The 72,089-nt window shown below is 44.5% G+C and overlaps 1 protein-coding gene across 2 annotated transcripts; it reads left to right on the forward strand.

Annotated features, from left to right (window-relative positions):
- The first annotated feature begins 11,932 nt into the window (after positions 1-11,932).
- NFIL3 (nuclear factor, interleukin 3 regulated) lies at positions 11,933-49,821 on the forward strand. Of its 2 annotated transcripts, none has more exons than XM_063913672.1 (2): positions 11,933-12,239; positions 46,842-49,821. In XM_063913672.1, the coding sequence occupies exon 2, from the start codon at positions 47,027-47,029 to the stop codon at positions 48,413-48,415; it is 1,389 nt and encodes a 462-aa protein (XP_063769742.1). In that variant the 5' UTR covers positions 11,933-12,239; positions 46,842-47,026; the 3' UTR covers positions 48,416-49,821. The 2 variants fall into 2 exon arrangements, with proteins under 2 accessions (XP_063769742.1, XP_063769743.1); XM_063913673.1 differs by lacking the exon at positions 11,933-12,239 and adding an exon at positions 14,829-14,848.
- The last annotated feature ends 22,268 nt before the right edge of the window (positions 49,822-72,089 follow it).

Here is a 72,089-nt window from a genome sequence, read left to right on the forward strand (position 1 = left end):
CGGCCCTCTAGAAGATGAGCACTCTATAACCACCACAGGAGAGACACCCTTGTCCTTGGATATAGGGTTATCCGCTGATGCATCTGAAGATGCAATCCGGACCATTTGTCCAGCAGATCCCACTGAAAAGTTCTTGCGTGAAATCTGTCGAATGGAATTGCTTCGTAGGAAGCCACCATTTTTACCAGGACCCTTGTGCAATGATGCACTGTTTTTAGGAGGTTCCTGACTAGCTCGGATAACTCCCTGGCTTTCTCTTCCGGGAGAAACACCTTTTTCTGGACTGTGTCCAGAATCATCCCTAGGCACAGCAGACGTGTCGTCGGGATCAGCTGCGATTTTGGAATATTTAGAATCCACCCGTGCTGTTGTAGCAGTATCCGAGATAGTGCTACTCCGACCTCCAACTGTTCCCTGGACTATGCCCTTATCAGGAGATCGTCCAAGTAAGGGATAATTAAGACGCCTTTTCTTCGAAGAAGAATCATCATTTCGGCCATTACCTTGGTAAAGACCCGGGGTGCCGTGGACAATCCAAACGGCAGCGTCTGAAACTGATAGTGACAGTTCTGCACCACGAACCTGAGGTACCCTTAGTGAGAAGGGCAAATTTGGGACATAGAGGTAAGCATCCCTGATGTCCCGGGACACTATATAGTCCCCTTCTTCCTGGTTCGTTATCACTGCTCTGAGTGACTCCATCTTGATTTGAACCTTTGTAAGTGTTCAAAAAAAATTTTTAGAATAAGTCTCACCTAGCCTTCTGGCTTCAGTACCACAATATAGTGTGGAATAATACCCCTTTCTTGTAGTTGGAGGGGTAATTTAATTATCACCTGCTGGGAATACAGCTTGTGAATTTTTTCCCATACTGCCTCCTTGTCGGAGGGAGACCTTGGTAAAGCAGACTTCAGGAGCCTGCGAAGGGGAAACGTCTCGACATTCCAATCTGTACCCCTGGGATACTACTTGTAGGATCCAGGGGTCCTGTACGGTCTCAGCGCCATGCTGAGAACTTGTCAGAAGCGGTGGAACGCTTCTGTTCCTGGGAATGGGCTGCCTGCTGCAGTCTTCTTCCCTTTCCTCTATCCCTGGGCAGATATGATCTTATAGGGACGAAAGGATTGAGGCTGAAAAGACGGTGTCTTTTTCTGCAGAGATGTGACTTAGGGTAAAAACGGTGGATTTTCCAGCAGTTGCCGTGGCCACCAGGTCCGATGGACCGACCCCAAATAACTCCTTTATACGGCAATACACCTTTGTGCCGTTTGGAATCTGCATCACCTGACCACTGTCGTGTCCATAAACATCTTCTGGCAGATATGGACATCGCACTTACTCTTGATGCCAGAGTGCAAATATCCCTCTGTGCATCTCGCATATATAGAAATGCATCCTTTAAATGCTCTATAGTCAATAAAATACTGTCCCTGTCAAGGGTATCAATATTTTTAGTCAGGGAATCCGACCAAGCCACCCCAGCTCTGCACATCCAGGCTGAGGCGATCGCTGGTCGCAGTATAACACCAGTATGTGTGTATATACTTTTTATGATATTTTCCAGCCTCCCGTCAGCTGGTCCTTGAGGACGGCCCTATCTATAGACGGTACCGCCACTTGTTTTGATAAGCGTGTGAGCGCCTTATCCACCCTAAGGGGTGTTTTCCAACGCGCCCTAACTTCTGGCGGGAAAGGGTATACCGCCCATAATTTTCTATCGGGGGGAACCCACGCATCATCACACACTTTATTTAATTTATCTGATTCAGGAAAAACTATGGTAGTTTTTTCACATCCCACATAATACCCTCTTTTGTGGTACTTGTAGTATCAGAAATATGTAACACCTCCTTCATTGCCTTTAACGTGTGGCCCTAATAAGGAATACGTTTGTTTATTCACCGTCGACACTGGATTCAGTGTCCCTGTCTGTGTCTGTGTCGACCGACTAAAGTAAACGGGCGTTTTAAAACCCCTGACGGTGTTTTTGAGACGTCTGGACCGGTACTAATTGTTTGTCGGCCGTCTCATGTCGTCAACCGACCTTGCAGCGTGTTGACATTATCACGTAATTCCCTAAATAAGCCATCCATTCCGGTGTCGACTCCCTAGAGAGTGACATCACCATTACAGGCAATTGCTCCGCCTCCTCACCAACATCGTCCTCCTACATGTCGACACACACGTACCGACACACAGCACACACACAGGGAATGCTCTGATAGAGGACAGGACCCACTAGCCCTTTGGAGAGACAGAGGGAGAGTTTGCCAGCACACACCAAAAACGCTATAATTTTATATAGGGACAACCTTATATAAGTGTTTCTCCCTAATAGCATCTTTATATAGATATTTATATCGCCAATTAGTGCCCCCCCTCTCTGTTTAAACCCTGTTTCTGTAGTGCAGTGCAGGGGAGAGCCTGGGAGCCTTCTCTCCAGCCTTTCTGTGAGAGAAAATGGCGCTGTGTGCTGAGGAGATAGGCCCCGCCCCTTTTCCGGCGGCCTCGTCTCCCGCTCTTTAGTGAAGTTTGGCAGGGGTTAAATATCTCCATATAGCCTCTGGGGGCTATATGTGAGGTATTTTTAGCCAGTATATAGGTTTACATTTGCCTCCCAGGGCGCCCCCCCCCAGCGCCCTGCACCCTCAGTGACTGCGTGTGAAGTGTGCTGAGAGGAAAATGGCGCACAGCTGCAGTGCTGTGCGCTACCTTTAGAAGACTGCAAGGGTCTTCAGCCGCCGATTCTGGACCTCTTCTTACTTCAGCATCTGCAAGGGGGCCGGCGGCGCGGCTCCGGTGACCATCCAGGCTGTACCTGTGATCGTCCCTCTGGAGCTGATGTCCAGTAGCCAAGAAGCCAATCCATCCTGCACGCAGGTGAGTTCACTTCTTCTCCCCTCTGTACCTCGTTGCAGTGATCCTGTTGCCAGCAGGACTCACTGTAAAATAAAAAACCTAAGCTAAACTTTCTCTAAGCAGCTCTTTAGGAGAGCCACCTAGAATTGCACCCTTCTCGGCCGGGCACAAAAATCTAACTGGCTTGGAGGAGGGTCATAGGGGGAGGAGCCAGTGCACACCACCTGATCGGAAAGCTTTACTTTTGTGCCCTGTCTCCTGCGGAGCCGCTATTCCCCATGGTCCTTTCAGGAACCCCAGCATCCACTAGGACGATAGAGAAATAAGAAAAAGAAATCCTGTGGCACATACAGTGCAATGGCTCCTGAATCAATCTCCAAATAATAAACTCTCACGAGCAGGGCCCTCTTCCACATGTGCTTTTCCTTGTTTTACTTAAACCATCTTCGACAGCACCAAATCCTGCGGTTTTCTGCCACCCCAATACTTATTTCAGTGTGGTCTGCTGATGCAGCTATGCTTATGTACCCTGTACTTGTCTAATATTGTCTTCATTTATAATTCACTGTTTTCTTGTTTTGCTTATTTGTTTATGTACTCTGTAATTTTGCGCTGCGGATCCCTTGTGGTTCCATATAAATAAATGAATGGATAGTGAATGGTTACTTATATATATTTTCCAATCCGATAAGCTTGTAAACGTTCACAGGAGTGACTGAAAGCGTAGCTGCTCTCTTTGGGGGTCATTCTCACCCGTTCGCATGCTGCTGTTTTTTGCAGCGGTGCGAACGGGTCGGTTCTGCGCATGCGCGTCGTTGCCCAGTAACGGCCCTCGCTAGGCAACGACAAGAAGAACAAAGAAAGCGATCGCTGCCGCGATCGCAAGAAGATTGACAGGAGGAAGGCATTCCGGGGCGTCAACTGACCATTTTCTGGGAGTGGTGCGGCAAACGCAGGCATGTCCAGGCGTTTGCAGGGCAGGTGTCTGACGTCAATTCCGGGACCTGACAGGCTGAAGACATCGCAGCGGGTAACTCCAGAGCTACTCAGAAACTGCACAAAATGTTTTTGCATAGCTCGGCTGCACAAGCGTTCGCAGCCTTGCTATGCAATAAAAACCCTCCCACATAGGCGGCGTCTAGTTGATCGCACATGCAGCAAAAAGTTGCTACATGCGAGCAACTCGGAATGACCCCCTTTATGTTACATTGAATCATCTGCAGTCACCTTTGGCTTTACCTAAGTTGCCACCAGAGGTAAAAAATTATAAATGGTGGGCCCAGGTGCAAATATATAATTTGGGTCCCTCTCCTCCACCCCAACCCAACATGCCACATGGCAGTGGGTGACAGGCAAAGGGTGACAACGTAAGGCAGGGGGAGGCAGATGTTGGCAGAGGGTGACAACGGAAGGAAAGGGGAGACAGAATGTGACAGGGGAACAAGCACAATGTCCTGTGTGGTGTGAAGAACAGGGGTCATGTACCTTGGTGGGGGCAGGAACACAGCAGCCTCAGGTCTCCGTTACAGGGCCTCCCGCTACTTGTGCTTTCCTCAGTTTGGTACTCGGTCAGGCAGACTGTGACAGTGCCAGTTACACTGGTTGTGAGTTGCATTTAATTCACAGACAGAAGTGAATCAGAAATAATGTACAGCTGTCTATTAATTAGAGGCAGTATATGGCTGTGATCATCAGCACTGATAGGTGGCAGGACTCATCTATCAGTCCAGCACACACATGGTCAGCCCTGCCTCCTTAAGGTAAGGGGCAGGTCCCTAAGGCAGTGGGGCCCACCTTGCTTCCAGCACTGGGACATTCACCCGACATTGCTCAAAATGGACTGCAGAGGGGCATGGGGATAACTCATTCCTGGTATGGGCAGCAGCGGGCCCCTTAGTCCTCAGGGGCCCTGGTGCAATGCACCTGCTGCACCAATGGTAGTTCTGCCTCTGATTGCCATGGAAGTCCTTTTAGAACGTCTCACTGTCTTGTTAGTGTGGTAATTGGATGAGCCTGTGCCAGACTTAACTCCTTTACATTTAAAAAAAAAATGCATATAACAACCATTTGACCCAATTACACCAAATAGTTTTATTATGCCCACTAATAGACTTCTATAATGTTTTCCTACATTAGTTTTGCTTTTTGGGGGGTACATGCAGATTTCCCCATTTTATCCTCTACTTTTCTCTGGTTTTGCCAGGTAGAATTATTGCGCAAATCCCGTTATTGCCATTTTGAAATAGGATAGGTACAATAAACAGGCTAATTGGATAACCCTCTATGTATACAAATACATACACACACACACACACAGATATATACACACACAAACAAACAAAGAAACAAACAAACAAACAGAGAAAGCGACACTCTGAAAGTAAAACACACATCAATTACCTGCTTAATGTGTTTTTTATGTTCAGTCTCCTTTCGTTGTGCATCCATTAATTCTCATTGAAAGCTCCAAACAAATGCTACGTGGATCTCTGAAATGGTGGCCCTAGTGATTTACCTGTACTTGGAAACTTAGACGTACGATTTTACTTTAATTAGAGTTCTTTTCTTTCCCTTATCTGCTTATACTCCTAGAGAATCAGAAGCCTATTGGGAAGAGGCATGGCAATATAGGGGAGCAGCAACCTCACAATTGAAATTTCATCTGCAATAGAGAAATTAATATTTAAGAACTTTGTCTATATATATATATATATGAAAAGAAGTTTGTGGGAATAAACAGAACAGGACAATTGTCCCTAGCTGTTATTCTTCCGGCGCTGGTAACAATTAGTAGTTAATTAATAGTGCATCAAAAGAAGCTGAGTAAGACAACTAGCTAGGTTGCCAACTGTATAGAAAACAAAAAGAAAAGTGTATACTCCGCGCTATATGTACACTGTATCAAGTTAAACTATAGTGTGCAGTCTGTCATGTAGAATAATTGACTCAGTAGAACTAAGAAGATACGTATAAATAAATTTATATCCAATAATCTTTAAAAATGACACATTTTAAACGAACAAGCAGCATATACTTAGCAACAAATAATTATTGAGTATTAATAGTAATTGATATGGCATACAATATATTAGGATTTCTTTGTTATGATTACTGTATAAAATTGGCATACACTGGCGTCCCAGTGTTTATTAAAATGTCCCGCAAGGAATAATCACAGCCTTGTAATGAAGAACTTCTATAAATATTGATGTATATTTACCCATGTGCTGGTTCCTGAGAAATTAAATGAACAGGGTCCGTTTAGATATCTGTGCACATATATGGGTATATACTTGTTTGAACTGATTACAGCTGATTTGAAAACTGCCGTATAGTTACCACGGCTCTGCTCCGAGCAAATGATGATCTTTAATAACCTGTACGTAGGACTCCAAAGAACTCACTCCTCGTCACGGGTGTTAGACCTCACTGCGGAGGCCAGCAGCAGTCACTCAGTGCGGGTGAACGGAGTCCTGGACGTCAGCAGCACAGCACAGGGATCGAAAGCAGTGCTCCAGCTGAAAGCCGCCGGCTGAAGCGCCCGGCGTTTATCAGGCCGTGGTAGGTTGTAACTGTGAGAAGCCGTGTGCGGGATCAATCAGCGGGTTGATTCCGAACAACTGGACATAGAAAGTGGGCGTCAACGCGTTTCGTCTCCTTGGCAACCGGAGACTTCCTCAAGACGGATCTTGAGGAAGTCTCCGGTTGTTCCAATAAAAATCTACATTGGTTTATAAAGTCTCCTGAGTGCCGCCAGATCTTCTTCTTTATATATATATATATATATATATTTCTCTGACGTCCTAGTGGATGCTGGGGACTCCGTAAGGACCATGGGGAATAGAAGGCTCCGCAGGAGACTGGGCACATCTAAGAAAGATTTAGGACTATCTGGTGTGCACTGGCTCCTCCCCCTATGACCCTCCTCCAAGCCTCAGTTAGATTTCTGTGCCCGGCTGAGCTGGATGCACACTAGGGGCTCTCCTGAGCTCCTAGAAGAAAGTATAGTTTAGGTTTTTTATTTTCAGTGAGACCTGCTGGCAACAGGCTCACTGCAACGAGGGACTAAGGGGAGAAGAAGCGAACCTACCTAAGTGGTGGTAGCTTGGGCTTCTTAGGCTACTGGACACCATTAGCTCCAGAGGGATCGAACACAGGACCCGACCTCGTCGTCCGTTCCCGGAGCCGCGCCGCCGTCCCCCTTACAGAGCCAGAAACAAGAAGGTGGTCCGGAAAATCGGCGGCTGAAGACTTCTGTCTTCTCCAAGGTAGCGCACAGCACTGCAGCTGTGCGCCATTGCCCCTCATGCACACCACACACTGCGGTCACTGATGGGTGCAGGGCGCTGGGGGGGGGGGGGCGCCCTGAGCAGCAATAATAACACCTTGGCTGGCAAAACTAACACCATATATAGCCCCAGAGGCTATATAGGTGTATATTAACCCCTGCCAGAAACGATAAAATAGCGGGAGAAAGCCAGCCGAAAAAGGGGCGGAGCCAACTCCCTCAGCACACTGGCGCCATTATTCCCTCGCAGCTTCGCTGGAAGGAAGCTCCCTGGCTCTCCCCTGCAGTCCTGCACTACAGAAAGGGTAAAAAAGAGAGGGGGGGCACAATTTAGGCGCAATATATATATTATAGGCAGCTATAGGGGAAAACACTCTGTATAGTGATATCCCTGTGTTATATAGCGCCCTGGTGTGTGCTGGCATACTCTCCCTCTGTCTCCCCAAAGGGCTTTGTGGGGTCCTGTCCTCTGTAAGAGCATTCCCTGTGTGTCTGCTGTGTGTCGGTACTGCTGTGTCGACATGTATGATGAGGATAATGATGTGAAGGCGGAGCAAATGCCTGTGAATGTGATGTCACCCCCTGCGGGGTCGACACCAGTGTGGATGGACTTATGAAAGGAATTACGTGACAGTGTCAGCTCCTTACATAAAAGGTTTGACGACATAGGACAGCCGGCTACTCAACTTGTGCCTGTCCAAGCGTCTCAAATGTCATCAGGGGCTATAAAACGCCCGCTACCTCAGATGACAGATACAGATGTCGACACGGATACCGACTCCAGTGTCGACGATGATGAGACGAGTGTACCCTCCAATAGATCCACCCGTTATATGATTGAGGCTATGAAAAATGTTTTACACATTTCTGATGATACCCCAGGTACCACAAAAAAGGGTATTATGTTTGGTGAGAAAAAACTACCAGTAGTTTTTCCTGCATCTGACGAATTAAATGAGGTGTGTGAGGAAGCGTGGACTTCCCCAGATAAGAAATTGATCATTTCTAAACGGTTAATGGCTGCGTACCCTTTCCCGCCAGAGGATAGGTCACGCTGGGAAACACCCCCTAAGGTAGATAAAGCATTGACACGCTTATCAAAGAAGGTGGCACTACCGTCTCCGGATACGGCCGCCCTAAAAGAACCTGCTGATAGAAAGCTGGAAAGTACCCTAAAAGCTATATATACACACACTGGCATTATATTGAGACCCGCTATTGCATCAGCTTGGATGTGCAGTGCTGCTGCTGCGTGGTCAGACTCCCTGTCGGAAAACATTGATACCATGGATAGGGACAATATTTTGTTAACGATTGACCATATAAAAGACGCGGTCTTATACATGCGTGATGCACAGAGGGATATTTGCCGGCTGGCATCAAAAATAAGCGCTATGTCCATTGCCGCCAGACGGGGGTTATGGACTAGGCAATGGTCAGGTGATGCCGACTCCAAGCGGCACATGGAAGTTTTACCCTATAAAGGATGCCAGCCTTCGGGGCTGGGGAGCAGTCACAAAGGGAAGAAATTTCCAAGGACTGTGGTCAAATCAGGAGATTTCTCTTCACATAAATATCCTGGAGCTAAGGGCCATTTACAATGCCCTAAGCCAGGCAAGACCCCTGCTTCAAAACCAGCCGGTACTGATCCAGTCAGACAACATCACGGCGGTCGCCCATATAAACAGACAGGGCGGCACGAGAAGCAGGATGGCGATGGCAGAAGCCACAAGGATTCTCAGATGGGCAGAGAATCATGTGTTAGCACTGACGGCAGTGTTCATTCCGGGAGTGGACAACTGGGAAGCAGACTTCCTCAGCAGGCACGACCTCCACCCGGGAGAATGGGGACTTCATCCAGAAGTCTTCCAAATGCTGGTCAACCGGTGGGAAAAACCACAGGTAGACATGATGGCGTCCCGCCTCAACAAGAAGTTGGAAAGATATTGCGCCCGGTCAAGAGACCCTCAGGCGATAGCGGTGGACGCTCTAGTGACACCATGGGTGTACCAGTCGGTTTATGTGTTTCCTCCTCTACCTCTCATACCCAAGGTACTGAGAATAATAAGAAGGCGAGGAGTGAAAACCATACTCGTGGTTCCGGATTGGCCAAGAAGAGCTTGGTACCCGGAACTTCAAGAGATGCTTACAGAGGACCCTTGGCCTCTGCCGCTCAGACAAGACCTGCTGCAGCAGGGACCCTGTCTGTTCCAAGACTTACCGCGGCTGCGTTTGACGGCATGGCGGTTGAACACCGGATCCTGAAGGAAAAGGGTATTCCGGAGGAAGTCATCCCTACCCTGATCAAAGCCAGGAAGGATGTCACCGCAAGACATTATCACCGCATTTGGCGAAAATATGTTGCTTGGTGTGAGGCCATGAAGGCCCCGACGGAGGAATTTCAACTGGGTCGATTCCTGCACTTCCTGCAAGCAGGGGTGACGTTGGGCCTCAAATTGGGGTCCATAAAGGTCCAGATTTCGGCTCTGTCGATTTTCTTCCAAAAAGAACTGGCTTCACTGCCTGAAGTTCAGACTTTTGTCAAAGGAGAACTGCATATTCAGCCTCCTTTTGTGCCCCCAGTGGCACCTTGGGATCTCAATGTGGTTTTGGCATTCCTGAAATCACATTGGTTCGAACCACTTAAGACTGTGGATTTAAAATATCTCACGTGGAAAGTGGTCATGCTGTTGGCCTTGGCGTCGGCCAGGCGGGTTTCAGAATTGGCGGCTTTGTCTTGTAAAAGCCCTTATCTGATTTTCCATATGGATAGGGCAGAATTGAGGACTCGTCCTCAGTTTCTCCCAAAGGTGGTCTCAGCTTTTCACTTGAACCAACCTATTGTGGTGCCTGCGGCTACTAGGGACTTGGAGGATTCCAAGTTGCTGGACGTAGTCAGGGCCCTAAAAATTTATATTTCCAGGATGGCTGGAGTCAGAAAGACTGACTCGCTGTTTATCCTGTATGCACCCACCAAGCTGGGTGCTCCTGCTTCTAAGCAGTCCATTGCGCGCTGGATTTGTAGCACTATTCAGCTGGCGCATTCTGCGGTAAGCTTACCGCAGCCTAAATCTGTAAAAGCCCATTCCACACGGAAGGTGGGCTCATCTTGGGCGGCTGCCCGAGGGGTCTCGGCTTTACAACTTTGCCGAGCAGCTACTTGGTCGGGGGCAAACACGTTTGCAAAATTCTACAAATTTGATACCCTGGCTGAGGAGGACCTGGAATTCTCTCATTCGGTGCTGCAGAGTCATCCGCACTCTCCTGCACGTTTGGGAGCTTTGGTATAATCCCCATGGTCCTTACGGAGTCCCCAGCATCCACTAGGACGTCAGAGAAAATAAGATTTTACTCACCGGTAAATCTATTTCTCGTAGTCCGTAGTGGATGCTGGGCGCCCATCCCAAGTGCGGATTGTCTGCAATACCTGTACATAGTTATTGTTACAAAAATCGGGTTTTGTTGTGAGCCATCTCTTCAGAGGCTCCATTTGTTATCATACTGTTAACCGGGGTTCCTATCACGTGTTATATGGTGTGATTGGTGTGGCTGGTATGAGTCTTACCCGGGATTCAAAAATCCTTCCTTATTGTGTCAGCTCTGCCGGGTACAGTTCCTAACTGAGGCTTGGAGGAGGGTCATAGGGGGAGGAGCCAGTGCACACCAGATAGTCCTAAATCTTTCTTAGATGTGCCCAGTCTCCTGCGGAGCCGTCTATTCCCCATGGTCCTTACGGAGTCCCCAGCATCCACTACGGACTACGAGAAATAGATTTACCGGTGAGTAAAATCTTATTATCTATATCTATATATAAATATGTCTATCTATCTATCTATCTATCTATCTATCTATCTATCTATCTATCGATCTATCTATGTATCTACCTGTACCTTACAGTGTGTGTTGATACATACCTAAGTGATTGCGTCATTTACCTCAGTACAGTACATTGCCTAAGCGAATTTTTGACACGATTCAGAAGAGGAGATGGTGAAATGTATGGACAACGAGGGAAAGCTGAGAAGGCGCTAGGGAGGGGGGAGAGTGTTATTTATGATATGACGCTGTTACTACTGATGTCTTTATTTAGCAGCAGAGGGCAGGTACTGGCCGTTTCCTGGAACACAGTGTGATCAGACCATGTAATGCTGCTGCTGCTGCGTACAGTAACACACTGTACAATGGGCACTGATTCACGGTGCCAGCCCGCAGCGTTACCTTACGTTACCCGCCCGTCACACTATTGTGCATCTGTTTAGTAAAATAACCCATTACGAGAGACAGATGATGTCTCCTGACCTCTGTATCTTCTCCAGAAATCCACACAGATAGCTGTGCAAGAAATTCATGGTTTACACGCGTGCTGCTCGACATTGGCGTCCCATTACTATATTCTCATTCATTTATTACTGCTAGTAAACAAAGGCAGACATCATTCATTGTATCCAGCAGCCGGGTACGTCGGAAAGACCCCCGCGCCCGGCCTCAGTCACTCAGACGTCAGTGCCATCTTCGCCGTGACTAATCAGATGGCAGGGTAACGCAAACAAGGGGTTAACCCTGCGCCGCTGTGTTCCTGTCGGCCAGTTACGTAAATGTCCCCCCTCCCCTCCCATTCTTCCCCCGGCGCTGGTTATGCAATGCCCAGGACAAAGCTGCTGCTGCTGTTACACGTTCTACAGTAACATAGTGTTCGCAAGCAGAGCTCTTCATTCTCACTCCACGCCCCGCCCTCTGTCTCCAGTACCGCTCTCTCATTGGTCTCCGGCTCCAAACGCCGGCGAGCTGATTGGCTGCGGGAAGCTCCTGCTTGAGTCAGAGCAAGCCTGGAAGTGCATAGAGAGTAACACTGAGGAGTATTGACCTACTAACACAGATCCCCACACACATACACACACACAGCGGCGGCAGCGGGCTGGAGCGGGACAGTGCTGGCTCTGACACACTGCATAGGAGGCGCTGCTCATCCCCAGTGCGACCTCATCCCTCTGCCTCCTGTGTGTTATCGTTGCACCACTATATCATCACCTGCACTCTGTGGCTAGTGGAATGTCCTCAGGGATACCTTCTGGTGTAATGCTGACCCGCTAAGGTAATGCATGATTTCATAGCACAGCTGGCATGTGCTGCGTGTATTTCCCAGAATGATATGTATGTGCTGTGTATATGATGGCTTTACAGTGACAGGGATGCATGTATACTCCGGGGAGCTTTACTCTCTTTCCTGCATTCTATTGTTGCGTGGTTATATGTGCCTGAGTGGGAATGATGTGACAGTGAGTGGCCGGGCGGCTACCTGACCCGGCACTCAGCAGACCTGTGTGTAACTGGCACCCACCGCTGCTAGTGCAGTCATTAGCTGCCATTAACGATGTATGTGACTGTAAACTTGGACGTAAACTGTGATTCATCACACGTGTCTCTATCTATCTATCTATCTATCTATCTATCTATCTATCTATCTATCTATCTATCTATCTATCTATCCATTCATTCATTCATTCATCCATCCATCTGTGAGCATAGCAATGTATACACACACCTATGGTGCCATAGGTGAATAGTTACAGGATGCTGCCTGAGATTTGTGGAATCATTTGTCCTTTTGTTGTCTGGGAGCCGGGGGAGGGTATGTATGACTTGTTCTGTCGTACATTACATAACCCATGCGGCGATGTGTACAGCGCTGGGAGGCGGCGGGGCTCTTGTTGTACATATTGATTGTCTCCTTTGGTGCAGGAGATCTATCGGTTCATTAAATCCATATCCACCCAGCAGGGTGTAATTAGCCACCAGGTATAAATGTCGTGCTCACGCTGCATTTACTATACCATTGTCTTGTATCCTCTACCACTGGAATGACTCGCGCATCCTTATTTAATGAACTTGTCACAATTGTTTCCCTTGAGCCTATAGTTATATGTAAGTCAGCCTTGTGTTCAGTCTACTTATCATTGTGAGTGTAGAAATATACCTGCATGATAGTTCTGAAATGTAGACTACAGACCCATTTACTAGTGAGAGGTCTGCCTAGCTAGATAGATAGATCGCTCCATCGATCTCTTTATCTGTTGTCTCCTGTCTATCTGTATCTGTTTATCTGTCACCTTAGTGCAGGCTGTCTCTCTGTCACCTGGCTGTCTCTCTGTCACCCGTGTGTCAGTGTTGGTCGTTCTCTCCCAGGACAGGCACATCGCAGACACGGCAGACAGCAGTTCCTGGAAATGCTGTATAATATTATGTAACCTCAGCAGCATTAGCAGGCGGGAGCCCGGCTGTGTGTGTGAGAGGGGAGCTGATGATGCGATTCTATAAGCTGGCTACAATAGAGCGCAGGATGAATGAGGGGAATAATCTCACCCATGTGGCTATTGCAGCCTCTCTGGATAATGCTGTGAGCGGCTGCAGACAATGACGGGGTGAGATCATGCTCCTGAAGGACTGCCATGCTGTGTAAAAATAAAATGGGTCTATATTTGGCTCAGTGATCCATGTGAGTGTGCATTGGCGTGTGTGCTGCCTCAGCCTGTGACAGCGTGATCGGCAGACTGGCTGCTATGCCATATTATTAATATGTGTGTGTAATAAACCTGGCAAGTGTGCCCAGAGGAGGCTGCTAGTGCTGCTCTATTGTTCTACATACATGATGCCTCCTATTACTGTCACACTTCCCCCTAATGACCCATTTCCATGGGCTGGGTACACGTCTGACTCTGTGAATGAGATACGTGGGGTCCCATCAGGCTGCTGCTGCTGTTGTCGTTCATTGTATACGCCTGGCAGGCTGTGAGTGTGAGCCGCACGTAACATTAGAGCCGGTGATACATACAGCGAATGAGGCCGGCAGCAGCAGCAGCGCTGTGTATGTGGCGGGCGGGCAGCGTGTTGTGATTGAGGGCAGAGCACGTGAATGGGAGGCGGGCGGGGGCTGCATTCCTTTGTTCTCCTGCAGGGTATCGTGCAGCCGAGTCGGTCCGGCCGGGGGCTGCTGCTGTCTGGGTGGGGAGCTCGTTGTCACATCTAGCCTCGTACTTGTGCATATTGGGGAGAAAGCATGAGGCTGACCCGGCTGGGGTGAGACACTGGTCCCCTCTAGGCTGTGGTTTGTGGGTTGTGCACGCATGATAAGGGATGTGATATATATTGGTACTTCGTGCATAACATAATAACTACATCACGAATAAGCCTATCAGTATAGCAAGTGCCCTGTTCCTGTTTGTGGTTTAGGTAGAAGTGGGTAACCTATGCTTTCCACAAAGGCAACAGCTCTGGGGTAACAGGTTGCCCAATTCTAGTTAAAGGTTTATTTATTTCACTTCAGTTCTCCTACTGATTTTACTGTGTGGACAATGGCCCTCAGTCCGAGTCGTTCGCTCGGTATTTTTCATCACATCGCAGTGAAATTCCGCATAGTGCGCATGCGCAATATTCGCACTGCGACTGCGCCAAGTATCTTTGCTATGAAGATAGTATTTTTACTCACGGCTTTTTCCTCGCTCCGGCGATCGTAATGTGATTGACAGGAAATGGGTGTTACTGGGCGGAAACACGGCGTTTTATGGGCGTGTGGCTGAAAACGCTACCGTTTCCGGAAAAAACGCAGGAGTGGCCGGAGAAACGGGGGAGTGGTTGGGCGAACGCTGGGTGTGTTTGTGACGTCAAACCAGGAACGACAAGCACTGAACTGATCGCACTGGCAGAGTAAGTGTGGAGCTACTCTAAAACTGCTAAGTAGTTTGTGATCGCAATATTGCGAATACATCGGTCGCAATTTTAAGATGCTAAGATACACTCCCAGTAGGCGTAGGCTTAGCGTGTGTAACTCTGCTAAATTCGCCTTGCGACCGATCAACTCGGAATGAGGGCCAATGTTCATTAGATTACTTGTTCATGTGATACTTTTAGAATTGTTTGATGCAGCTACCCTTGTAGGATTAACTTCTTAATATTATCGATTGTGCCCAAGGTAGTATACAGACTGCATTGTAACCACATATATAGTTACAAATCAGTGCCCTTTTTATGTACAGTATTACAATTCTATATATTTACTATTGGTACTATTGGCACAGAAAGACAAACTGCAGGGCAGACACATAAGTGTTATGACATCAGGTAGCAGTGGTATTCACTGTACAAGTGACCTTTTATCAATGTACGGAATGAGAAAGGAGAGATGTTGACGTTCTAGTGTCATCAGCAATAACATACGCAAAGCCATTTTAGGTAAACTTACATACTTCATAATCACTACAAGCAATTCGGGAAACGTGAAAAACCAATGTCATTAAAAAACATTTAAAATTGTTGTTTTTTGCATTTGTATTTCAAATATATTTCAAAATTGTCTTTAACATACACAAAATCTACTTGCAATTTTGAGTACATGTTATGAAGTCCTGTCTATATATACAAATTAATCAGTTTTGCAAGAACTTCTGCAGCAGAAGTGTCAAATGCATGGCGATAGTGTCTAGCTAATATGGAGAATATGAGGTCTATTTATTAACACACACACACACACACACACACACACACACACACACACACACACACACACACACACACACATATGACATGAAACAAAAGAAAGCATGTGTCTGTGTACACTGAGAGCAGATTATGCTTAGTTTTTATTTACATTTCTCATAAATTCTCACGGCTAATAAGTAATTACCCTAAAATGTGGTTCTTTTATGTGATTCCTTATTGTTTAGTTCTGCAGGGATCTCTGTACATCAAATTAACATTGTTTTTTCTTTGTGTACCGTTTTGCTGTAATAGATTTAGCAAAACGATAACAGTTGGAGTTAGTACCTCATGGGACACGCAGCACGTTGTCTGTAGTCCCCAAGCTATTATAGTGTTGCATAATAATTGTTACATGACAGTGTGATACATCACATATTAGTGCTGGAAACAAGTCCAACTAGTTGGCCCTAGAATTTAGCCCACCACACACCAGTGCTAGAAACAAGTCCAACTAGTAGGCCCTAGGATACAGCCCTCCCATATGCTCTTGTTGGAGCAGATATTGCTTCTGGGAGTCAAACCCATTGTATGACGTACTCATCACAATGTTACTTCAAGTCATCACTCATTTTTATGCCATGTTATTTATCACCAGATATGTTTTAACTTTCTAAAATAATCTTGCTCTGTAAATTTAGTACAATTTAATAAGATTGAATAAAAAAATCTTAATGTTTGATTCAAGCTTAGAATTTCTCAAAGTAGAAACCTAGTGTAAAGCACTTTTTTTTTCAGGTTAAAGGGTTTACTTAAAGATCTGTGAAATAAAAATCATGATACTTTTCACGGCATTTCCAGTGCAAATATTGTATTTCTATATTCTTTTAATGCCGGGGCAGACCTTGTGGTAAAGGTCTCTGTGGTGAGAATAAAACTTGCCTCTTCAGCAATCATTTGCAAATCCAAAAGACGGCATTGCCCGACTGTTGCACAATGTGCATGCACCTTTTCTTCCAACATCAAATCAAATGGTGCAATGGTTACTAGCCATCGCATCAAAACCATTAGATGGTATAACTATCGATGGTTACTATATGCGCAGCCGGAGCTTCGTGCATGTGTACATAAGCTGAGCTGCGGACACCACTTCTGGTGTCCGCAGCTTCATACAGGGCTGTCAGCCATTGGTAGAAAAAATATTTCATTCAGATTGGGAACATTGATGATTTCTTACAATCGGCTTCCGATGTCCATTCTTAAAATGCACTGTGGGAGAGATGGTGGGAGAGCAGAAAGAGAATGGTCTTTTTCTGCTTTTCTGTGGAATCAGTGAAGGAGTTGATTCAGAGATGGATGCAATGTAAAGGACCCCATACACTACAGCGACATGTCGGACCCTCATGTCGCATAAGATGTCCCTTGAACCGCCTGGCAGTCTCACCAGGCGGCAGGATCGTATGCAGTCCTTTTGCATACGATGTATCTTATGCGATTCCAGCCATGCCTGCGGGAACCAACATATCACGAGTGCAGCACTAATGATCTAGGGGCTCCAATCTGATACTCACAGGACCGCACATCGGATGTAAAACGCATCCGATTTGCCACTTTTCATCCGATTTATCGGCCCAAAAGGTTGGAATCGGATTAAATCGGGCATTATCGTTGTAGTGGTGTACGATGTAGAGTGATGTTTTGTCACTGCCCATGTGTATAAGTCGCACTGTGCGTGTGCCGATAGTCATATGATGGCGGTCACAGCGAGGATTTATTCACAAAGTGAGTGACAGTCAGGGGGCTTTTGTGGCAGGTAAAAGGAGTGGGGACTCACACGCAGATGTTTTGCGACCGTTTCGGGAGCATGTCACAGCTGGCAACTGTGATCCCGTACACAGATACTAGTGTTCACTCTAGGAGTGAAAAGGGGCAGGGCGCCGGACTCCGGGGGCACATGTGCGCGCACGCGTCCGAAACGGGGGCGCGACCACGCAAATTAGGGGGCGTGGCCACGCCTACGTCATTTTAGGGGGCGGGGCGGCCCACAGAAGCTACTATAGAGAGCGTCTGTGGCCGGCGACATCACTGTTGGGGGCGTGCCCAGCACCTCCGTCGGTGCTGGGCTTCCCCCAGCCCTCTCCCAATGCGTGAATGGATGCCGCGCGCATGCGCACGGCATCTATACACGCCGGGAGGGCAGGAAGCGGGCGGCTGTTCTAGCAGGGCGCCGCAAAAGGGGCAGGGCGGGTTTTGCCTGCTAAAAAACGGGCAGGGCGCGGCGCCCTGCTAAAACAGCCTAGAGTGAACACTAAGATACTACTTCTGGTGTCTTCCTTCCTGTGGCAATGCTGCTAATTCATAGGGATACTTATATTATCAACAGGCATCTTTGTACACAAGTGGCGTATCTCAGACATTTCCAGTGGGCTGCAAAATGTGCATATTTTGCACAGCTGCTGCATACTAAATCACAACTGTTCTAGTATTTTCATACATCTCTGAATCAGGCCCATATTGCTATTTTCAGATTTATGTTCTTTACAATAGTTTCACATTTTGACATATTAACTTTGGAGGCAGCACTTCTGAAGAGCGTATTGCGACACAGTTGGAGATTTGACAGTTTCTCCACTGTTTCTGCACTTTATAAATAGCAAAAGCAGTATAAAAGATTTGTATACCTTTTGCATACAGAGCCCTTAGAGATGTTAATTTATTTATGTTTTACATTCAAGCTGTATTGCGGATCTGCTGTATGTTTTAGCTACTGTCTAGTGCAAACAGATCTTAATGCTGTTCCCCAACAGTGCTAAGTCTTATGCTGCAGTATAAACTCTGGGCCTAATTCACTAAGAATTGCAATTGCAAAGCTGTTTGCAGCAACTTTGCGATTGCAATCCTTAGCAATGTTTCTGCACTTTATAAATAGCAAAAGCAGTATAAAAGATTTGTATACCTTTTGCATACAGAGCCCTTAGAGATGTTAATTTATTTATGTTTTACATTCAAGCTGTATTGCGGATCTGCTGTATGTTTTAGCTACTGTCTAGTGCAAACAGATCTTAATGCTGTTCCCCAACAGTGCTAAGTCTTATGCTGCAGTATAAACTCTGGGCCTAATTCACTAAGAATTGCAATTGCAAAGCTGTTTGCAGCAACTTTGCGATTGCAATCCTTAGCAATGCAAATGCAGGATTGCATCTGTTGCAATGTTCATTTGCGTTGGCAGGCTGGGTAAGCCTGAGCTTACTCAGGCTTGCTGCGCCGGTGGCTTTGCGAGGCCAAGGAAAAATGGGGGCAAGACGCCCCCATTTCCGGCAACGCCACTCACCCCCATGCCTCCCTCTGAACAGTTCCTGTGCATGTGCAGTTTCCACATCATCGGGAAACTGCACATAGGATCACTTACCCCTTTCACACCGCAGCTTGTACCCGGTAATTTGCCGTTTTTACTGGCTTCCTAAACGGTTCGAGCTGCGATGTGAAAGGGTCACCTTCAATTTACTGTTTACAAAATACCGGTATTTTGAAACGGTAAAAAAGCAGGGTCCTACCCGTTTCAGACCCGTTTAATTGTGCAGTGTGAAAGGGTCTGAAACGGTATTTGCAAGCCCCAGAAGGTGATAGGCTGTCTCCATGTGTGATCTCACCAGGCAGAAGCAGGAAATAAACATTTAAAATGACAACCACTGTTTTGTATGGGTGAAACGGGTTCAGTGTGAAAGGTACCAAAACAGCAATGAAATGGTAATATACTGGTTACAACATGCGATGTGAAGGGGGTTTAACTGCTCAGACCCGTTTTAAGAACCGTTTCAAAAGCAGGTTTTGCGATGTGAAAGCAGCATTAGTGAATCACACCCTCTGTTAGGGGTTCATTTATCAATAAATATATCCTATGTTTTCCAGAAAACACCTGTTTTCCAGAAAACACCTGTTTTCTGGGATAGCTGCAATTACTTCCCCAAATGTATGACAAAGGGACTGCTACACATATCTCTGATACCTGCTACGATCCCTCCATTTCCGCCCGCAGCAGCAGCCGCCACCATAGGTTTCTATGGGCTGTGCGATGCTGCCAGATTTACCACCTTGCAGAATGTAATATATTCCAGAGATTGGCCCACTGTAACCTATAGGTTATACAACGGCAGCTGCACATGTGTGGTCAGTGGGACTGTGCATGCGCAGGAGCCCCGGCAGCACTCGGAGTACATGGCAGGGATGGGCTCCTTTCGGAGCTCCTGTCCCTACATCCAGACGGAGGAATTGCATCCTGCAGTGTGATCTTATGTTCTAACCCTGCACCAATATCGCATTGGTGCATTGGAAAAGTGATTTGTGAAAAATGCCCCCCTTAAGTCTGCCACAGTTTTATACATCTTTACTATTAAAAGCTGGTAAACAGGTTAACAACATCCTTTATTGACATAACCATCTAAAACTCAGCGTTCACAAGCAGAACCATTAGTGTAGACAAATAAAACTATTACTAATAATTTCTCTTATATACTCAGCTTTTCTAAATATGCAACAGCAATGAACAAAGAGACCAAGGGTATTGTAAACACATAAACATTTTCAATTTGATTTCCAATGAAAAATGTGAATGAAAATGTATTCATTATACTTAAACTTAGGCAAAAGAAGGATCAAATGCCAGCATAGGAATATGAGGGATTGCCTGCATACAGTATATGGCGAGGCTATTGTAAAATGAACTGTCAAGCCTTTCATTTGGAAGCTACAATATATACAATGTAGGCAGCTAATACATTAATGTGGTCTGCAGGATAACTGTAGTCTACTTTGGAGTACAATGTAACTAGTATTGACATAGCAGGCGATGCAGCTTGCTTGCAAGCATCCATTTTCCATTCCAGTCTGTTGGGTTACTGCTCAGGATCACCCTGTGCTAATCAGTTTTGAAATATGATCTTGGAGACAGGATAACACTGTTTGTTTGTACAGAGGGGGCAAGGCAGCCCTGGAGGAGGGAGAGATGCTTTACCAGTCACGTATTCCCAATGTTTGTGTGTAGTCGTTCATTAACATTGCAATCTACAGAAGATGGGACTAAGGAAAACTCTTTGTCTCACTATTACATAAAAAAGAAAAAAGAAAAACAATATATTAACAATTTCAGCTCCAGAGAAACTGGTAAAACACAGTGACTATATGAGGCTCTTTAACATGCAAACATATTCAGTGTTTTGCACAAACTGTTACCTACTGCGTAAATAAAATATGCAAACGTATAATTATGATATAATTGAAATTTTCAAGGGGCAATTGTGCATGATGTTGGGTTGCGATGTGTGAATGTGTACATTTCCTTGTACCTCTATGTCGTGCAAGGTATTGATGTTTATGATTGCAGTGTGATGTTCTGTGGACGTACATCACAGCCATTCTGCAGAATTGAATTGCCCATAATAAAATCACTACCCATCATCTTGCAGAATTGAATAGGCCTTTTAAAATGTTATCTAAATGTTATCAACTCAGTGATGTCTGTGAATTGCTGGAAGCTCAAAACCACCACATAGTGGCACATAGGAATATTAGATGTTGGCCTACCATAATTCTCAGCAAAGTACACATTATGGTGGCACATCACTGAGAATTGTGAAATCCCGCAAAAGTTTAATGTTTTTTATCTTTTATCAGCCACACACTTGTTTAAACCCTGACCCAGTTGAAGTTGGTAATATCAGTAATCATGACTCAGAAATGAATTGAGTTAATATAATAGATATGGCTGACAGTAAAGGGCCCCATACACTAGAACGATAATGCCCAATTTCATCCAATTTCGGGCCGATATATCGGGTGAAATCGGGCATTTTGGATGTGTTTCCGATCCGATGCGCGTTCCCGTGATGGTCGGATCGGCTTCTCAGGACATATCGCTGTAGTGTATGGGGCCCTTTACTTCCACACAAGTGTATTGCATTGATATTGCAGCATGCTATATCTAGATTGGGTGTGGTATAAAAGATAGTGTCTAATTAGACAGTCAATAGATAGACACATGTTAGACAGACATTAGGTCGACAGGGTCAAAAGGTCAATGGGGTCAAAAGGTCGACATGTAAAAGAGAGCCAGTACAAAAGGTTGATAGGGTCAAAAGGTTGATAGGGTCAAATGGTCGACATGAAAAAGGTAGACACCATGTTTTTTGTGGTTTGTGTGGATAGTTTTGTCATCTGGGACCCCAGTTGTAAAAAGGCATACCCGCGTGGGGCTCGCTTCGCTCGCCACGCTTCGGGTTCGGTGGTTCGCTGCGCTCGCCACAAGGTTTATAACCAACTCTTTGCCGACATGGATAGAGAAAGTATGAAATAGTCCAAAAACATGTTAAATAAAAAAAACATTTGTCTATCTTTTTTATGTCGACCATTTTCATGTCGACCTTTCGTACGGTCTACCTTTTTCATGTCGACCTTTTGACCCTGTCGACCTAATGTCTGTCTAACATATGGTGTCTATCTATTGACTGTCTAACTAGACACTCTCTAGTAATCGGATACCATCTAGATCAGGGCTGGCCAAACCAGTCCTCAAGATCTACTAACAGTTCACATTTTCCAGACCACCTAGCTGGTGCTCAGGTGTAGTCATTACTAATTAAGATGTGCTGCATTCATTCCTAACTGACAATTCTACAGATCTCCAGGAGGCCTGGAAAACATGAACTGTTGGTAGATCTCGAGGACCGGTTTGGCCAGTACTGATCATCAGTCTTGTAACTAGTCTCATATGATTTATGGAATACACTGTTTCCTGATGTACTTAAAGGTTTAGTCCAAATTTTGAACACTTTAGTTATAATTGTTACTTACATTACTACAGATAAAATTGTAAAGGGAAAATTAGATTTCCTTTTTCAGTGGCAGCACTGGTTTGGTACAGAGCTGTGAGGATATTCTGTTGTACTCTATGTTGTCTGACTGTTCATCATCTTTCCATAACTAGCTTTCTGCCAGGCTTCACTGAAGCTCCATCAAATGACATAATGCTTTGTGCTTGGTTAAGGCTTTTTGCCGACAGGAATTATTTCTTTGTCTAGTAACTAATCTTATTATGAGTATGGCTGCAGAAATTTAAGCCACCCCCTTGCTTGTCAATGTTTAAACACACTTTTGCACACTTGCAGGGAATCCTGGCCAAGGTTTCTCAAGGGCTGGGGTTAATTATATTTGCTCACAGAAGATATTACACACAATGTTACATAATAGACATCGATTACCAATAAGGGTCATATATCACAAACTGCCCTTGTGAAAACAACACCTTGTTTATAAATCTTACTATAAAATAGTCAAGTGTGGAGTTTCTGCTGTGACCAGCTCTTATCTTTTATATGTGGAGTTCATGCAGATTCACTAAAAATATAATCATACTTTTATAGTAGCATTGGGCTGATGTTCTATTCCACAGTGTTTACCATCAGCACACTGCAGACTGAGCTTTCTATTTCTGTTTGGAGCCTGATTTGGGGGTATTATTATTATTATTATCATCTATTATTTCTATGTTGCCACAAGGGGTCTGTAGCACCTTATAAAGTACATAAACAGAAGCAGTACAAAACACTGACACTATACACATCTCAGCCTGAAATTACAATATTGTGGTTTCCTATATTGGTATTCACAGGTTTATTTAAGTAGATGTTAGTGTAAACTGTGCTACACTCACATAGGTGTGTAGTACTTTCCTAAAATGTGTAACACAGTACATTTTTGATTTTCATATAGATTATCATCATACTTCATTTACATCCTGTTGTAGGAATCCTGTTTTTATCTCTGTACCCAAGAAAGCAGAGTTTCAGAGATGTGACCCAATTTATTACAATTATATTTGAATTCAGCGGTCAGTACAGTAATATACACATCAATACAGCATTATGCATTCAGTACTGGTACAATTCAGTATTACATGTTCCAGAGTAATGTTGCACACTTGTAACTGCCAACATTTGGCTGGTGTTTCCAATCACCCTGATTTGGACAAGTGCAGGTAAACATATCTCTCAATGACTGGTTATAGTTTGCTATACCATCCAAAGTGACCAGTGGAAAGGATGATTATGCACAGCCCTTTAAAGTATAGAAAAGAAGAACACATAGGCAGAGAGCTGCATGCAGGAAAATAATAGTGGTGTAGTACTACTATCTAGTATTAAAAACAGGTACATTTGTAGGTAGAAAGATTTTCAAAATACGCGAGTGCTTGTACTGAAGTTGGCATCCTGCATATCCCATATCATACACATGTATCATAAAACACAAACCACACTGTATCACACAGCGCTGTCTACTAAGCGTCAGTTGCTCCTGCACACCTGTCTGCTTTTAAGATAACACAAGAAATATTCATTACAAATAACAAAAATAAGAAACAATTTTACTGACCACCATATAACCTTGTTAAATTTTAGGACACAACATTCCCTATTTCTAAAGCATTAGCGCAATAATGTGATCTACATTGCAGTAGATTGCATTAGTAAAAGCACAACACCTGAGAGGTTTATGAAAACACTTTATAACCTATTAAAAATTATACTAGTCAGTATTTATACCTCATAGTGTGACCAAATCCTTAGGGGCATTTTCATTTAGCTGCTTTAACCTGCAATGCAAGTCAATGCTGCCAGCCGTGAGTTTTTTCCTATTCAATTAGCACAAATTTAGCCGCGGTTATTTTCAATAGGATATAATGCAACTTTTTTTTCTCGCAGCCCATGAGCAAGTGAAAACTTTGGGAAAATGGCTATTTTAATATAAAAATATTGCTTCAGACACCCTCTCTTATGATTAATTAGGCACTTATTCATTTTTAATTAGCTTAACTTGACCAATAATTACATGTAATTTTTGAGGGTAATGTTCTGCAAAGTGCGGAATATTGGGTTAAAACATTTGGGACAGGTATATGAGGGTGCTGTATGTATGGGACAGGTGTTTTTAAGACTGTGATGGGAGTTACAGGTGTTTTTTAACACATTTTGAAAAGCCATTTAAAATGACAATTTACAGGCATTCAAATTTTAATTCATCTAGAGACGATTTACTTGGAGAAAAACACTTGCTTTCTCTCGTTGATCTGTTATTAAAAAAAAATCAAAATTCAGCCCTTTCAAACATTGAAAGAGCCTAAAATATTTTCTCTATCGTCCTAGTGGATGCTGGGGTTCCTGAAAGGACCATGGGGAATAGCGGCTCCGCAGGAGACAGGGCACAAAAAGTAAAGCTTTTCCAGATCAGGTGGTGTGCACTGGCTCCTCCCCCTATGACCCTCCTCCAGACTCCAGTTAGATTTTTGTGCCCGGCCGAGAAGGGTGCAATCTAGGTGGCTCTCCTAAAGAGCTGCTTAGAAAAAGTTTAGCTAGGTTTTTTATTTTACAGTGATTCCTGCTGGCAACAGGATCACTGCAGCGAGGGACTGAGGGGAGAAGGAGTCAACTCACCTGCGTGCAGGATGGATTGGCTTCTTGGCTACTGGACATCAAGCTCCAGAGGGACGATCACAGGTACAGCCTGGATGGTCACCGGAGCCGCGCCGCCGGCCCCCTTGCAGATGCTGAAGTCAGAAGAGGTCCAGAATCGGCGGCTGAAGACTCCTGCAGTCTTCTAAAGGTAGCGCACAGCACTGCAGCTGTGCGCCATTTTCCTCTCAGCACACTTCACACGGCAGTCACTGAGGGTGCAGGGCGCTGGGAGGGGGGCGCCCTGGGAGGCAAATGTAACCTATATAAAGGCTAAAAATACCTCACATATAGCCCCCAGAGGCTATATGGAGATATTTAACCCCTGCCCGATTTCTCTAAATAGCGGGAGACGAGCCCGCCAGAAAAGGGGCGGGGCCTATCTCCTCAGCACACGGCGCCATTTCCTCTCACAGCTCCGCTGGTCAGGACGGCTCCCAAGTCTCTCCCCTGCACTGCACTACAGAAACAGGGTAAAACAGAGAGGGGGGGCAAATTTATGGCGATATTTTGATATAACAAAGCAGCTATAAGGGAGCACTTATTATAAGGCTATCCCTGATATATATATATATAGCGCTTTTGGTGTGTGCTGGCAAACTCTCCCTCTGTCTCCCCAAAGGGCTAGTGGGTCCTGTCTTCGTTAGGAGCATTCCCTGTGTGTCTGCTGTGTGTCGGTACGTGTGTGTCGACATGTATGAGGACGATATTGGCGTGGAGGCGGAGCAATTGCCAAATATGAGGATGTCACCCCCTAGGGAGTCGACACCAGAATGGATGCCTTTATTTATGGAACTACGGGATAGTGTCAACACGCTAAAGCAGTCGTTTGACCACATGAGACGGCCGGACAATCAATTAGTGCCTGTCCAGGCGACTCAAACACCGTCAGGGGCTGTGAAACGCCCTTTGCCTCAGTCGGTCGACACAGACCCAGACACAGGCGATGACTCCAGTGGTGACGGTGACGAATCAACCGTATTTTCCAGTAGGGCCACACGTTATATGATTTTGGCAATGAAGGAGGCGTTACATTTAGCTGATACTACAGGTACCACTAAACAGGGTATTATGTGGGGTGTGAAAAAACTACCTATAGTTTTTCCTGAATCAGAAGAATTAAATGACGTGTGTAATGAAGCGTGGGTTGCCCCTGATAAAAAGCTGATAATTTCAAAGAAATTACTGGCATTATACCCTTTCCCGCCAGAGGTTAGGGAGCGCTGGGAAACACCTCCTAGGGTGGATAAGGCGCTAACACGCTTATCTAAACAAGTGGCGTTACCCTCTCCTGAGACGGCCGCACTTAAAGATCCATCAGATAGGAGGATGGAAAATATCCAAAAAAGTATATACACACATGCAGGTGTTATACTACGACCAGCTATAGCGACTGCCTGGATGTGCAGTGCTGGGGTAGTTTGGTCAGAGTCCCTGATTGAAAATATTGATACCCTAGACAGGGACAATATTTTACTGTCGTTAGAACAAATAAAGGATGCATTTCTTTATATGCGTGATGCACAGAGGGATATCTGCACACTGGCATCACGGGTAAGTGCTATGTCCATTTCGGCCAGAAGAGCTTTATGGACGCGACAGTGGACAGGCGATGCGGATTCAAAACGGCATATGGAAGTTTTGCAGTATAAAGGGGAGGAGTTATTTGGAGTCGGTCTATCAGATTTGGTGGCCACGGCTACAGCCGGGAAATCCACCTTTCTACCTCAAGTCACTCCCCAACAGAAAAAGGCACCGACCTTTCAACCGCAGCCTTTTCGTTCCTTTAAAAATAAGAGCAAAGGGCTATTCATATCTGCCACGAGGCAGAGGTCGAGGGAAGAGACAGCAACAGGCAGCTCCTTCCCAGGATCAGAAGCCCTCCCCGGCTTCTACAAAAGCCTCAGCATGACGCTGGGGCTTCTCAAGCGGACTCGGGGACGGTGGGGGGTCGTCTCAAAAATTACAGCGCGCAGTGGGCTCACTCGCAAGTAGATCCCTGGATCCTGCAGATAATATCTCAGGGGTACAGGTTGGAATTAGAGACAGATCCACCTCGCCGTTTCCTGAAGTCTGCTTTACCAACGTCCCCCTCCGAAAGGGAGACGGTTTTGGAAGCCATTCACAAGCTGTACTCTCAGCAGGTGATAGTCAAGGTACCTCTTCTGCAACAAGGGAAGGGGTATTATTCCACTCTTTTTGTGGTACCGAAGCCGGATGGCTCGGTAAGGCCTATTCTAAATCTGAAGCCTTGAACCTGTACATAAAGAAGTTCAAGTTCAAGATGGAGTCACTCAGAGCAGTGATAGCGAACCTGGAAGAGGGGGACTTTATGGTATCCTTGGACATCAAGGATGCGTATCTCCACGTTCCAATTTACCCCTCACACCAGGGGTACCTCAGGTTCGTTGTACAAAACTGTCACTATCAGTTTCAGACGCTGCCGTTCGGATTGTCCACAGCACCTCGGGTCTTTACAAAGGTAATGGCCGAGATGATGATTCTTCTTCGAAGAAAAGGCGTATTAATTATCCCATACTTGGACGATCTCCTAATAAGGGCAAGGTCCAGAGAACAGCTAGAGATGGGATTAGCACTGTCTCAAGAAGTGCTAAAACAGCACGGGTGGATTCTGAATATTCCAAAATCCCAGTTAATGCCGACAACTCGTCTGCTGTTCCTAGGGATGATTCTGGACACGGTTCAGAAAAAGGTTTTTCTCCCGGAGGAAAAAGCCAAGGAGTTATCCGAGCTTGTCAGGAACCTCCTAAAACCAGGAAAGGTGTCTGTACAAGAATTTTCCAAAGGGATCTGTTGGACAAATGGTCAGGGTCGCATCTTCAGATGCACCTACGGATAACCCTGTCTCCAAGGACAAGGGTGTCTCTTCTGTGGTGGTTGCAGAGTCCTCATCTATTGGAGGGCCGCAGATTCGGCATACAGGATTGGATCCTGGTGACCACGGACGCCAGCCTGAGAGGCTGGGGAGCAGTCACACAAGGAAGAAACTTCCAGGGAGTATGGACGAGCCTGGAAACGTCTCTTCACATAAACATTCTGGAACTAAGAGCAATATACCATGCTCTAAGCCAGGCAGAACCTCTGCTTCAAGGAAAACCGGTGTTGATCCAGTCGGACAACATCACGGCAGTCGCCCATGTGAACAGACAGGGCGGCACAAGAAGCAGGAGTGCAATGGCAGAAGCTGCAAGGATTCTTCGCTGGGCAGAGAATCATGTGATAGCACTGTCAGCAGTGTTCATCCCGGGAGTGGACAACTGGGAAGCAGACTTCCTCAGCAGACACGATCTTCACCCGGGAGAGTGGGGACTTCATCCAGAAGTCTTCCACATGCTGATAACCCGTTGGGAAAGACCAATGGTGGACATGCTGGCGTCTCGCCTCAACAAAAAACTGGACAGGTATTGCGCCAGGTCAAGAGATCCGCAGGCAATAGCTGTGGACGCGCTGGTAACGCCTTGGGTGTACCAGTCGGTGTATGTGTTTCCTCCTCTGCCTCTCATACCAAAAGTATTGAGAATTATACGGCAAAGAGGCGTGAGAACGATACTAGTGGTTCCGGATTGGCCAAGAAGGACTTGGTACCCGGAACTTCAAGAGATGATCACGGAAGATCCGTGGCCTCTACCTCTAAGGAGGGACTTGCTTCAGCAGGGTCCCTGTCTGTTTCAAGACTTACCGCGGCTGCGTTTGACGGCATGGCGGTTGAACGCCGGATCCTAAAGGAAAAAGGCATGCCGGAAGAAGTCATTCCTACTTTGATTAAAGCAAGGAAGGAAGTAACCGTGCAACATTATCACCGAATTTGGCGAAAATATGTTGCGTGGTGCGAAGATCGGAGTGCTCCGACGGAGGAATTTCAACTGGGTCGATTCCTACATTTCCTGCAATCAGGATTGTCTATGGGTCTCAAATTGGGATCTATTAAGGTTCAAATTTCGGCCCTGTCGATCTTTTTTCAAAAAGAATTGGCTTCAGTCCCTGAAGTCCAGACCTTTGTTAAGGGAGTGCTGCATATACAGCCTCCTGTGGTGCCTCCAGTGGCACCGTGGGATCTCAATGTGGTTTTGGAAATTCTAAAATCTCATTGGTTTGAACCACTAAAAAAGGTGGATTTGAAATATCTCACATGGAAAGTGACCATGCTTCTAGCCCTGGCTTCGGCCAGGAGAGTGTCAGAACTGGCAGCTTTATCTTACAAAAGCCCATATCTGATTTTCCATTCGGACAGGGCAGAACTGCGGACTCGTCCGCATTTTCTCCCTAAGGTGGTGTCAGCATTTCATCTGAACCAGCCTATTGTAGTGCCTGCGGCTACAAGTGACTTGGAGGACTCCAAGTTACTGGACGTTGTCAGAGCATTAAAAATATATATTGCAAGGACAGCTGGAGTCAGAAAATCTGACTCGTTGTTTATATTGTATGCACCCAACAAGATGGGTGCTCCTGCGTCTAAGCAGACGATTGCTCGTTGGATCTGTAGCACAATCCAACTTGCACATTCTGTGGCAGGCCTGCCACAGCCTAAATCTGTAAAGGCCCACTCCACAAGGAAGGTGGGCTCATCTTGGGCGGCTGCCCGAGGGGTCTCGGCATTACAGCTCTGCCGAGCAGCTACGTGGTCAGGGGAGAACACGTTTGTAAAATTTTACAAATTTGATACTCTGGCTAAGGAGGACCTGGAGTTCTCTCATTCGGTGCTGCAGAGTCATCCGCACTCTCCCGCCCGTTTGGGAGCTTTGGTATAATCCCCATGGTCCTTTCAGGAACCCCAGCATCCACTAGGACGATAGAGAAAATAAGATTTTACTTACCGATAAATCTATTTCTCGGAGTCCGTAGTGGATGCTGGGCGCCCATCCCAAGTGCGGATTATCTGCAATAATTGTACATAGTTATTGTTAACTAATTCGGGTTATTGTTGAAGGAAGCCATCTTTCAGAGGCTCCGCTGTTATCATACTGTTAACTGGGTTTAGATCACAAGTTGTACGGTGTGATTGGTGTGGCTGGTATGAGTCTTACCCGGGATTCAAAATCCTCCCTTATTGTGTACGCTCGTCCGGGCACAGTACCTAACTGGAGTCTGGAGGAGGGTCATAGGGGGAGGAGCCAGTGCACACCACCTGATCTGGAAAAGCTTTACTTTTTGTGCCCTGTCTCCTGCGGAGCCGCTATTCCCCATGGTCCTTTCAGGAACCCCAGCATCCACTACGGACTCCGAGAAATAGATTTATCGGTAAGTAAAATCTTATTTTCCTATTGGCCACTAATAGACATCTATGCTTTTAGCCAAAATGTATTTGCACTTTTTTAGGGTGCAGGCTGATGTCCTCATTTTCCTACAGACTTAATGTGGCTATTACCAGTACAAATTACAGTGCGAGTGCTTTTTCCCATTAAACTGCGCCGGAATCGTGAGCGTGCATAGCTGCGCTAAGTGAAAATTATGCACAGCTAATTGAATATGCCCCACAGTGTTAACGTACATGTCACTTGCTGTTCGGACTTGTGTTGTAGTAAACATGAGACTCATCAATGATTCATTGAACAGGCATTGTTAATGTACCTCTGTGTTAAACTTTATGCAGAGTACTATTATCCATGCAAATGAGCACTTATGACCTTATTAGACGCAGTGATATTAATTAAGCTCAGCTAAGGACACTAAAGCTCCAGGGATAAACACAAGAGATGTAGTGTACAGTAAAACGTCTATTCAGTAATGGGCTTGGTAAATCTACTCAATTGTGCAGATTTGAATTTCAGCTGTTGCTACATTCAGATTACACTAATAATACCCCTTTCAGACAAAAGTACCCGGCTTCAACCCGGATCAGACCAGGGATACAGAGCACGGGTTGATGCTGGGGCTACCCCTTTCACACATAGGTGGCGACCCAGGTTATTTTCGGGACGTCACCCTGCACAGCGGACCTGGGTCTTCCAGTGAACGAACAGACAAACAGATAAAAATTCAGATTTTTTTTTTTTGTCTCTATAGTTCATAAACAGTCCCTAGAAGTATATTTCTAAAAAAAAGAAATGGCTGTATACAGACACAACCTTTACAGTTTTATAATATGTATAGATGTAGCCCTTTTCTGAGTTTTTACAGTATTGTATCTGTTACTGTGTTCATAAAATGGGGGAAAAAGCAGTTTTCTTTTGGTAAATCTGCAAAGCATTCAAGAGATCCAAATATATTTTACAAGGAAAATACAATACACCAGTTATACAGCATAAAACCCATCTGATGACTTTGAGGTTTTTTATGTACTCAGTGACTTACATAAAACAATGTATAGAAATGGCTTATAGAAATTACTTTAAATGTCATTGTCTCATTTAAGTAACAGTTTAATTCTTCACTAAATAACTATGTACAGTTATACGATTAGGTTGAAAAAAATAACAAAGTGAATCTTCACATTTAACTGTCTTCCCGTTGAGTTGGCCAGAATTTGTGTAATCCAAAATTGTATCACAAATGCATAATATCTGCATGCTAGAAAATAATTTATCACACTGCTTAAATTTATAAAGGGGATATGAAGGGATTATGAATTGGAAAGTATGGGGCATTTGCTTAGAGGAGTAGGGTGCTGGTTCTCTGTCACCCAGGTTGCATAGAATGTTGTGTAACAAATTATATAACAATAGTCTAATATAAAATTTTAAATATTTACTGAAACTATTCATGTAAATGTTTACTTGTGCTGGGCATACATGCTACAATTATCTGGCCGATCCGCCCGATATCAGTGAATTGGCCAGATAATTGCAGCGTGTATGTGGCCGACCAATCTGAAAATATTGATCGGTCGAGCATCCCTGATCGTCCAGCATGTCCCCCTGATGCAATATTTCCTAAGTGTCTGGTTGGCTGCATCAGTCAGTGTATGCCCTACCGCAGCCAACCAATGGAAATTTCCCTGTTCCTTCACATGGGAAGGAAAGGGCAAATGTCTCCTCTCCTAGTGTGGAGCGGTGATATCATGTGACATACACTCTGACAAATCTCACAGTGTATAGGCCCATACACACTTGACGATAAAATGAACGACGTCGTTCATTTCAGCCCTCATCAACGACGTCGCTCATTATATCGTCAAGTGTGTATGCATCCGACGACCACCGATGCGCAGCCCCGCGGGACGTTAACGACCCTCGCTTATCTGTGGAGCATGTATGCTCAATTTCCACTATGGTCGTTACCGACCAGAGACGTCGTTGAATGTGTATGGTGTGAAAGACCAACGACCAAGCCACTGTTCACCAGCCCTGTTCCCAGCTCATTATTTTAATAAACTGTTCAGCTTGGATGCTTCAACGATGAATGGTCTTTGGTCTTTCGTCTTTGGTCGTTGGTAGTGTGTATGCTCATGTCGTTTGCTCAGCTGTTCAAGGGAAGTTCAAGGGAAGTCGTTAACGACGGTCGTTAACGATGTGTGCATCGTCAAGTGTGTATGGGCCTTAACCTGGATATTGGCAGTGGCAGATAAAATGCCTGTAGGTCTGACAGGCATTTTATCTGCCCGTGTATGCCCGGCATAAATTGAGTGGTAGCAATGTATTTTTTCATGTTACCTATAATAGAATAAAACAATTTAATTAATAATGTAACTTTCTCTATCGTCCTAAGTGGATGCTGGGGTTCCTGAAAGGACCATGGGGAATAGCGGCTCCGCAGGAGACAGGGCACAAAAAAGTAAAGCTTTTACCAGATCAGGTGGTGTGCACTGGCTCCTCCCCCTATGACCCTCCTCCAGACTCCAGTTAGATTTTGTGCCCGAACGAGAAGGGTGCAATCTAGGTGGCTCTCCTAAAGAGCTGCTTAGAGAAAGTTTAGCTTAGGTTTTTTACTTTACAGTGAGTCCTGCTGGCAACAGGATCACTGCAACGAGGGACTTAGGGGAGAAGTAGTGAACTCACCTGCGTGCAGAGTGGATTTGCTGCTTGGCTACTGGACACTAGCTCCAGAGGGACGATCACAGGTACAGCCTGGATGGTCACCGGAGCCGCGCCGCCGGCCCCCTTGCAGACGCTGAAGAGAGAAGAGGTCCAAAATCGGCGGCTGAAGACTCCTGAGTCTTCATAAAGGTAGCGCACAGCACTGCAGCTGTGCGCCATTTTCCTCTCAGCACACTTCACACAACAGTCACTGAGGGTGCAGAGCGCTGGGGGGGGCGCTCTGAGAGGCAAATAAAAACCTTATTAGAGGCAAAAAATACCTCACATATAGCCCACAGAGGCTATATGGAGATATTTAACCCCTGCCTAACTTCAAAAATAGCGGGAGACGAGGCCGCCGAAAAAGGGGCGGGGCCTATCTCCTCAGCACACAGCGCCATTTTCTCTCACAGAAAAGCTGGAGAGAAGGCTCCCAGGCTCTCCCCTGCACTGCACTACAGAAACAGGGTTAAAACAGAGAGGGGGGGCACTGATTTTGGCGATATTGTATATATATAAAAGATGCTATAAGGGAGAAACACTTATATAAGGTTGTCCCTATATAATTATAGCGTTTTTGGTGTGTGCTGGCAGACTCTCCCTCTGTCTCCCCAAAGGGCTAGTGGGTCCTGTCCTCTGTCAGAGCATTCCCGGTGTGTGTGCTGTGTGTCGGTACGTGTGTGTCGACATGTATGAGGACGATGTTGGTGAGGAGGCGGAGAAATTGCCTGTAATGGTGATGTCACTCTCTAGGGAGTCGACACCGGAATGGATGGCTTATTTAGAGAATTACGTGAGAATGTCAACACGCTGCAAGGTCGGTTGACGACATGAGACGGCCGACAATCTATTAGGACCGGTCCAGGCGTCTCAGAAACACCGTCAGGGGTTTTAAAAAACGCCCATTTACCTCAGTCGGTCGACACAGACACAGACACGGACACTGAATACAGTGTCGACGGTGAATAAACAAACGTATTTCTCATTAGGGCCACACGTTAAGGGCAATGAAGGAGGTGTTACGTGTTTCTGATACTACAAGTACCACAAGAAAGGGTATTATGTGGGAGTGAAAAAACTACCTGTAGTTTTTCCTGAATCAGATAAAATAAAATGAAGTGTGTGATGATGCGTAGGGTTACCCCGATAGCAAATATTGGCGTTATACCCTTTCCCGCCAGAAATTAGGGTACGTTGGGAAACACCCCTTAGGGTGATAAGGCGCTCACACGCTTATCAAGTGGCGTTACCGTCTCCAGATACGGCCGCCCTCAAGGAGCCAGCTGATAGGAAGCTGGAAAAATATCCTAAAAAGTATATACACACATACGGTGGTTATACTGCGACCAGCGATCGCCATCAGCCTGGAGATGCAGTGCTGGGTTGGCTTGGTCGGATTCCCTGACTGAAAATATTTTATTCATGTAGAGCATTTAATAGGATGCATTCTATATATATGTATGTGAGATGCACAGAGGGATATTTGCTCTCTGGCATCAAGATAAGTGCGTTGTCCATATCTCTCAGAAGATGTCAGGGACACGACAGTGGTCAGGTGATACAGATCCCATACGGCAGATGGAAGTATTGCTGTATAAAGGGAAGGAGTTATTTGGGGGTCGGTCCATCGGACCTGGGGACCACAGCAACAGCTGGGAAATCCAACCTTTTTTACCCCAAGTTACATCTCAGCTAAAAAAGACACCGTCTTTTCAGCCTCAATCTTTCCTTTCCCATGAGGGCATGCAGGCAAAAGGCCAGTCATATCTGCCCAGACATAGAGGTAAGGGAAGTAGACTGCAGCAGGCAGCCCTTTCCCAGGAAAAGAAGCCCTCCACCGCGTCTGCCAAGTCCTCAGCATGACGCTGGGGCCGTGCAAGCGGACTCAAGGTGGGGGGGTAGTCTCAAGAGTCTCAGGGCGCAGTGGGATCACTCGCAAGTTGACCCCTAGATCGTACAAGTATTATCCCAGGGGTAAAGATTGGAGAGTCGAGACATCTTCTCCTCGCAGCTTCCTGAAGTCTGCTTTACCAACGGCTCCCTCCGACAGGGAGGCAGCATTGGAAACAATTCACAAGCTGTATATCCAGCAGGTGATAATCAAAGTACCCCTCCTACGACAAGGAAAAGGGTATTATTTTTCCACACTATATTGTGGTACTGAAGCCAGACGGCTTGGTGACACATAGTCTAAATCTAAAATGTTTTGAACACTTACATAAAAGGTTCAAATCGAGATAAAGTCACTCAGAGCAGTGATAGCGAACCGGAAAAAAGGGGACTATATGGTGTCCCTGGACATCAAGGATTACCTCCATGTCCAAAATTTGTCCTTCTCATCAAGGGTACCTCTGGTTCGTGGTACAGAACTGTCAATATCAGTTTCAGACGATGCCGTTTGAATTATCCACGGCACCCCGGGCCTTTTTACCAAGGTAATGGCCGAAAAGATGTTTCTTCAAAGAAAAAAGGCATCTAAATTATCCCTTACTTGCACGACCTAAAAAGGGCAAGTTCCAGAGAACAGTTGGAGGTCGGAAGAGCACTATCTAAAGTAGTTCTTCGACGGCACGACTGGATTCTAAATATTCCAAGAATCGCAGCTGTTTTCCGACGATACGTCTGCTGTTCCTAGGGATGATTCTGGACACGGTTCAGAAAAAGGTTTTTCTTCCCGAGGAAAAAGCCAAGGAGTTATCCGACCTGTCAGGAACCTCCTAAAACCAGGAAAGGTGTCTGTACATCAATGCACAAGAGTCCTGGGAAAAATGGTGGCTTTTTACGAAGCAATTCCATTCGGCAGATTCCATGCAAGAATTTTCCAAAGGGATCTGTTGGACAAATGGTCAGGGTCGCATCCTCAGATGCACCTGCGAATAACCCTGTCGCCAAGGACAAGGGTATATCTTCTGTGGTGGTTGCAAAAGGCTCATCTATTGGAGGGCCGCAGATTCGGCATACAGGATTTGATCCTGGTGACCACGGACGCCAGCCTGAGAGGTTGGGGAGCAGTCACACAAGGAAGAAACTTCCAGGGGGTATGGACGAACCTGGAAAAGTCTATTCACATAAACATTCTGGTACTAAGAGCAATCTAAAATGCTCTAAGCCAGGCGGAACCACTCCTGCAAGGAAAACCGGTGTTGATTCAGTCGGACAACATCACGGCGGTCGCCCATGTAAACAGACAGGGCGGCACAAGAAGCAGGAGTGAAATGGCAGAAGCTGCCAAGATTCTTCGCTGGGCGGAGAATCACGTAATAGCACTGTCAGCAGTGTTCTTCCCGGGCGTGGACAACTGGGAAGCAGACTTCCTCAGCAGACACGATATACACCCGGGAGAGGGGGGTCTTCATCCAGAAGTCTTCCACATGCTAATAAACTGTTGGGAAAGACCAATGGTAGACATGATGGCGTCTCGCCTCAACAAGAAACTGGACAAGTATTGCGCCAGGTCAAGAGATCCACAGGCAATAGCTGTGGACGCACTGGTAACACCTTGGGTGTACAAATCAGTATATGTGTTTCCTCCTCTGCCTCTCATACCAAAGGTATTGAAGATTATACGGTGAGGAGGAGTAAGAAATACTAGTGGCTCCGGATTGGCCAAGAAGGACTTGGTACCCGGAACTTCAAGAGTTGGTCACGGACGACCCGTGCCCTCTACTTCTGAGAAGGGACCTGCTACAACAGGGTCCCTGTCTCTTTCAAGACTTACCGCGGCTGCGTTTGACGGCATGGCGGTTGAACGCCAGATCCTAAAAGGGAAAGGCATTCCAGAAGAAGTCATTCCTACCTTGATTAAGGCAAGGAAGGAAGTCACCGCGAAACATTATCACCGCATTTGGCGAAAATATGTCGCGTGGTGCGAGGATCGGAGTGTTCCGACGGAGGAATTTCAACTGGGTCGTTTCCTACATTTCCTACAATCAGGATTGTCTAGGGGTCTCAAATTGAGATCTATTAAGGTTCAAATTTCGGCCCTGTCAATATTCTTCCAAAAAGAATTGGCCTCAGTTCCTGAGGTACAGACTTTTGTTAAAGGAGTACTGCATATACAGCCTCCTGTGGTGCCTCCGGTGGCACCGTGGGATCTAAATGTAGTTTTAGATTTCCTCAAATCCCATTGGTTTGAACCATTGAAAAAGGTGGATTTTAAATATCTCACATGGAAAGTGACTATGTTACTGGCCCTGGCTTCCGCCAGGAGAGTATCTGAATTGGCGGCTTTATCTTATAAAAGCCCTTATCTAATCTTCCATTCGGATAGGGCAGAACTGAGGACTCGTCCGCATTTTCTCCCTAAGGTGGTATCAGCGTTTCACCTGAACCAACCTATTGTGGTGCCTGCGGCCACTGGCGACTTGGAGGACTCCAAGTTGTTGGACGTTGTCAGAGCCTTAAAAATATACATTTCAAGGACGGCTGAAGTCAGAAAATCTGACTCGCTGTTGATACTATATGCACCCAACAAGTTGGGTGCCCCTGCTTCTAAGCAGACGATTGCTCGTTGGATTTGTAACACAATTCAACTTGCTCATTCTGTGGCAGGCCTGCCACAGCCTAAATCTGTTAAGGCCCATTCCACAAGGAAGGTGGGCTCATCTTGGGCGGCTGCCCGAGGGGTCTCGGCATTACAATTCTGCCGAGCAGCTACGTGGTCGGGGGAAAACACGTTTGTAAAATTCTACAAATTTGATACCCTGGCAAAAGAGGACTTGGAATTCTCTCATTCGGTGCTGCAGAGTCATCCGCACTCTCCCGCCCGTTTGGGAGCTTTGGTATAATCCCCATGGTCCTTTCAGGAACCCCAGCATCCACTTAGGACGATAGAGAAAATAAGAATTTACTTACCGATAATTCTATTTCTCGGAGTCCGTAGTGGATGCTGGGCGCCCATCCCAAGTGCGGATTATCTGCAATACTGTACATAGTTATTGTTAACAAATTCGGGTTATATTGTTAAGGAGCCATCTTTAAGAGGCTCTTTCTGTTATCATACTGTTAACTGGGTTTAGATCACAAGTTGTACGGTGTGATTGGTGTGGCTGGTATGAGTCTTACCCGGGATTCAAATTGCCTCCCTTATTGTGTACGCTCGTCCGGGCACAGTACCTAACTGGAGTCTGGAGGAGGGTCATAGGGGGAGGAGCCAGTGCACACCACCTGATCTGGTAAAAGCTTTACTTTTTTGTGCCCTGTCTCCTGCGGAGCCGCTATTCCCCATGGTCCTTTCAGGAACCCCAGCATCCACTACGGACTCCGAGAAATAGAATTATCGGTAAGTAAATTCTTATTATCATGATGAATAATCCGGTATCCGGACTCCAGGTTGACAACAAAAAGGTCGACACACCTTAGGTCGACATGGCCAAAAGGTCGACATGGAAAAAGGTCGACATGAGTTTGTTAAAATAAAATAAAAAATCTGAACTTTTTCATACTTTATGATCCACATGGATTGGGAACGGTAACCTGTGCAGAGCGCAGCGGCAGCGGAGTGAGGCACCATGCCCGAAGTTCGCTCACCATGCGAGGGAACGCAGTGCACTAATTGGGGTTCCCGGTCACTCTACGAAGAAAACAACACCAAAATAACATAAAAACTCATGTCGACCTTTTTCCATGTCGACCTTGTTCATGGCCACCTTTTGTCCATGTCAACCTTTTGCCCATGTTGACATAAGGTGTGTCGACCTAAAGTGTCGACCAATTGGCGTCGATCTAAGGTGTGTTGACCTGTTTGGTGTCGACCTGGAGTCCCAGACCCGAATAATCCATACGATCAAAAGTATTTGTTAAAGTGGATTATTCGAAACAAAAAAGGATATTTATCCATTCGTCCAACTATAAAATAAAGACTGTCTTATAAAGTACTTCCGCTCTCCGTAAATTGCAGTCTATTTTCATTGAATTGCTGAAATACATACATACCACTGACAATAGAGTAAATAAGAAGGAAGAGACCACAGTATATAGGGGTCTATTTACTAAGCCTTGGCTGGAGATTAAGTAAACGGAGATAAAGTACCAGCCCATTAGCTCCTGTCATTTTTCAAACACAGCCTGTGACACGATAGTTAGACATGACAAACAGATAAAAATTCAGATTTTTTTTTTGTCTCTATAGTTCATAAACAGTCCCTAGAAGTATATTTCTAAAAAAAAAAAAAAGGCTATATACAGACACAACCTTTACAGTTTTATTATATGTATAGATGTAGCACTTTTCTGAGTTTTTACAGTATTGTATCTGTTAATGTGTTCATAAAATGGGGAAAAAAAGCAGTTTTCTTTTGGTATATCTGCAAAGCATTAAAGAGATCCAAATATATTTTGCAAGGAATTGGCTGGTACATTGGGGTCAATTCGATTTGCCGACAGTTGAATAGCGCCGGGAATTAGCTCCCTCCACTATTCAATTCTGCTCATGTTAAGTCGTGAATGCCCGTTCTCCCGGGCTTAGCAGGTTGATTTGTCGGGGAGAACGGGCATTTTCCAACTTAACTGTCCGGCGCCATGTGGATTTCCGACAGAATCTGCCTTGCGCTGGCCCTGCGCCAGCTTTTTTGTCGGATTTCTGCTCGCACCCCCTGGGGGTGAGAGAAGAAATCCTGACAATTAAGTGTCACATGGCGCTGTATTGAATAGAGCCGGGAGCTAATTCCCGGCGCTATTCAACTGTCAGCAAATTGAATTGACCCCATTATTTCCTTCCACATTATCTCCATCCAAGGCTTAGTAAATAGACCCTTAATCCATAAAAGTACATGTACAGTACATATTTGCTTAATGGATGGTTTGTAATCTAGAAATGTTTATTTATGTTGGTGAATTTGCTTACATAAACATTTAACTCTTAAAGGCACAAAAGTATTGTTTCATGTCTGGTCATTATGAATTTAGCAATACGTGAGTAATATAATGAGGTCGCAAGTGATGTAAAACTAGTGATTGGACAAGTAAAGACCTTTCCCTCTTTCCATGTTACAGGCATGGTTGTACCAGTCAGTGTCTTGGAAAAACATAGGTGAAAAGTAAAGCCTGATAATAAAATCAGTGTTGACGTGATTGTCTTTGTTACATGACTGTAACAATGAACCACAATTGCTGAAGGAATTCAGTCCACACATCCTGTAACAACAGTAATACCACTTTCACACCGCACAAATAACCCGGTATCGACCCGGCATATTGCCGGGTCGACATGCGGTGTGAAAAGGGCATAGCCGAAATCGCGTGTTGCCTGACCCGGCAATTCAACCTGGGAATAAAGCAGTGTTATACCCGGGTTGAATACCGGGTCAGTGGCTGCGTAAACGGGCTCCAGGGTCGATGCATCCCGGGACCCGTTTACTACAGCAGGGAGAGGCGGCGCAAAGAGGATCTCATCTCCCAGCCCCACCTCCACCGCTGAACCCACCACCGGCTCCGCCCCCCACTGCTATGGCAACCCGCCCGGCATATTGCCGGGTTGGGGAAGCCTGCAGCAGCGGCCAATGCCGGATCCCACCCAGGAAGGACCCGTTTCCAGTGGGATCCGGCATTGGCAGTGTGAAAGGGGTATAAGAAATAAAATGACTCGTTTCGGTCCTTGGATATAGGGCTGTTTGGCCTCACTGTTAAGTGCTGCCCAAAGGAGAATTTTTCAAATCCAGCTTAGGTTTGCAGTAACGTATCCGAACGTCCCCAGTTTCTGTATGTGTATGCATATTTCTTTATGTGCTTGGTCATTTAGAGCCTTTGTGATAAAACGTAATGAAAGTACTGTTGAAAGAAGTGCTATTATACTGTTTGAACTGCTCTTACTGTCATTACCACAAACTAAATAAAAGCGCAAGCAGCACTGACTCATATGAAATAGGATTAAGATCTGTTTTATGAGGAATCAGTGCAGAAAATGATAATCGTTTATTTACATGTTAAATCCAGGTAGGGGTTTTCTTAGCACAAGAATAAGAATTTTATTACTGGATTAAAGCAGATTTTATTTGATAATAATTACTAGAGAGAATCCAGTGAATCAGATATATATGACAGAAGGATTAGCACAAATGGTATCTGGTGGGATCACAGGCTCCAAGCTGTATATACAGTATGTAGAGAGGAAAGCGTTTTACATATGATCCCACAGATTTTATAGCTTAACCCCTATGCGCCCTACACACTTGCCGATGTGTGCGAGCGATATGAACAGTGTTGTTAAAAAAGATTTCAAAATGATTATCTTCATATCTAGATGAAAATGTCTAGAGAAGTGGGTTCATAAAGTGCACAGGATACAGTCATATCATTAAATTAGGTCACTATTGCTTCCATGACTGGAAATACATGTGACACACTGTGAGGCAGTTGTTTGGATGTGAACACAGCTCAAAATACAACTGAGGCACTATGCCACATTCTAAACCCATTAGTCAGTGGGCATGTAGTGGTATCTATAAGAATTGAGATGGTGGCACCTGACATGTAGTCAGTGGTTATTTGCAACCATAGTTTTACAGGGCCTTTACAGTCAACATGTTTTAAAAACAATCTGGTATAATGTATTTATGTACCATGTAATAGAACCTCTCTATTAGCCCTCAGGGGGTTCGTCAGACCACGTTTTTTTTTTCAAATTGGGCGAGTAGTGCCTGTAAAAAAACAAAAATTGCTTTAAATCTTGCAACAAAACCACCAAATGCATTTATGACTACATTTTTATGCATTTGTGATGCTTTGAACTCATAGGTAATAACTTTGTTGATTTCTCTTCCAAAATGGAGGTTTTCTTGGAACAGATAGAACCTTCTTTATAGACAACAATTTTTTTTACCTGTTACAATGTTTCCATACTATCGGTGTCATTTAGAACCACCTAAATAGTTAATCCCGCTGCAATTAATTACTGTAACAATAGAGGAGATGGGATGCGGTCAAGATCCCGCCGGACGGGATCCCGGCGGTCGGAATCCCGACACCGGGATCCCGACCGGCACAATGCTGACATATTCTCCCTCTGTGGATGTCCACGACACCCATAGAGGGAGAATAAATTCCGGGCCTGCAGCGTGGCGAGCGCAGCGAGCCCGCAAGGGGCTGCATTGCGCTTGCCCCCCCTGTCGGCATTGTGCCGCTCGGGATCCCGGTGTCAGTATTCCGACCGCTGGGATCTCGTGTGGCGGGATCTCGTACTGATCCCAAGGAGACCTACTGTAATTCAGGTTTTATCATACTCCCTTGGCCTGCCTGTCAGCAGTGGCCTGGTAACATTATAATTTCCCTATCTAAAGTACATGCACTCATTGCTTAATATATCTATTACAGGTCATACTTTGTACTAAGCCTTGGAGAGTGATAAAATGGAGAGAGATAAAGTACCAGACATTCAGCTCCTCACTGCCGTGTTACAGACTGTGTTTTAAAAATGACAGGAGCTGACTGGTTGATACGTTATCTTTCTCCACTTTGTCACTCTCCAAGGCTTAGTACATCTCCGTTTTGTGTTCATTGTTTGTACCAGTGCTTTTTAATATTTGCACAATTAATACATATGGTCTATATATATAAAAAATGTTTTGCATAGTTCCGTGTGCAATATGCATGTATTAAAAAGACAGTTGTTATGCCCTTTCTCCCGAGATTAGCAATTATCCCATGGGTGGCAGATTTTCTTAAGGAAAAAAGAAAAAAAGAGGGAGCTGTAGGGACAACATCCAGTAGACTTTCACATAGAGAAAAGTCGTCTCATCCAATAATATATGTTACCTTGGTAAGCCAGAACTTGGTAGTCTAGCAGGCAGTTTTTTAGCCTTTGTAAATTCTAGTTTATACTATATGGTAGACACAAGAAGACTAGAGATGTGGTGTGTAGCAATTAGCGATTGTCATTCACAACACAAGTCATTTATATAATGTCTCATATGAACTGAATGCTTTTTTTATACCCATATGCATATTTGTATATACCCGCACCTTGATGGGTTTTTTTTTTTGTAAAGATTGTCTTTAAGTGTTTTTATTTCAAAGACAAAGATAAAATGAGATTAATGAGCCATTGTAAGTGAGTGAGAAGCTAACCTTGTTGGCTGCCTTTGTGTACCTTGGCAGCATTCTCAGTGAGTTTAGCTGGCTAGATATATTTATGTGAACAGTTGTTCTTTTGCTATTTTTGATTCACTGAAAACCTAACAAACCATGGTGAGTAATCACAAAAACAGAAGCATCATTTTTCTGCCAAGCATACACAGTCAGCAAGTCATCCATTCCATGTACCGGCTAATAATTTGTTGTATGAAAAGCCTTGTTGATGGAAATCACGTGATTAATGTTTGGTATTTTTTAATTAGCAGCGAATAAGCTAGTTATCAGACATGAATCACCTGTTTTAAACACTTAGCTGTTTTGTTAATTGATTAACCAAAACAAAAACATATTGTTTTTTCCCTTTATGATGGGTAAAGCAAGCTGTGACTTGCCACCCATTTTTGAATCCCCCCCCCCCCCCGTATACTATTGTAGTTACCAGTTGCTTTCTTTTGTAAAGTAAAAGGTTGCTCCAGTTTATTTACATACTGACATGTTTTGTCAAAGCCTGAAATACCACATATAGGAGCCATATGGTGGTTTAGTTCTATAGAATTCATGAAAGTGTTTACGTTACACTAAAGCTGGGTACACACTAGAGTAGGGGTGGGCAACATGCGACCACAAACCGATCCTGCCTGGCCCGCTGTCCCCCACAGTGTGCATTGACAAGCGGCCTGACTGGCTGAGCCGCTTGTCATTGTGCTACAGAGCTCCGAGATGCGGCGCCGCTGAGGAAAGAACTGGTCACATCACAGGGTCTGCTGACCAGGATTTCCTCTGTGACATCAGGTGCTAGGCGGCGTGGGGGCGGAGCCACCGCAGGAGTGTGCAGAGGGTAGCGGGCAGCAGCAGCGGTTCTGTGCAGCGGATCGGGCATTGTTAAAAAAAAAGACATCAAAGGTTGGTAAAGGGATCTGTCTGGTGTTTAAAAGCTGCTATATGGGTCTAGGGGAGAGGGGTATAGACCAGGGACGTGCTGTGAGCTAAATGGCTCAGGAGGCACTGGCTGGCCCCAGAGCCAGATTTACACACAATATATGAGTCAAAGGGTACATCTGGGCATAATACACAGGTGCAGCAGTATAAACTGCTGGAAATCTGGTGAGGTTTGATCAGAGAAGTGCAGAAAAGACAGGCGCCTCACCTGCCATAGACTTTTTACTCCAGAGTTTTGGCTATAAAAATTATTAGAATAATGCAAAGAAGATATTTCTAACATATTCTTTGCATTTATCATATACTTTACACAGTTAAAACTATGACACAAACGTAAGTATGACAGGAAAGGCTCTGCCTCACCCCACCGCACGTCACTGGTATAGACTACTATATAGGGGGGGGGGGGATAGTGACTGCTATATGGGTTCAGGGGACGGAGGGGAGTAGAGACTGATACATGGGTTTAAGGAAGATGGGAGAATAGAGACTGCTATATGGGTCCAGGGAGGGGGGAATAGTGACTGCTATATGGGTCCAGGTGAGGGGGGAGTAAGAAGCTGCTATATGGGTCCAGAGGAGGAGGGGGGGGGGGGGGGGGAGTATTTTATGTGTGGCCCTCGAATATTCACTGGAAGTGTTAAGCGGCCTCCAGCTTAAATAATTGCCCACCCCTGCACTAGAGCGAGGTCGTTCCAAAATGCTGTTTTGGAATAACAAATCTCTTACATCGCTCAGTGTGTACACAGGACTGCACATCAATCTTACCGTCCGCCGCTAGCCTCTTTTATGTTAATGAAGGACGGAACATGTTCGTTCCATTCTTCATTAACATCTGTGTCTGTGTGTACTGCCAATCCCCGCTGACCGGCATTTGTTTCGTTGTCGGAATTAATGTCGTCGCTTCAGTATGGGGATGCCCGCATTTAGGAGACTGGTGCCAGAATCCCGTCTGCCAGTAAAACTTACCCAGCTTAAGTCATGCCTTATATAGTTAACATTGTAAATTGAATGAAGCTACTGTAAAAAATGTTAGCATATTAACTAGATAAGTCTAAAGGGGGGTACACACTAAAGAGATGTGTGGTGAGCGACCTATCACAGACCGCTCAGCACACATCTCTCCCCCCGCACAGCACAGCGCGATGTGTGCTGAGTGAGGGGGGGTGTACGGGGGGCCGCTCACTTCACACAGCGCTGAAGTGAGCGACCTGCTAGACTGAGCCTGCATGCAAGCTCAATCTAGCACCGGCGATAGTCCCGCACATCGCTATCGCTGGAGGGCATACACACAACAGATCCATGCTTAAGTTCTAAGCAATCTAGTCAGATTGCTTAGATTTTAAGCACGGATCTCTCCATGTGTACCCCCCTTAAGACTACACGTCTGAAATCTTACATCTGTTAACAATGTAGATCTTTGACTGCAGCAAGTCCTACTATAAAGTATACACTGCAGAATAATAGATCCCATTTCAATTCTTCCTTTAAAATCTGACAATCGCAAATTGGTTAATTCATAAGATAGTTTTCTAAATCCATGTCTTCAGATATAAGCACTTTAACAAGATCTCAACTGTCCACATGTACCATCAACTCCTACTTCTGTACATTTATAGCCTTGACATTGAGCACTGGACTGTAAAACATTCAGTACATGAGCGTACAGTAACAGGAGAGGTTGAAAACCTGTAAAATGTTTTTTTCTTTCTTTCTTCAAAGCATGCTTTATTTCGTCTGTAGACACCGAGATCCCTTAATACACTTCTCGTTTATTGTTTTTATTACATGCAAAATAGATTGATACTAGGGTTATGTTATAAGGGACATCTGTTACTTAAAATGTGTTAAAATATGAGGTATAAATTTAGATGATTTTTTTTTTTTTTGCAAAATAGATGATCTTGTCAGTCATAGGGGCTTTTTCCTCTCCACTTAAGTTCATTATTTCCACTTCTCTTAAATATCAAGTACCAATTAATCATTTATCTCAGACTTTGTTCCTTGTGTACTCTACATCCTGTAGTGTCCCCACTCAGCATTGTAGAAGCTCTGTTAAAACAAATCTGTATTATTATTATTATTATTATTAATTGCTACAACAACAACATATTGCTGCACTTGATCCGTGTTTTAAATGAACCACAAATATGACTTTTACAATTGGCCTATAAAATTGCAGAAGTGTTTGTGATTGTGGTCACACTACCTAACCAACATTTCTGTTACTAAGTGGAATGGTAACTTCTTCCTTGCAAGAGGGACTTTTAGCATAAGTCACAGACAGACATTATAAGGCCCTGAAATATTGGGGATGATTCAACTGTTTATTGCGCCCAATCTCCCTTCTAAAGCGATATTAAAAAACAAAAGTTTGCACTTATCAAGTCCAGATAACCCGGTTTTAGCCACGTAAAATGGTTAAACCCAATCAATGTGTTGGGCGCAATGCGAAAAGTGCAGTTTGGGTGCCCAAACAGGTCACTTTTCGCTGATTTCAGCTCGCCAGCATGGGGAACTGTGAGCAGAAATTGTGCTCAACGACAGCAGTTTGCGCCTGAATGGAGCAACAATTGAATTGCTCCATCGGGTGCTATCTAGTGGCTGCCGGTACGTAAACGTAAGAGAATTGAATTCTGGTCATTGTTTAGAATTGCAATTGTAGTATTGCGTAGCAATGCGGCACTTGACAATTGTTTTCTCCATATATATGTGTTTAAATATTTTTTTTTTCTTCTTTTGCAGATGACAAGGGATACACAAGAAACAATCTGGGGATGGTCACACACTCACTTCTCCAAAGTCTAGCAAGGAGTATTAACAGCAGATGGAAATTCATATATCTAATGTATTAATGTTTACATGGTTTAAAGGACAACATAAAATAGTTCTCCTCAGCAACTGTGAACTGTATCTAATTCCAGTTGCTAATGCAGCTGCGGAAAATGCCTACCATTAAAAAAGAGCAGGAATGTGCTGATACAAGAAACGGTATGGAGAACTTACTTGTGCTTAATTCCAATATGCCCGACATGTCTGAATCAATGGACTCTAGCAATGATATGTTGTACAATGAGGGGATGGTCGGGAAAAACAAGTCCTCATCATGTCGCAGGAAAAGGGAATTTATTCCAGATGAAAAGAAAGATGCTATGTACTGGGAAAAACGCAGGAAAAACAATGAGGCTGCAAAGAGGTCGCGAGAAAAGCGCAGGTTAAATGACATGGTTCTGGAAAATAAACTAATTGCACTGGGAGAGGAAAACGCAAACCTGAAAACAGAGCTGCTGTCCTTAAAACTTAAATTTGGTTTGATAAGTTCTACATCATACGCTCAAGAAATACAAAAGGTTACTACTGCTACCGCTGTGTATTTTCAGGAATATGGAAATGCCACTTCCAGTGTAAGGTCTTACTCAGAAGAACATGAACATCCTCTCATAAGCAGTAGCTGTATTTCTGTAATCAAGCACTCCCCACAGAGCTCTCTTTCAGATGTATCTGAGGTATCGTCTGGAGAACATGTCCAACCAAACCCCATCCAAAACAACTGTAGAACTTCTGAAAGTAATTTTCAAAGGATAAAGCAGGAACCTATGGAAATAGAGAACTTTTCTCGGGAACCTAGAGAAGATAATCCCTCCTACGCAACATCGATTTATCGGAACTTTATTGGCAGTACGTTTCCTGCATACTCACATTCTCCTCCTCTGCTGCAGATTAACAGTTCCTCCAGCAACTCCCCGAGAACATCAGAGGCTGATGAGGGAGTGGTTGGAAAGACTTCTGATGTGGAGGATGAGCAGCAGGTTCCTAAAGGTCCAATCCACTCCCCTGTTGAGCTGAAAAATGGTCATACAACAGTCATAAAGGTCCCAGAAGTGAATTCCTCTGCACTGCCCCACAAACTGCGAATAAAGACAAAAGCTATGCAGGTCAAAATGGAAACACTGGAAAATGTGTTTGATGCCACACAAAAACTGCCTTTGCCAATTGACATGTCCTCCAAAAGGCACTTTTCTCCTGAACAACATAGTAGTGAAACCATGGTACATTCATCTTTGTCACCTTTGTCAGTTCAAGTGACTAATATCACAGACTGGCCTATAAAATCAGGACAGTGGCACCATAAGGAACTTGAAAGACTCCCAAATATTTGCAAAACTGCTGGAATTGTTGGAATGACAGACAATGTCTATAAAGCTCCTGAGCCGGAGAGCTTGTATTTAAAGCGAGGTATAGCAAATTTATCTGCTGAGGTTGCCTCACTTAAAAGACTTATAGTTACCCAAGAAATATGTACTTCAGATTCCAGCTAAATTACTACTGAAATGAAAGCAGATGCTTAATGTAAAGGGTGTTGTTTGCAGTAAATTGATATGTTTTGTAAAATGCTCATTTTCACTGGACTTGTGACGTCATTTTACTGTTCTGTCATGTAATGATGTCCTACTAAATATTGTCTTTTTTGTGCACAATTATTCTGAAAACTAGATTGTGTTATGATCACTCTGCCTTGTGTACAGTTACGTAGCAATTGCAAGGTTGTAAATATTTTAAACATTATTTTTGCTGGTCTGTTATAAATTGTGCAAGTTACTAGTTATAATAAAGTATTGGTGACAAATAAGGGACCTTGGTCTTTTTCAAGTGCAACAGACAGGGTATGTGTGTTTACAGATGTACCAGTGTGAATATCCTCAATGTATAAATCGCCTTTATGTAGTTTTGTGTCATGTATATGTGACAAATAAGTCAATATTGAATGGTGTTACAGTTAAATATTACTAGCTGATGACTTGGTCATAAAAGGTAGAATTGTTTTGTATATTGTATTCTTTGATAAAGTTTCCGAGGATGTGGATTGAAAGATAGACAGTACATAGATAGTCAATAAATTGACACCAATGGTCAACCTGGTCAAAAGGTCAACAGTTAAATTGTAGACATGATCGACAGGTTCAAAATGATGATATGCAAATGTTCGACACATGTTTTTTTTTCTTATTTTAACCCTAGCCCTGCCCCATGTGCCTAAAGTTGGGTGCACATGGTACGATGTGTACCCACCGATGTGACGGTCTGGCGGCCATACACATGGAGCAATCCGGTGCACGACTAATTGCTATGCCGCCCCCCATGGATCATCCCATGCAGCACCCCATGCAGCACTATGTGGGGATGCGTCATCGGGAACGCCCACATTGTTTGACAAATTGTTCCAGGTGTACCCATCTTTACTCTAACCATCCTCTCTAGCAGCCTAATACTAACCCGCCCCCAGTTGCGTAACCCTAACAACCTTTTTTTTTTTTGTCAACGTGTGTGTCAACTTTTTGATCCTGTTGACCTAAGTCCATGGCAACCATTTAACTGTTGACCTTTTAACACTGCAAACCTATTGTCTGTCAACCATCTAGTATCAACGATGGATTGTTTATCTAGGTAATGTTTACCTACCATCCTGAATAGGTTGTCTGAATAAAGTGAAGGGTCTGAATGCTCATATTTTGGAAGGCATCCTGAATGATTATCAGATTTATATGTTTCTGTTCAAAACCTCAAGACAACACTATTAACCTTAGAAGTGAAGAGATGAATCAAATGTTGCTAATAATGGTATCAAAAGGAACATGGCTCCATGTATATGAAAAAGCACAGAAACTTGTACTGATGGCTCATCAGTTTTGGAGTGTAATAAATAGAAATCTCCTTTACAGCTAAATCTGACTTTTAGATTTGTCTTATTGGCTCCTGAATTCTAAAATTCTGAATAATAGAAATATCATGCTTGATTTTCTGTTTCTTTATGAGTAATTGCCTGGTAGAGGATGGCAATTTTATACATTTATTAAGGTGCATTTGACTAGCACACTTTTAAATCATCTTTATAATATCTGAATAGCCCAATTTTAAAGCAGGTGAGCATAGAATAACCTGTAGTCTATACCCAGAGCAAAAGACTATTTCACATAGTGACATTGAAGTGACATGTTCTGTGAAGCAAGAAACCCTTTTGTGTTAGACCCTCCATGGTGCACTTCAGTACATTTTTGTATTAAGATGAATTACAGTTATTTGTAGTAGGATGTGTTATTGCACAAATACATAAAAGTTATGCTGTCACTTAGTAACCGCTGGTAGTGCAAGAACAACCCCACCCCCCAAAGCCAAAAGGGCAGCCCCATGCAGCTGGTTTTCCAGGGGCTCCTTCATTCCTGTTACAGCTCCCATCAAAAACCATACTTTTTGGCCTCTATTTTGACCAGTTTTCCAGTCCTGGAAGAAGGTAAGCTTCTCCATAAACATTATAGGCCTAATTCAGCGGTGGGCGCTAAGCAGTAGCTGCTGCCACTTTCATCATAGCCAATACTGCAAACTTTGGCTAATGCTGCAGCCAATGGGCGGTCTATTGTCTATTGAGACGCCCCCCAGCTGCAGCTGTAATTCACCATGTTTCCCACACAGGTACACCATCGAGCGAACATGAACCACACCATTGGACTTCTCAGCAACCCTATAGTTGCTCAAAATGTACGACGGTATTTGGCTGCCGGTGTCACTGGAACTGTGTCTTTCAATACCCACTGACTCGAGCCACCCCCTGTAACCACCCAGGATTGCCTATTGGTACTGCATAGATCTCCATGCAGTTCTGATCTGTGTCCCCGTGCAGTAAGCATTGGGATGTGGGTGCATAAGTAAAACATTGGGCACTTGTGCTCACCTCAGTCCCTCTGGTTCATGATAGGAATGTGTTCTTGGAATTACGAGCAATGTTAGCAATGAGGCTGAAGAGTTCATTCTTGGTCTCATTAGACCATAGAATCTTTCTCGATATGGTATAGGGGCCTCTGGTATACTCTGGACAAGACTGTGTTTCAAAAGTTTTGCTTACTGCTATCATGGCTGTTTCCAGTCTAGACTATATAAGGCTGAGCTGGGGGTGGATCACAAGACAGCCCATGTATAGATGTTACCCTCTGTACCTGAGAGGTGAGTGCATTTAGCTGCAATTTAATAGTATGTTAGGAATATATGCTAGTGTAGCAACTTGCATAGAATTGGGGTCCCTTGACGACTTGCAGGCTTAAATGTTTTGATCAAAATATGAACAAAATCCCCATGCTTTAATTAGCTATATGTGCACAGATTTGCAGTATATTATATTCTAGTATATTATTTCTGTTCCTGACAAGATTTCATCTGAGCTTTCTTGAACAATATTTTTTATTTTTGCCACCCTCCTGAAAGCACAGAAATGCCCCAGCTATTATTGTCCTGCAGACAGAGATGTGACTGGACTGCATGCGACTCTGCATCCCCCCATAATTGTGTATGCATGGCTCTGGAGCATGCGCAGACCTAAAAAAAACCTCTCTCAAACAATTCATCCTTCCTGCATTTCCATGATGGTCAGGTCCTACGCATGTGCAGAAGGGTTCCTGCGATCTCAGTGCAGGAATGCAAACGCATCTGCGTGATTGACAGCCAGAGGCATTCAGGAAAACGGGTGTATCGCCCCGGTTTACGGGAGTGGAGAGGCCAAGTACTGCGTCGTGGACTCAGTTTCCACGGCCTCGCAAGGCCACCTGTCACGACAAGCCTGAGTAAAGCTCAGGTTTACTCAGCCTGCTGTCGCAGATGAACGTTAATCTATAATGCGATCGCATCATAATTGCAGGGAGGAGGTGTTATGCATTTGCATTGCTAAGGATTGCAATCGCAAAGCTGCTGCAAACAGCTTTGCAACTGCAATCCTAAATTAATTAGGCCCTAAAATGGACAAAATGCAAAAAGATCACATAATCTGACGTCTCACACTCATTTTTTGTTGTTGCTGCTTGTCCAGAATAATTGAACCTTGACTCTGGATCATCACAAGCACTCAGATTGTCTTTCAGGCTGTGTTCATTCTTGGTTTAGAGAGAACATCCACTACATTCTTCAAAGTGTCACTCTTATAAAAGGCACACAAGTCATTTACAAAGGACAAGCCTTCACAGTATCGTGCACCTTTTTTGTTGCATACTACCATTACAAGTCAATCTATACAGACACATTAAATATAGGGCCAGATTCAGCCCTGATGGTTTGCGTACATCTCCGATGGTATGTGGACTACACATGCGCAGGACCCATTCTGCACATGATTAACAGGTTGCCCACATTTGGGGGTGGGCAAAACTGTCCAGTGTTCCCAGAAAGTTTTCTGGGGGTGATGAGGCAGGGCCTGAGTCTTCAGATGCAGTTTTCCTGGCCCCAGCAGCTTGAACAGCCCAGCCATTCTGCAAAACCCGAGGGCTACCCAGATGGCCGATGTTCTTGCAAGTGATGAACAGCAGTCTATGTACTCAAGACGCCTCCTGCTGCTTTTGCATATTTTTGTATATATGTGTCTGTGTGTGTGTGTGTGTGTGTGTGTGTGTGTGTGTGTGTGTGTATATATATATTTATATGTATATATATATACAGAAAATCACCACACTCACCATAACCAGGAATAGTATGACCACATAGCTTATATAATGTTATACAGAGAGCCCAGCTCTCGCCTTAGTAAGCTCACTCACCTTAATACATCAGTACAAATAAATAAATATATATATATATATATATATCCAACAATAGAAGGGTTGTCTGTGTTGTGAAGCTATCTCCGAACCAACTGTAAGGAGAAGGAGGAGATTGTTGTGAACCTTCAACATTTTGTATTCAGCGCTAAGAGTCATACATCTTAAAGTGTGGAATAATAATACATCTCCTCTGTATTGATTTGAATATGTTTTTAATAAATGTTTTATGATGGAACATGTTATTATTTTATGTTAAAAAGTGACAACCAATTTAGGATTGGAATAGTGGGAGTTGATGTGACTCCTTGGCGCCAATACTTCTATTGTTGCATATTCTCTATCTTTAGTCCCTTCTAACAGGGGACTTAGTCGAATAGGCTACCTGTACCAAAAAGTATACGTTTCATTTTAGGGTGATAGTTTTAACAAACTAGCGTAGAAGGAGAGTATTTGTTTTGAATATATATATATATATATATATATATATATGTATATAAAACAATCATAGAGGGGGCACTCTCCAGGCTTTACAAGTATAAAGAAATAATTTATTAAGTAATACTCATCAGAATCCATGAAAAATGTTGAAGCATGTCTGAAGCACTTTCGGCCCTGAGCGGGCCTTCATCAGGAGGCACTGAACAACAGCATCCAGTAAATAGCAAAGATCCAATCTCTCAGCAGTCCAACAGCAAGGCTGGTACTGCCTGACTGGCTCTATATATACCCATACAGCTATCGAAAATGGTGCCAAAATCAAGCTCATTACATCACCAATGTGCAACATAGTCAGAACAGTTCATCTAACAGACAAACAAATGTAAAAAACGCACTGATGCTGAAATTCACAATATGTCACACTGCAGATTCACAGACCCATGCTAATATTAATCACAGCATATGTAAAAACGAATTCACTAGCTTACCCGCAGAAAAGTCGATTGATTTGGTCTACAGAGTGTTACGTTTAAAAACGGAGAGAGGTTGAATTGACCCTACATAGGCAATTCTTGTCCCTCATTCCGAGTTGTTCGCTCGCAAGCTGCTTTTAGCAGCATTGCACACGCTAAGCCGCCGCCTACTGGGAGTGAATCTTAGCTTAGCAAAATTGCGAGCGAAAGATTCTCAAAATTGCGAATAGAAATTTCTTTGCAGTTTCTGAGTAGCTCGGGACTTACTCTACCACTGCGATCAGTTCAGTCAGTTTCGTTCCTGGTTTGACGTCACAAACACACCCAGCGTTCGCCCAGACACTCCCCCGTTTCTCCAGCCACTCCCGTGTTTTTCTCAGAAACTAGCGTTTTTTCACACACTCCCATAAAACGGCCAGTTTTTGCCCAGAAACACCCACTTCCTGTCAATCACATTACGATCACCAGAACGAAGAAAAAAACCTTGTAATGCCGTGAGTAAAATACCAAACTTCTTAGCAAATTTACTTGGCGCAGTCGCAGTGCGAACATTGCGCATGCGCAATTAGCGTAAAATCGCTGCGATGCGAAGAAAATTACTGAGCAAACAACTCGGAATGACCACCCTTGTCCGAATATCATCGGTCTAAAAGAATACTTTGTGGATTTAGGGTTAGCAATACTTCCACCATTGGAAGAACGGATGCAGCATTCTGCAGTAAATGGTGTGGAGAACTGAATAAATGTTTGTTGGACCTCATCTCACTGGTCATAGAGGAGGTCGGTATTGAATTGGTTAAGATCCGTGAGGAAATCACGAAATTTGACAAAGCTTATCTACAGACCCTCAAGACTGATAAATCTGATGCCTTGTGTGAGAAATTACAAATACAAGTAGATTCCTTTAAGGATGAGTTGGTCACCCTTAAGCAGAAAAAACTCCAAACGGTGAACCATGATTATGCAACCCACCAGGTCTATAGATGGCTGACTGGCAATTCGGGCAATGTTAAATTTAGAACCTTTAGGCCCCAGAGGTGTAGAACACAATTGGGTACAGATTCTTCTACTTCGCACTTGGCACCAGATTATGAGTCTTTTATCACACGTCCACACAGTGTTTTTTTAGGGAGAGGCTCCAGGTCACCTGCGGTAGCAAACCCTGGAGATATAGGAGACCAAACCCAAGGAGAGGTGGTTTCAAGAAGAAGGGGACGCAGGAAATAGGACTAAATAGTGTGTTCAATTTATCTGATCATATACTCACTGAGGACGAAACCTCCCTCCTGTCGCTTGGATTATCATATGTACCTACCTTCAAACATAATGAGTTCAATTTAGCGGTTGATCACTATAAATTTGGAAGGAGATTGAGATTGAGAAAAAATTTTAGTAATCAAGCCAGCGACAGGGGTGTTGATACAGTCCGGTCCACCTTGTTCACTAAACCAGAATTTTTTGGCCCTCCATCGTCTAGTGCCAGTATACGTTGCTTTCTGAGAATGACGGCGAACAAGTTTAAGTCTGGTGTATCAAGAAACTTCGGCAATTTGACGCCTGGCCGGAGAGGTGCTTTAACAGCTCTGCGCAATAATGATAAAATAGTCATTCGGCCCGCCGACAAAGGCAGTGCCATAGTCGTTCAAAAATGTTATGACTATGACAGCTAAATCAGGCGCCAATTATTGGACTCCGCTACGTACACTAGATTTGGCTATAATCTGATGCCGATAATTAAGAGGAGAGTGGATGCCCTAGTGGATAGATCAGTAAATCAGGGTTGGTTAACTGAACAGGTATCATGTTTTCTGACGGTTGATTTTCCGATTTGCCCGATGTTGTATACCCTCCCCAAGGTTAACAAAACATTGGTTAACCCCCCTAGCAGGCCTATTATATCTGCCAGGGTGTCCCTTTTACAACCGCTAGCTTTGTTTGTAGACAGCTTTTTGCAAGTACTAATACTATACATACTAAGCTATCTTAGAGATACTGGGGATTTTTTGACTAAAATCTTAACCTTAGGGGACATCAAGGAGGGGGTGTTGCTTGTAACACTCTATGTATCATCGCTCTATACCATCATCCCTCACGATTTGGGTATAGAAGCGGTGAGGAAGTTATTGATCTCCACTGGCACATCCACTATCCCCATTGAGAGTATCCTTGATTTTTTTGAATTGTTGTTGACTAATAATCATTTCATGTACCAAAGAGATTATTATATGCAACGCTCGGGTACGGCTGCGGACTCTAATGTTGCGCCTGCTTATGCTGGTATTTTTATGCATGAGTATGAGACCACCAATATTTTGCCTATTTATGGTAATAAGAGCATTTTTTACAAACGTTTCATTGACGACATTTGTATGTTGTGGGATAGCACTGAATTTGAATTTTGCTCGATGCTAGATAGATTAAACAATCTGGACTCTACTATGCGCTTCACAGGACATTCCAACGTGTTTTCTATCAACTTTCTTGATCTGACGATCTTCCGTAATGGAAATAAATTGGGTACGACACTATAGAAAGGACACGGATCGTAATATAATCCTTCATGCTGCAAATAACCATCAACCATCTCTCAAGAATAGTCTACCCATCTCCCAATTTATGCGTGTCATGAGAAACAATACGGACTTAGACACGGCTGACCTACAAATCTCAGAGATGAAGACTTTATTTATTGAGAGGGGGTACAAAAAAAGTACTATAAATGCGTACCTAAGTAAAGCACACTCCAGGCTTTTAGATAATAAACGCACAAAGGAAAAGCGTATGATCTATGTTACGCAGTTTGATGCAAAGGCACCCAATATTCTGAGCTTTCTTAGGAGGCACTGGCCACTACTACAGTCCGTACCTAAACTTAAGGAAATTTTCCATCGTCCATCAATGATGGCCTTCAGGCGAAGACGAAATCTAAAACAACTGCTAATGCACCCGGGACGACAAGTTACTAGTGGTGATAACACCTCGTTGAACCCACAAAGGGTGGGCTGTGTGAAGTGCTTGAGTTGTGTGACATGCCGCTCCATGCTGGTGGGAGATAAGTTTCCACATCCTATGAGCGGGAAAGTAATAAGCATTCGCTATCGGTTGCATTGCTGATTGGACCATGTATTTTATATGTTGCTGTGCCCGTGCGGCCTCCCCTATGTGGGGATGACCACCACTATGTCCACAGAGCGGATGGCGAACCACTGAAGCTCAATACACCAAGCACTGCAATTGGATGGAACGGACAAACCTGCTGCCCAACACTTTTTGGATGTAGGGCTTCAAGTGGCGGCCCTCAAATGTAGAATCATAGATTGGGTGCCGGTTCCCAAAAGAGGAGGTGATCGGGCCCTTCACTTAAAGAAATTAGAAGAAAGGTGGATTTTCAGATTGGGCTCAGTGGCCCCTAATGGGCTTAATGAATCTAACGCGCTCAATGTGTTTTTGCATTGAAGGCATCGAGTGAACTTTCTTATATGAGGATAGATCTTTTTGGAGAGTAACCCTTACTCGAGATTTCTCTCCTTTTTTGGTTGTAACCAATACATTCTTACTGTTTGTTTGTTTGTTTGTTTGGTTTTTTTTTTATGTGATTTGTATTTTTTTCTATGTATATGTAGATTGGTGGTGTAGTACCTTTGGTGCCTTACATGGATGGTTTTGATTGCTGTTCTGAAGAATGTGAGGTGGGTAAATGGTGGTAGAGGTGAGATCATCATTTTAGTTCTTGCCGTAATCTATGAATTAATATAGCCTAAAATCACCACCCCTACCTTATGGTGCCACTGGAATAGCTTTCAAATTCTAAGCACAGATGTGGACTTGTTGTACTGTCTCTATTACCCTAATTGCCACACAGCAGGTTCATAGTATAGCCGTGTTAAGTGTACTGCCTATATTGCATATCTCATATTTATATATTATCTTGTGGATGTACATGGTCATGGAGCGACAGGTGCCTTGCTGTATTGAAATTTGTACTTAGGACGCAGCAGTATTGTTGAGCCGCAAGTCACTTCCTTGTTTGCGTACCAGATGCGCACTTTGTACTTCCGGTCATGGGACGCGTGCGTTCCAAAGGCCGGACGGAGTGTGCGCTGTCCTGCACGGTCCACTGTAGCAGGTCCGCGCTCAGTTACTATTACTATATGTTTTTACATATGCTGTGATTAATATTAGCATGGGTCTGTGAATCTGCAGTGTGACATATTGTGAATTTGAGCATCAGTGTGTTTTTAAATTTGTTTGTCTGTTAGATGTACTGTTCTGACTATGTCGCACATTGGTGATGTCATGAGCTTGATTTTGGCGCCATTTTCAATGGCTGTATGGGTATATATAGAGCCAGTCAGGCAGTACAAGCCTAGCTGTTGGACTGCTGAGAGATTGGATCTTTGCTATTTACTGGATTCTGTTGTTCAGTGCCTCCTGATGAAGGGCCGCTCAGGGCCGAAAGCGCTTCAGAGATGTTTTAAAAATGTTCGTGGAGTCTGATGAGTATTACTTAATAAATTATATCTTTATACTTATAAAGCCTGGAGAGTGCCCCCTCTATGATTGTTTTCTATGATTTAAATTACCATGTATATTTGAGAGGACACCCCAGCGGTTGGCTAATTTGAAGATGAGAATGCGACCTACCTGCAGATAGATATATATATATGATATATATATATAGATATATAGATATATATAGATATATATATGACTGCAGTTTTGATTACGGGACTCAACAGTATGTATTGCAGTGTACTGCAAGCACCATCACATGAATATTATTACATGAATATATAAAACATATTTATAGATAGAAAGATTTAACAAACTCTATTTTCCATTATTTTTTTGTATACAAAGACATGTAATTTAATTCAGGATGTTGACACGCATTATGTCCACAGTGAGCATGTTGACCTCACTATGCCGACACCGGGATCCTGACATGGGTTATGCAACATACAAAGTTAACATCCATAAACCAGCCATTAAATCTATTTATTCACTGCAGCATGGCATAGGGACTGATACTTATTTACGTCCTAGTTCTCAGACGTAAAATGCATTTACAAAAATAAAAAATAATGCAATTCCATGTATATGCTAGCTTATAGAAATCAGGAGAAGGCTGGTGACCGCCATCATCATCAGGGTATTTTCACCTGCATGGCTTGGAAAGCCTATATGTGCCTGTCTGCATCTGTTCATTACTACTGTACTCATCCTGCAATAGGATGCTCTTCCATCGGCTACATCCCGCTCTAGGTGCAAGAATCCAATTCACACAAATCTGCATAGGCACATATGTGTGTGGCCTCTCTTCTACGCAGAATGTTTTTGAGTATCTGCACAAACTGGAATAAGATCAGTCAAATTAGTGTCAGCCTCTTAGCGTTTATTGCTGAAGCTTGGAATGCAACATTTGCGCAATACTATCGAACGCAATACACTTCTACTAAATGTGGACATATATCTAGGTTTGCAGACCTTTCCATTCTATGCTTGCAGGGCCGGTTCAAGGGCGCAGAGCGCCCCGGGCATGAAATGGGGCGTGGCCTAATACAGGGGGCGTGGTCAATTACGCCCCCTGTACATTAAAAGCGCCGCTTGAATGCTGAGCGGTGCGCGATGACGTCATCGCGCACCGCACAGCAAAAGGTCCTCTCCACGAAGGGAAACTAGACGCTATGAGTCTAGTTCCCTTCGTAGAGAGGACCTTTGCTGTGCGGTAGAGGCCATGGGTCCTCTGATATTATTTCTTGAAGTTCTGGGTACCAAGCTCTTCTTGGCCCATCCGGAACCACGAGTATCGTTCTTACTCATCGTTTTCTTATTATTCTCAGTACCTTTGGTATGAGAGGCAGAGGAGGGAATACATAAACCGACTGGTACACCCACGGTGTCACTAGAGCGTCCACAGCTATTGCCTGAGGGTCCCTTGATCCGGCTCAATATCTAGTTTTTTGTTTAGGCGGGACGCCATCATGTCCACCTGTGGCCTTTCCCAACGGTTTACCAACAGTTGGAAGACTTCTGGATGAAGTCCCCACTCTCCCGGGTGTCGGTCGTGTCTGCTGAGGAAGTCTGCTTCCCAGTTGTCCACTCCCGGAATGAACACTGCTGACAGTGCTAAGACGTGATTTTCCGCCCATCGGAGAATCCTTGTGGCTTCTGCCATCGCCATCCTGCTTCTTGTGCCGCCCTGTCGGTTTACATGGGCGACTGCCGTGATGTTGTCTGATTGGATCAGTACCGGCTGGTTTTGAAGCAGAGGCCTTGCCAGACTTAGGGCATTGTAAATGGCCCTCAGTTCCAGAATATTTATGTGTAGGGACGACTCCTGACTTGACCAAAGTCCTCGGAAATTTCTTCCCTGTGTGACTGCCCCCCAGCCTCGAAGGCTGGCATCCGTGGTTACCAGGACCCAGTCCTGTATGCCGAATCTGCGGCCCTCTTGAAGATGAGCACTCTGCAGCCACCACAGTAGAGATACCCTGGTCCTTGGAGACAGGGTTATCAGCCGATGCATCTGAAGATGCGATTCCGACCACTTGTCCAAGAGGTCCCACTGAAAGGTTCTTGCATGGAACCTGCCGAATGGAATTTTGCTTCGTAAGAAGCTACCATTTTTCCCAGGACTCGCGTGCAGTGATGCACCGATACCTGTTTTGGTTTCAGGAGGTCTCTGACTAGAGATGACAGCTCCTTGGCTTTCTCCTGCGGGAGAAACACTTGTTTCTGTTCTGTGTCCAGAACCATCCCCAGGAACAGCAGGCGTGTGGTAGGAACCAGCTGTGACTTTGGAATGTATAGAATCCATCCGTGCTGTTGTAGCACTTCCCGAGATAGTGCTACTCCGACCAACAACTGCTCCATGGACCTCGCCTTTATAAGGAGATCGTCCAAGTACGGGATAATTAAAAACTCCCTTTTTTCGAAGGAGTATCATCATTTCTGCCATTACCTTGGTAAAGACCCTCGGTGCCGTGGACAGTCCAAACGGCAGTGTTTGGAATTGGTAATGGCAATCCTGTACCACAAATCTGAGGTACTCCTGGTGAGGATGGTAAATGGGGACATGTAGGTAAGCATCCTTGATGTCCAGGGATACCATGTAATCCCCCTCCTCCAGGCTTGCAATAACCGCCCGGAGCGATTCCTTCTTGAACTTGAATTTTTTTATGTATGTGTTCAAGGACTTCAAATTTAAAATGGGTCTCACCGAACCGTCCGGTTTCGGTACCACAAACAGTGTGGAATAGTAACCCCGTCCTTGTTGAAGTAGGGGCACCTTGACTATCACCTGCTGGGAATACAGCTTGTGAATTGCCTCTAGCACAGCCTCCCTGCCTGAGGGAGTTGTCGGCAAGGCAGATTTGAGGAAACGGCGGGGGGGAGACGCCTCGAATTCCAGCCTGTACCCCTGAGATACTACTTGAAGGATCCAGGGATCCACCTGTGAGCGAGCCCACTGATCGCTGAAATTTTTGAGGCGGCCCCCCACCGTACCTGGCTACGCCTGTGGAGCCCCCGCGTCATGCGGTGGACTCAGAGGAAGCGGGGGAAGAATTTTGATTCTGGGAACTGGCTGACTGGTGCAGCTTTTTCCCTCTTCCCTCGTCTCTGTGTAGAAAGGAAGCGCCTTTGACCCGCTTGCTTTTCTGAAGCCGAAAGGACTGTACCTGATAATACAGTGCTTTCTTAGGCTGTGAGGAAACCTGAGGTAAAAAAAATTCTTCCCAGCTGTTGCTGTGGATACGAGGTCCCAGAGACCATCCCCAAACAATTCCTCACCCTTATAAGGCTCTATGTGCCTTTTAAAGTCAGCATCACCTGTCCAGTGTCGGGTCTCTAATACCCTCCTGACAGAATGGACATTGCATTAATTCTGGATGCCAGCCGGCAAAATATCCCTCTGTGCATCCCTCATATATAAGACGACGTCTTATGTTCGCAAAATAGTATCCCTGTTTGACAGGGTTACAGACCACGCTGCAGCAGCACTATCTGCAGGTCTCAGTCTAGTACCTGAGTGTGTAAATACAGACTTCAGGATAGCCTCCTGCTTTTTATCAGCAGGTACCTTCAAAGTGGCCGTATCCTAAGACGGCAGTGCCACCTTTTTTGACAAACGTGTGAGCGCCTTATCCACCCTAGGGGATATCTCCCAGCGTAACTTATTCTCTGGCGGGAAAAGGTACGCCATCAGTAACTTTTTAGAAATTACCAGTTTCTTATCGGGGGAACCCACGCTTTTTCACACTTCATTCACTCATTTGATGGGGGAACAAAACACTGCCTGCTTTTTCTCCCCAAACATAAAACCCTTTTTTAGTGGTACTTGGGTTAATGTCAGAAATGTGTAACACATTTTTTATTGCCGGGATCATGTAACGGATGTTCCTAGTGGATTGTGTATATGTCTCAACCTCGTCGACACTGGAGTCAGACTCCGTGTCGACATCTGTGTCTGCCATCTGAGGGAGCGGGCGTTTTTGAGCCCCTGATGGCCTTTGAGACGCCTGGGCAGGCGCGGGCTGAGAAGCCGGCTGTCCCATAGCTGTTACGTCATCCAGCCTTTTATGTAAGGAGTTGACACTGTCGGTTAATACCTTCCACCTATCCATCCACTCTGGTGTCGGCCCACAGGGGGCGACATCCCATTTATCGGCATCTGCTCCACCTCCACATAAGCCTCCTCATCAAACATGTCGACACAGCCGTACCAACACACCGCACACACACAGGGAATGCTCTGACTGAGGACAGGACCCCACACAGCCCTTTGGGGAGACAGAGAGAGAGTATGCCAGCACACACCAGAGCGCTATATAATGTAGGGATAAACACTATCACTGAGTGAATTTTCCCAATAGCTGCTTGTATAAACAATATTGCGCCTAAATTTAGTGCCCCCCCTCTCTTTTTAACCCTTTGAGCCTGAAAACTACAGGGGAGAGCCTGGGGAGCTGTCTTCCAGCTACACTGTGAAGAGAAAATGGCGCCAGTGTGCCGAGGGAGATAGCTCCGCCCCTTTTTCGCGGACTTTTCTCCCGCTTTTTTATGGATTCTGGCAGGGGTAATTATCACATATATAGCCTCTGGGGCTATATATTGTGATTATTTTGCCAGCCAAGGTGTTTTTATTGCTGCTCAGGGCGCCCCCCCCCAGCGCCCTGCACCCTCAGTGACCGGAGTGTGAAGTGTGTATGAGGAGCAATGGCGCACAGCTGCAGTGCTGTGCGCTACCTTGGTGAAGACTGAAGTCTTCATGCTTCTGGCTCTGTAAGGGGGACGGCGGCGCGGCTTCGGGAACGAACACCAAGGACGGGTCCTGCGGTCGATCCCTCTGGAGCTAATGGTGTCCAGTAGCCTAAGAAGCCCAAGCTAGCTGCAAGCATGTAGGTTCGCTTCTTCTCCCCTTAGTCCCTCGTTGCAGTGAGCCTGTTGCCAGCAGGTCTCACTGTAAAATAAAAAACCTAACATATACTTTCTTTCTAGGAGCTCAGGAGAGCCCCTAGTGTGCATCCAGCTCGGCCGGGCACAGAAATCCAACTGAGGTCTGGAGGAGGGGCATAGAGGGAGGAGCCAGTGCACACCAGATAGTACCTAATCTTTCTTTTAGAGTGCCCAGTCTCCTGCGGAGCCCGTCTATTCCCCATGGTCCTTACGGAGTTCCCAGCATCCACTAGGACGTCAGAGAAAAGAAATATCTAGTGTTTCGATCTACATCTGTTGAGTTTATTTGAGGCTATATTCTCTAAATGCATGTTTCCCAAGATAAAAAAAACAACAATAATTAAGCACTTAAGGGGAATTAAAAGTAATTTATTCCCAATCATGGAATCATTTATTGCGTACTTCATATAAAAAAAAACAGTGCATACAAACATATAGATCAAAATATAAATAAAATGAATTGTATAATTCAAATACAATTATGTATGATTAGGTCATCTAGTTGTATAAATCACTTCCCTTGTTGCTCTGAAAAAATAGAAAATATAATCGTATAACTGTGAGGATTAGCCATATAATATGGATACAAAAAGTATATAATCACTGTTAGGGATGAGATATCCTCACATATGAGTTCTTCCATGTGGTTATTCAAACAGTAAGTTCAAACAGTATTAAGTTCAGGGCTTAAAGTGGTCCTGGAGAGGTGGTTGAACTCACCTCATCACCACCGCAGCCCTCCCCCCTTCCCCTTCCCCCTGGTTTGCCGCCTTCTCCAGGTGTGCTCCTCCCTGTCGTTAGGCAGTGCTACTCTTAAGGCCCGTACACACTGGTCGATATTTCGGCCGTTCTCTTGAACGGCCGATATATATCGCGGGGCCATCGGCCGATACGTCTGTGAACTCCGTCGTTCACAGACGTATCGCGTCGGCCGCGCAGCACAGCCGACGGCCAATATATCTACCGGTATATTGGCACGTCGCTGTGTGTGTACGGGGCGGTCGGCCGACCGCCCGTACACACGCTGCGGCGGCCGGCGGTGATTGACAGCTGAACTGGGCGGGCGTGTGTACACGCCCGCCCAGTTCATGACGTCAGTCCCCGACGGATCGGGCAGTGTGTATGCTCAGCACACTGCCCGATCCGTCCATAGATATATCTGCAGATCAATTGATCTGCAGATATATCTACTAGTGTGTACCCACCTTTAGGTGGTGCCTTGCCACGCCAGAGGCGCAACCAGGGTTAATGATGTTCAGAGCAAAACTTTAAAATTCTGGCTGTATAGTTAAATAGATACTAAAATACACACTGACAACATAAATAAGGGAAGTACATGTGCAAGGTGTAAAAACCTCAGTATGACTGGGAGGATTACCGTGTGCACGCCTAAACAGACTGTTATGTATAGGAAAATTTAGGGCACACAGAATGCATACAGTCATGACACCTGACTTTGAGAAATCACTGTAACCCATGGCAACGCCACAGCCTACTGTCTGTTTGCCTTCACCCTGGATTTTCTCTACTGCTTTGACTACCTTGATGATGCTGGCTAGATTCATAGCTAATTATCAGGGGCACCAGAGAAATTAGTCACAAGCAGGGCTGTTTCTAGCCAATTTGGCTCCCAGTGCGAGATTTAAAAATGCGCCCCCCCATTCCCCCCCCCGTGACATAAAAAAATGTGCCCCCCCCCCCCCCCCCCCCACACACCTAGATAAAAATAAACACGTGCGCACGCACCGGCAAGGCTGCGTGGCCTCATCTAAATGGGTGTGGCCTCGTCTGAAAAGACTACCTCACAATCCAGTTTTTGACCCTGCTCCAACAGATCACGACCACCACAGGAAAAAAAATTCTACCATATTAAGCCCCACACAGTAATGCCCCCTGCACCATATTATGCCACACACCACAATGCCCTTGATACATTAAATCCCCACACTACGGCAGGCAAGAGTCCCCATTTCACACATTACGGCAGGTGTCCCCATTTTACACATTGAGAGAGAGAGAGAATACTTACAGAGGCGATTACCGCTCTTCGACACGCCTCACCAGTCGCTCCTCGCGCCGGCCGTTCCCTCTTCCTAACTTGGATCCCCCTCTGTACTCCGCTCGGGGGGGGGGGGGGGGAGTTTTGCGGAGTGACGGGGTTGCATCGTGACGTAACGATGCAACCGCGTCATTCCGTGAAACTCTGCCCCACGAGCGGGTTACTCGGAGAGAAATAGGAGGGGGAAGCAGGGAGCCACAGTTAGTGCCGCAGCGGGCGCCCAGTGCGGTTGCACTGCTCGCCTGCCCCAAGAAACGGCCCTGGTCACAAGTTCACAGTTGTTTTGTATTTTTTTGTGTTTAATTCCCATTTTTATTTTATTTTATGTAAGGCATCTTTTACACTCATGTCTGGGCCTCGTCTGCGATGGGGCTGATTTTTTTCTCTTAATTTTCTTATGCCTGACGTGTTTTCCTCATAAATGGAATATAATTGCATAACTGATTGGATTTTTCTCTGTACACATTGTACTTCATTGTATCATTGTAACCCAGAATATATATTTTTTTTTATGTCAATAAACAGAAAAAAAAGAAAAGAAAAAGAAAATAGCTAAACATTAGCCTGCAGTTGTCACACTAAATCAAATTGATCAATGAACTGATTTCAAATTGATTTCACAAAACGTATAGAAAGTAATTGAAGATTCATCATAAATATAAGAATTAGTAATCAAATTTAGTCATCTGACTGGACATACAGTAATAACTAATTGTGGTGTACTGTTATCACCAGTTAATGGTAATGATTCCCATAGGCGAGGTGAAATGAGGAGGGGTGATGGTGAATGAAAATGTCCCTCTGGAAGATAGCTTTAGTTGAGCAAACAAAGGGGGTGATTCAGAGCTGATCGTAGATGTGCTAAATACAGCACATCTATGATTAGTTACTCTGACATGCGGGGGGAGGCCCAGCACAGGGATAGTCCGCCCCTTATGTCAGGCCCTAACCCCCATGCAAGGGTGCAAAAGCATTGCACAGCGGCAATGCTTTTGCACCCGCTGAGTAGCTGCCTGCCAGCGTAGCTCCTGCGCAGCTTGGCTGCGCTGGCAGGCAGCTACCCGCCACGTCCCGGGTCACAGAGGCTGCATGTGTCATCACTCAGCTGCCGCGGCCTGCCCCCGCAACAGTCCGGATACGCCTGCGTTGTCCGGACCATGCCTCGTCAACGGCGTTCTAACGCCATTGGCACGCGACCTCCCGTCCCGTCACCGCCTCTGCCTGTCAATCAGGCAGAGGCAATCGCAGCCCTGAGATGCTGTTAGCATCTCACAGGGCTCTCGGGGTGTGCACTGCAGTGATCCAGTCTGAATTAGGCCCAAAGTCCCAGCATCCTTCCAAGTCTCATGGGGAGAATAAACTGGAGAAGAGAAATCTAATCCAGGAAAACTAGCTTCTACACCAGCAACAATAATGGTCCTTAACACTTTCACCAGAAGGATATTTTGGAATGAGTACTTTAGTGATTTTTGTTATATTCTGATTTCAGCAGTTATTGATTGCTGAAACAGTGCTCCCCTATTTTGCTTTGTTCTCCTGTTCTGAGTTTTAGATACTCTTTGGAGTGAGCTACAGACTATAAGCATATATACGTTTTTCTTAGTCTATGATAAATTACCTGTATGGTATATTTTAATGATTTATGTCAGTTTTTATAATAGCTTAGTGTGATATTGCCTCATTATGTGACTCTTTATTTTGTAACCTAAAACACACATTGACACTTGTAAAGCTTCCACAGCAGTAGTTATGCTGTTTGTCCTGTAGCTGAATGTAAGCCATTATCCTGGGTTGTTATAATTTGTTTTACTATATAAACGATAAGGCTAGTTTCTTCCAATAAATTAATTGATTGTATTAATCTGGCCAGACATGCTGCAATACTGCAGTTTTCTTCTAACACTGTTAAGCTGGGTACACACCTATATAATCGTCGACCCGTTCTCTTGGTATTGGGTTAACAGCTGACTATTGTACATGCGTGTATGCAGTGATAATCCAGGATTGTTAGCCGATAAATGGCTTATAATGCTCCTACAATGGTCGGGAACGGGAGGTTGCATCCTATGTGCTGCACAACCGACCTCCCGATCCCTTTCAGTAGTCCAAAAACAGTCCTGTAAGTTTGGATAAGATCATTATGAACATTGTGATAATTTGGGTAGTAGACACATGATGATAAATACATTGTTATGATTATTGTACTGCATTTTGTCAGGTCCTGAAAGCACTGACTGTCTATTGTGAAAAACATCATATTGTAGGGATATGTTAGGTTTCAGTGGGTGTGGATTATTAGATCTACACTAAAAAAGTCTACAGTCAATAGGTCCACTAATGTCGACATGCATTAGGTCAACAGGGTCAAAAGGTCGACAGGGTGAAAGGTCATCACGGAATAGGTAGACAGTAGAAAAGGTTGACAGGGTCAAAATGTTGACATACAGATGGAGCCTTCTTTATCTTGGCTCTTTATGTGACTAGGGCGCGCCTAGTCACTGTGACCGTCTCCGTCTGGAAGGGCGCGCGCGCCGGACGGAGACACTCCCCATTCACTTTAATGGAGAGCGTCTCCGTCCGCGTGCCCAGACAGAGATGCTCTGAATGGGAAGCGGCTCGTGCACTCCCGGTGTGACTAGACGGACGGATTGCCTAGTCACGCCGGGAGTGCACGCCTGCGACTAGGCAGGGTGGGATAAAGAAGGATCCATCTGTAGAAATGATCGACACAAAAAAGAAGACTTTTTTTTAGTTTTGTTTTTTATTTTTTTTGGATGTTTTGACACTTTTCTGCCACAGACAAGCCCCATTAGTGTACCGCATCCCCTCACATGGCTCGCTTCACTCACCATGCTTTGGGCAAGGTGCCTCGCTCCACTAATGCTGCGCTCAGCACAGGTTACTATTCCCAATCGTAGTCTATATGCAAGGTAAAATATGAAAAAGTAGAACATTTTTAAAAAGAACCCTGTGTCGACCATATGTGTGTTGACCATTTTCATGTTAACCTTTTGAACCTGTTGACCTTTTGAACTGTACCCTTTTACATATCAACCTTTTGACTCTGTCGATCATTAGTGGTCTACCTATTGAATGTAGACTTTTTTGTGTAGATCTATAGACCGGAAACCGGTTTCCGTTTCCATGTGAACGGATCACAATTAGATTGCATCTTTCTTTCTGCGTAACATGGCACAAGATATACATGCTGAGTAGATGTCTGCCCCATTAGGGGTACTTTAAATGCCTTACACTCATTAACAGGCTCTTAATGATTTTCTGTGTGTAATAGCTTGGAGGAGTCAAAGGTTGATGAAGTCATCATGGATTGCCAAGATGGCTTCATCATTGCACTGCCTCTTCATTTGACGCCCATCTGCAATAACTGCCAGGAAGGGGCTTATAAGTACATTTCTCCTTTGATCTTCTGCACTGATGAAGACAAGTAGTTCTTCTCCTGAGCACTTCAGGTATATTCTGAGGTTGAGTCCCTTTTGTCCTTATCATTGAAAAAGTAAAAAATACTTAACATGTTTTTTGTTCTAGCAAACTTTAAATAATGAACATCATAAACTGCATTGGAAGGCCAGTTTGTATTATTTACCATTATATAAAACTTTCAAACCAGGAAAAATATTATCTTAGTTAACTGTGACATTTATTGTGAATTATTACTGGTTAGGACATATCAGTGGCATAACCATAGCTGCCATATTATGAGACACTACTACAGCTGACATTATTGGGTGCTGCTAATATTGTTGAGCACTGACGCTCCAGCAGTATTAATGGTGGTGTGTTACAGTACCACAATAAGTGGGTTATTACTTGATTTATCTATTATCAATAGTTACTGCATACAATTACTAATATTTTGCAAATTGACAGGAACTACTATTCCTGTTGTGCCTATAAGCAAGTATTCCATGGATTCTGCAGCACACCATGCCTGAGCAAGAAGGTATCCAGCAGACTAAATGACCATGCCCCCTCACCCCACCCCCACCAATGATACTGGAGCGCCATTGATCTCTTGCTGACCCTGAGTATCACTGGTACTGCTGGCATATTCTGCACTGCTGAGGCTGTCTCATTGTTGACAAACACATCTATATAAAATTCATTGGTTTGTTTGTCTATCTGTCCGGTTATGCATTCAGACACTCCTCCACCGATTGGGACGAAACCAACGCGAGGTGGACCAGTTGGATCCTGGCCAGGTTTTAAGGGGGTTAGGGTCCCAGTCAGACCTCCTGTTGGTGTACCCTAAGCAGTACTTTGACCTGGGGAGCCTTATCTGAGTCTTCCACTGGATGGATTTGGATGAAAACTTCACAGAGTGGTAACATTGGGTCCAAGAAGACATACTAAAGGGTTGAGATCCTGGTATGACAGAAAGATATTTGACACAGGGAGCCTGTTCTGGGCATTCCACTGGATGGATTTGGGTGAAACCTTGAATGAATTGTAATAACTGACTGAAATAACCGTAAATCAATTAACTAAAATAACTGACAGAAATGGAGGTGGGAAGACAAAATATATGGTGTATCCAAAAGCCTTGGAATAGCAACATTGCTAACAGAAGGAAAACGTTAAACTCAACTTGCAATGTAAAAGTGATTATAAAACTGAACAGAAAGGAAAGCTGGGAATTAGGGCAACTGACCACCATCTTCACCCACAAAGAAAATAAATAAAAAATAAAATACATTGAAACAACACTAGGCAGCCACCACATGGGTGTGTTGGAAGAGGTGAAAAGCTGCTAATTATTTTTGAAATGTTGACAGTTACAACTAACTCATTGTAACTTAATAATATAAACATTTAAACCCAGGCAGCGCAGGGTACTTCAGCTAATAAATATATATATAATGGTCTAAATGTTTATCGGAAGCTTGATAAAGATCCAACTGTAATCTTCTGTAAAGAATTGGAAGATACACTTAATATGGCAGTATACGATGATGTAATTACTTCACATGTGGCTTCATCATTACTCAAAGTATCTCCCCGTATACCCGTCTTTTATTTACTCCCAAAATTACATAAGGATGCAATATCACCTCCCGGTAAACCGATTATTTCGGCTAGAGACTCTCTATACTATGACGTTTCCCGTTACCTTGACTTCTATCTTCAACCTGTCGTTCAAGCGGAAAAAACATATTTACAAGATACCACCATGTTTTCGAACAGACTTAAGAAAGTAACCTATCCTGTTGAAGAGTTTTGGATGTGTACAAGCGACATTATTAGTCTCTGGGGGTCATTCCGAGTTGATCGCTAGCTGCCGATGTTTGCTGTGTAGCGATCATTTAAAAAACGTAGAAACTACGCATGCATATGGGGCGCAATGCACACGTACGGCGTATGGGTACAAAGAGCATTGTTATTTTGCACTGCTTATAGAAACAATTCCATTCGCACAGCCGATCGCAAGGAGATTGACAGGAAGAAGGCATTTATGGGTGTCAACTGACCGTTTTCAGGGAGTGTTTGGAAAAACGCAGGCGTGTCCAGGCGTTTGCATGGCAGGTATCTGACGTAAATTCCGGGACCTTCGTCGCTGCAATCATCATACAGAATAAGTAACTACAGGGCTGGTCTTGTTCTGCACAAAATGTGTTTGTACCCGCTCAGCTGCACAGGCGTTTGCACACTTGTAAAGCGTAAATACACTCCCCCGTGGACGGCGACTATGCGTTTGCACGGCTGCTAAAAGTAGCTAGTGAGCGATCAACTCGGCATGAGGGCCTATATACCAACATACCACATTCACGAGGAATAGAGGCAACAAGGAGATTACTAACCAATAATAATCATTATACTGGTCCGGATATTGATCTACTCTTGGAACTTGGAACTTTTGAGATTGGTTTTGAACAGAAATTATTTTCTCTTTAATGGGGAGATATTTTTGCAACTACTTGGATGTGTGATGGGGTCATGTGTGGCCCCAACATATGCAAATGCATTCATGTTCTCAATTAAGAACAATGTATTTTTTAGCAACATGCAGTATTCGGATAATATATTTTTCTTCTGTAGATATATTGATGATATTTTTTTACTTTGGCGCGGTGAGAGAGCTGAATTTATTAACATGATGGCAGAGGTTAATGAAATGGATCCTAACATACAATTCACCTTCGAGATCAATAATGAATACATACATTTTCTTGATGTGAACATCCAAAACAGAAATGGCAATCTGACTACATCCGTATACAATAAACCGACAGATTGTAACTCCCTCCTTTCTGCCTCAAGTCATCATCCTGGTCCATAAAAAAATGGATTACCATTCTCTCAAATATCTGCGAGTTAGAAGAATCTGTGACAATCCAGAAGATGAGCAAATACAACTTGATTTGATGACAGCTAGATTCCTACAAAAGGGATACTCTAATGATAATCTACAGAGTGCACGTGCCAGAGCAATTAAGATTCCAAGAGAAAAATTATTGTTGAAAAAAACAGATTCAGCGAAACATGATAAATGTATCACGTGGATCAACCAGTACTGGTTAAAGTTGGTAAAACACCTTGGCCTTTGATGAAGGGAGAAAAGAACTTGCCATTGTTACAGGACACTAAATTAATGCCCTGCTACAAGAGATCCAAAAACATTTGTGACTGGGTAGTGCATACAGATATTTCTAGCTTAACTTCTGCAAAAAACAAAGATCATGATCACTTCCTTATTAAAAAACCAGGAAATTATTGTTGCCTGGGGTGCACGACATGCAGCTATTTGGAGGTTGGTGACTCATTTACACACCCTAGATCCGCAATAAAAATAAAAATCCGACATGTTCCAACCTGCACAAGCCGTTTTATCATCTATTTTATTCGTTGTCCATGCAGCCTATTTTACATTGGGAAGACAACATGCACACTGAGAGAACGTATGGCCCAACATAGGAGTGCCATTCGTCAAGCAGTAGAAGGCAAATAAGTTAACCAGCCTGTTGCTAAACAC

The sequence above is a fragment of the Pseudophryne corroboree genome, chromosome 1 (genome assembly GCF_028390025.1).
Source record: "Pseudophryne corroboree isolate aPseCor3 chromosome 1, aPseCor3.hap2, whole genome shotgun sequence".
NCBI lineage: Eukaryota > Metazoa > Chordata > Amphibia > Anura > Myobatrachidae > Pseudophryne > Pseudophryne corroboree.

Coding starts and splice junctions, on each gene's coding strand:
- NFIL3 (XM_063913672.1), top strand. CDS start 47,027: ATGCAGCTGCGGAAAATGCCTACCATTAAAAAAGAGCAGGAATGTGCT.